Raw genomic sequence first — 63,204 nt, 5'->3', positions numbered from 1 at the left:
GCCGAATGGGGCTTAATAGTTCCTTGCAGCACTTGCTGGGAGGAGGGCTGAAAAGCAATATACCCAGTCCTTGGGTGGCCATCCTGGTAATAGCTACTTCCGTCCGCGGCCCAGATGGTTAAACCCTGCTTCTTTGCTTTACTAAAGCTGAGTTGGATCCAGAAAGGTGACAATGACTGGGTCGGGTGCTGGAAGTGGGCACTCATGTTTCTGGTGATCTCGGTGACAAAGTTTTTAATCTCATAGGTCACTGGAATGGGTAAAGGAGACGGTATTATTGCCTCTTGCATACCCTTCCAATACTTTAGTGTCTTGAATGGGGATTCTACTTACAATGGGGTCTCTCTCCAAACAAAGGAGAGAGACAGAGGTGCCGTTGTCCACTAACAGCCTTTGACTGACTTGTCTGAACTTCCCCTTGATGATTGCCAATGTTGTGGGCCTGCCCCAGGCATCCAGGTGGATAGGCGCCTTCCTCTGGGCTGCGGGGATGCTCAGCCCCAGCACATCAGGTCAAGTGACAACGGTGCAGATGTTGGTGCGGGATGCTCCTTCTCTTTCTTTTGAGCCAGGTGCTGCAACAGCTCCTTGGTTGATAACATGTCAGTGTCCTCTTTCTTTTTGAATTGGTAAAACTGCTTCCAGATCAGGTTGTGAAAAGACTTGGCCTCCTCCTTAGCCAAGTTGCTGCTTGCCAATCTGGATGTCTTGTGTGGAAGGACTGGACTTTTGGTGGGCTGTGGGCCTTTGGAAGGTTGCAGGCTTTGGGGGCTATCGCGAGGGCTGTTCTGGTTGCTAGATGGATGCTGCCTGGTATATTCCCACTTGCTGGACTCGGTCACCACCGAAACCATTTTCTCAGAAGCCAATGGAAAGGCCTCTCCTTGGAGCTTGTGGGCTACCTGAAGGCGGTCCTCTAGGTCTTTTAGAGAGGTGGTTTGTGGGTCGACCGTTCCCAGGGAAATCCTTAAAATAGGACTTAAACCCTGCAAGACTGCCTCAACAAACTCCGGGGTGTCACAGAAGAGTGCCCCCCACCAACCAAAACAGAAGTTTCTTTCTGTTTAAGTAGTGTTCTGGGCATTCCCCCGGACACTGCTGCTCTGAATAGCGTCTCCCAATCAGGTTGTGATGGGGAGAGAAAAACCTCATCACGCCTTCATACAGCTGCAGGCAAGAATCAATATCCCCCCACCTACAGCTGGCAAGTCATCCCCTGCCATACACTCCTTGATTAGGGACATGGCATCCTCCTTTTAAAACCCCAGGCAGTGAGCACAACTATGCTAACCAATCTAGTGCCATATCCTGAGTAAGGGGTTCCAGAGTTTTCTCCACTGCTTGAGCTTGCTCAGGTGTATATGCCTTCAGCTCTTGCCTAGTTTCAGGAAGTCTAGCCGACCCCGGCCCATAGATCACAACAGCAGTCATGACTGGTGACATGGGTAATTTCGACAACTCCTTGCTAGCCTCTTGTGGATGAGCTGACGGCGTGCGAGAACCACCAATATCCCGTAAGGAAGCATGGCAGAATTTTTCGTTAGAGAAGATCAGGCTACTACTAGCACTCGCGCTGGTCTTAAGTTTGTACACAGGAGTCTTATTCAAAGCTCGCAACATACCCCTAGTCTTTCTTAGCTTATCCCAGAGCTTGTTCCTTTCCTGAAGATAACTGTTGTTCTCAGCTGGCTGTCCTTGGCTTGAATGCAGCTCCTTCAAGAGCTCCCGGATCACGGCTGGCAACTCCCCTTGTTGGATGTGGGCTGAAGCAACTCCTCTTGCTTACGCAACATCTTGCTGAGATCCTGGACTTTGAGCTCCAGTCTCCCAACTTGTGACATCAAGGTGTTATTCTGCATCACCAAGCCCGCCACCTTAAATCCCAGCCTTTCATTTTCCAAATCCCTTGCTGATAGTTGAGACTCAAGCTGCCTGGATCAAAGATCTCGTGTGGAGCTATATCTATCCAGCTCCACACATGCCAGTTAGATTACGTAGATCAAGGCATGCTGCTTCAACTTTTTAGAGGGCTTAGGTTTCTCCCCCATAAGGGCTTCCCAGCTGAAGGAAAGCTCTACTAATGACTCTTCACCCTCGAATAAATCACTAGCCTGGGGATTTTTATCTTTCCCAAAAAGGTGAACACCAGACACTAAAGAATCTTTATTGTGCACCTGTGTCCAACCGCTTCTTCTGTAGGCCCACACACTCATTATGGCAACAGGAATAGTCCTTGTTCCACGAGCCTCAGCCTTTCAAGCTGTTTGTCTACTGCCTGGTCTTGGCAGAATAAACCCACACCAGGCGCTTTGCCACAGTGTGACAGAACTGTAATGCAGTCTCCTCAGTAGCAGAGGGATATAGCGATGATGCGAGCTGAGGGATTCTTGGGCCTACAAAGGAAAGCTGACTCCTACTTGCTTTGCCACTTCCCTATTGCTACTGGTGTGTGGAGTTGGGCCCAACCAAATATGGTGGTTGCTGGGATGGCCTCAACCCAGGCCTCGCCAATCGGTCTCCATGGGACACACTGGCACCCTGCCGACAGACCACCGCGGTCTTGACCACAAATTCCCAGACTGGTGACTGTTCTGGGTGTCACTCGTACTTGGTCATGGCAAGCCCATTCAGCCGCCTTTGCCGAGAGTCCCTTTTTAACAAAAATCACTTTGATTCTGCAGGGAATCAACCACCCTATGGCAGCTGGCTATCCAACTGTGGGATGTGGTGGCACTACTGCCGTCAGACCTTGTGGCCTACCAAACGATCCCTGTCCCTGCGTGTGCTGTGGCACAGAGATCCAACCACGCAACTGTTGGGTTACGGTCACAGCAAAATAAAAAGGGCCAAAACAAACTAAAAACGGGGTCCTGCCGTGGTTGCCAAACTGTTGAAACCAATCTAGAGGAACGTCTATCATTGGGGTTTGTTATTAGCCCCTTAAAAAACAAACAAACAAACCCTAGGATGTGTGGGTGAAAACAACCAAGGTATTTATTAAACCATCAACAGTTCTAAACAAGGTAAACCAAACTTTATTGACACAAACTGTGACTGTATAGATCATTGTTGCAACCAAGGTCCTGTACCAAATCCTGTATAAAGGAGGTCAAATAAGATGTCTAAGACAAGGTTATGATCTCCTGGTTATAATTATGCTATCTGTGTGCATATATCAATTTTGTAGTTGAAATTATGAATATTGGCTATGTACTTGTATCTTAATGTATTTGATTCTAAGTAGCATTAGTGAAGCATTTGGTCAGCTTCTTGAGAAAGGAATTTGCAGATTAAGTGCCCAATCAAGAAACACTTGACTGACAATGGACCTTGGCAGACTCCAATCAACATGAAAAGTCTTTCTGGGAACATTTAAAGGTAGCATGTGAGCAATGGCTGCTCTCCCTGTAAAAGAACTGAGTCATGCATAGACATGTGACTTGCCCATGTGACTCCAGACTTCATCTTGCTGCTGTGATTTTCCATAGTAAGAACAAAGGGGTGTCCTTCCATCTGGCAGAGGATATAAAAGGCCCTGGAAATCCCTCTTCTTTTTTTTTTTTTTTTCAGTCCTGCTTCTTACTTCTGGAGGAACTTTGCTACAAACTGAAGCTCTGAACAAAGGAGTAAATGACCCATCCAAGCTGTGGATGTACTCCAGAGACTTTATTTGAACCTGCAGTTTATTTCATCACTGCTACAAGCCTGAACCAAGAACTTTGCCATTACTGTATGTAATTGATTCCATTTAACCAATTTCAACTCATCTATATTTCTTTCTTTTTATGAATAAACCTTTAGATTTTAGGTTCTAAAGGATTGGAAACAGAGTGATTTATGGGTAAGATCTGACTTGTATATCTGACTTGTATATTGACCTGGGTCTGGGGTTTGGCCCTTTGGGATTGGGAGAACCCTTTTTTTCTTTTACTGGTGTATTGGTTTCCATAACCATTCATTCCTATAAGAAGTGGCTGCTGGTGGTGATACTGGAAAACTGGAGTGTCTAAGGGAATTGCTTGTATGACTTCTGGTTAGCCAGTGGGGTGAGACCGAAGTCCTTTCTCTTTGGCTGGTTTGGTGTGCCTTAGAAGTGGAGGAAACCCAGTCTTGGGCTGTGACTGCCCTGCTCTAAGCAATTTGTCGTGAATTGATACTCTCAGTTGTGTCCTGCCAGAGGCAACATCATCACAACAGGTAAAGCAAGGACCCCCACAATAGGTGATATAAGGTAAGTAAACAACTGGCAGTATGCTGATGGTGACTGAGGATATGTTCCCTCCCCTAGGACGGGACCCAGGTAAAAGGATGGAGGATCAATGGACCACTACCATACCTTGCAGCTCTGGGGACCCTCACAATGACGGGACAGCTCCGGACTCCGTCCAAGTAGGTGGAACCCACAGGTAAAGAGTGGACCTCAGGATCAGGTGATGGCAGCTCTGCCCCAGCGATGATTCTGCTTGTACTCCGCCTGTGACATCATGGGTGTGTGTTTGTCCTCTGTGAAAGGATGGCAGCTGGTGACACACATTCTCCATGTAAGTGTGATGAACCAGATGAAACCGCAACCAGATGAAAGAGTTCGGTGCTCAGCGTACCCCTCTGAGGCAATTGGAGAGCACAGCAGACATCTTAGCTCTCAACATTTGCAGCAACAGCACCTCCAGACTCTGCCACTCAGAAGGGCAGCCCCTTCCCTCTGCTGTGCAGGCCCTTATATGCTCTGCTGTTACTGGGCAGATCATAGATCACATGGTTTGCTTGGTTTCCGGCCTTTTGGTAGAAAGGGTGGGAAACTATAACTGAGGAGGGGGGAAGAAGGGCAGCCAAGGTGGATTTCCAGTTGTTGTTTGGGCATTTCACGAAGGCACCACAGGTTTTCCCCTACAGAGTGGGTCTGTTGGATGGGGCCCGTCGGGTACATGATACAGGGTGGATCAGGACTGTGGCACAGGGTCCATTAGGTATATAATGGGGGGTGGAGTGGGTCTGTCTGATGGGGCTCGGTGGGTACATAACATGGGGTGGAGCAGGTATGTTGCACGGGGCTGGGCAGGGACGCAATGCTGCCTGGAGCAGGTCTATCACACGGGGCTGGGCGGGTATGTAATGCAGGGTGGAGCAGGACTGTCGAATGGGGACTTGGCCAGTGGGGACTTAATGTGGGGTGGAGCAGGACTGTGGCACGGGGCTTGGCCAGTATGTAACATGGGCTGGAGCAGGACTGTGGCATGGGGCCTGTTGGGTACGTGGAGCGGGTCTGTCAGATGTGACTGGGCGGGTACATAATGGGGTGGAGCAGGATTGTGGCATGGGGCCCGTTGGATACGTAATGTGGGGTGTTGCACGGGGCTGGGTGGGGACACAATGCTGGCTGGAGTGGATCTATTGCAGGGGGTTCGGTGAGGACTCAGTGATGCCTGGTGCGGGTCTATTGTAGGGAGCTGGGCAGTACGTAACGCGGGCTGGAGCAGGACTATGGCATGGGGCTGAGGGAGTATGTAACGTGGGATGGAGCTGGACTGTTGTATAGGGCTAGGCGGGTCCATAACATGGGGTGGAGCAGGACTGTGGCATAGGGCCTGTCGGGTTCATGACGTGGGGTGGACTGGGACTGTGGCATGGGGTCCACTGGGTATGTGATGCTGAGTCAACCGGGACTGTGGCACAGAGCCTGTCAGGTACGTAATGGTGGGTGGAGTGGATCTGTTGGATGGGGCTGGGCGGGTACATAAAGTGGGGTGGAATGGGTCTGTCGCAAGGGGGTCAGCAGGTATGTGAAGCGGGGTGGACCGGGACTGTAGCACAGGGCCCGTTAGGTACATAACGGGGGGTGGAGCGGGTCTGTCGGACAGGGCTGAGTGAAAATGTAACGGGATGGAGCGGGTCTGTGGCATGGGGTTCGTTGGGTACATAACGCGGGGCTGGACGAGTACGTAAGGCGGGGTGGAGCAGGACTGTGGGACGGGGCTCAGTGGGTACATATTTCGGGATGGACCAGGACTGTGGCATGGGGTCTGTTGGGTACGTGATGCGGAGTGGACTGGGACTGTGACATGGGGCCTGTTGGGTATGTAACAGGGTGTGGTCCGCGTCTATCGTGCAGTGCTTGGTGGGAACGTAACGTGGGGTGGCCTGTGACTGTGGCCTGGGGCCTGTCGGGTACGTAACAGGTGGAGCAGGACTGTGGCATGGGGCTAGGCAGGTATGCAATTCCACCTAGAGAGGGTCTTTCGCATGGGGCTCGGTGGGAACGCAATACCACCTGGAGTGGGACTGTTGCATGGGGCTGGGAGGGTACGTAATGTAGGGAGGAGCGGGACTGTGAAATGGGGCTGGGCGGGTTCGTAATGCGGGTTGGCGCAGGTCTGTCACACAGGGTTCGGCAGATATATAACGCGGAGTGGAGCAAGACTGTCGGACAGGGCTGGGCGGGTACGTAATGCGGGGTGAAGTGGGACTGTCGCACAGGGCTCGGTACGTACATAATGCAGGGTGTGTACTCTGGCAGGAATGTGTGAGCGCAGTAGAGGAGTATGAAATACGATAACCCAGGACTTTGAACACTCTGGTATAGTGTTTGACTAATAGAGGCAAAAGTAGCATGCAACATCCGCAATCAGCAGTTAGGGAGCTCCTGCTGTTTGATACTGAGGCCTGGTCCACAGTGCAGGGGAGAGGGAGGTGAGCTAAGTCAGTCTAAGTTATGCAACTTCAGATATGAAAATAGCATAGCTGAAGTTGACATACTTAGAGCTACTTACTGCAGTGTCTTCACTCTGGTAGGTCAACTGCTGCCACTGCCCGTCGACTCCGCCTATGCTTCTCACGCTGGTGGAGTACTAGAGTTGACAGAGTGTTTGGTGGTCGATTTATTGTGTCTTCACTAGACACGATAAATCGACCCCCGCTGGATCGATCACTCCAGAAGTAAGTGTAGACATGCCCTGAGTTGTTCACTCAGTGAAGGCAAGAGATCCCAACTGAAGAGGGACCAGAGGAAATCTGCTGCACAGCCACCTCTCCCCCTGCCACACGACTGCTCCACTGTCTGCCTGCTCAGGCAGTTCCAGTTGCTGCAGGACTAGGAATGAGAGGAATGTCTTGCACCAAAGACACTGCTCGAGGCATAAAACAATCCTACAGGGTTAGACACAGTCAAGCCAGGGTCCTGATAGGACAGAAATAATAGATTCTCAACCAGAGAAATTCTATCCAGATCACCTTGGAAGCAAACTATGTATCAATCACATGCAAAATCATCCCATCTTCATATTAATGCATTTAGGCTTGTAAACCTCTGGCCCCTGCTAGACTGTCATCAGAATGGCAGGGCCTTTGAAAGGCCTAGAGCATCCAACATGAGCTTGGAACAGAAAAGATTAAGGAAGATTGTTTATCCACTGCAGTAACACATTTTACTCACATGTACAGCAGCAATCAGGCTGAATAAGAACTGGACTCAACTTCCAGGATAAGTCAGTCTGTCCTTCTGTTAATCTTTTCCCCAGCTGACTAGAGCCTGGGACAATTCCCATGCCCCTGCAAGCTGCCACCACTTGATTTATCACCGGCACCAAATCTGTCTTGAGAGAAGACTAGGGAACACTATTGTCTTCTTCTCACCCCAGTCTAGCAGCCCATCCACAATGGTGACAGGCATCCTGCTGCAGTTCGGGGCCTTTCAAGTTCTACATCCACCACAAGCTTTGGCGAGAAGAAATACTCACAGAGTCCATTTCTTAAATCTTTTAGTCAACTGTAGGCCACTCACAGTTTAAAAAATAACCCAGGCACTTTACATTTAAAGTTATATTCTCGCTGTAGAGTGGGTCTGTGCAACAATCCTAGTGTCAGGTAGGGTACTGGACGGACATCTCACTCACCTTGAGATGCAAGCCCCACCCACCCCTAGAATAATGGATCTTGCCAGTGATGTTTTTCCTGGAAGAGTTAGAAGTCTGCTGCCATCTGTCTGTAGTCATTCATTTCAATGGTGGTGTAATTCAGGGAGTGTCTAAAAAGCAGGTGAAAATGCGAGAAGGTTAGTTGCTTTGCTCCTTCATAGAGGGTAGATAAAGAGAGAGCCCCTAAGCATGCAGCCTAATACAGTCAGGGTCTCATGTTCAGCAATTCTGTTGCTCTGGCTTTAGAATTACTATAAAAGCTAACCCAAATCTTCATTTAAAAAAAAAAAAACCTCCTAGTCTTTATAGTTATGCTGACAACCTTCCAACTATGAACTAAATGCAACTAGTAGACACCATTGTTCTCCTAAGTCTGCAGACAAAGCTCAGAGGTATCCACTATCCCCATTCAGCTTATGAGTGTTAACTCTCAGGCCTTCTAATGGCAATGCATATAACATTATTAGTTTCAAGATATTCAAGTTGAGTACGTGTCTGACTAATTTTTTTTGGAATCTATTTTTTAAAGCTATATCTAAAATTCCTTTTAAAGAATGTTAAAGGGTTTTTCTACTTCCTTATTCAGATTTAAGTATTTTTTCAGCCCATAGTAGACCGGGAGAAAGTAAAATTGATTTAGACGGTGTCCTGTCAAATATACAAAATAAAAATATTTGAACAAATGGGGAAGAGTTAGTGAGAAAACAACTTCTCTGCTCTAGTTACAAATAATGTTTAAAATACAATATTTTTTCAAAGTTTTCAATGTGGATAACATCAGCAAAGCCATCCAAGAGCCTATCAGTGATACCACACTAACAACAGGGAGATGTTTTTGCTGATACAGACTAACACAGCTACCACTCTGAAACAGGGAGATTGAGACTCTTGGCAGCAGTCAGAGACGGGAACTAGTCGTTAGCGTCAGTCCCCCAAAGTGGGAAGTCACATCTCTCTTGCCCTTCAAGGGAGAAGAAGCAGCTCCTCCCTAGTGCTAAGAGTCCCTACCCCACCCCAAGGTGCCAGGAGCCCCCACACTTCATTACCCTGTCACCAGGCCCTCCAGCTTCCCCCGGCCAAAACATAACGGCAGAAGTTATCAGTACAAGCATTCCGAGCAGCAGAAAATGGACTGAGTTTAATATGGCACGCATGGTATTCTTTACACTGATCACATACTGAATTCCTGGAAACCCTCCATTCCAAGATGACCTGAAACTGATGGAGGAGCTGTAGTCTGCTGCACAGGGGATCCCCGCCACTCAATTTAAGTCCAGCCTCTTGTGGAGTGCACAGGTCTTTGGGTAGAGCATTAAGCCCCACACTAAGGGCAGGATCATTGGCGTATGATGGGGTAGGGAAGGAGTCACTCGTGGCTCCCCCGGTACATAAGGCAATGGGCAGACATGATGGTTTCTTACCTTTTGAAGTAAGTGATGGCTACAGCAACTAGTGTGAGTGTGAGTAGGATAGATCCCAGGACAAAGAGGGCTATTTTCCAGGCTTGGAAGGAGACTGTGGGAAAAGAGAAGGGAAGACAGGTGGAGACTTGGCTGAATTATGTAAGGTATTGCTCACCTAGAAGATACTGCACTTCAGGAGAGCAAGGTTCCTTATAGTGAACACATCAGTGACTATACAGCCCTGTCTTTCTACCTCACTGGGCTCAAGTCCCTGGAAAAAACTCACTACACAGCATTATTGTTTTAACTGTAACCCACTTTGAATTGCTGTTGGTCGTGGGGGGTGTATTGTTTTACTGGGGTGCTGCGAGCAAAAGATGTGGTGGTACAGTCCCATATGGAGCCCCCCCCCCATTTTGAATCCTGTAAGATCAGGCGTATCCCAAGGGCTACAATGAAGCGTCGCTGTGCCATCACCAAACAGGACAACGTTCCACCTGGAGGGAGGGTCATTGATTGTGCTCTTCAGAGTGCATGCCCACTGGTTGCAAGGCTATTGGGCTGCTTTGGCTGCCTGAGGCTAGGGTTTGCTGAATGTGAATATACTGCAGGTTAGACAGTGGGGTTGTGACTAATTATGTATCCTAGCAAGGTCTTTGTATTCTATTCAGAGCCTTATACCGTGCCCATCGTCAGGGTAGCAGACTGCCTTCTAGCAAGGCATGCAATCCGTCATATTGCTTTCTGCACATTGCAAGACTACTACAGAAGTAGCATGTCACCTTTAACTTCAGAGAAGCTCAGTCTTCTTACTTCTCTCAGGCCAGGCCCCATTGGCTTCTACCAGACCAGTTTGTGGAGATGAGGGTCTAGATGTCACCTGCTTTAAATCACCCCCTCCCCCCCATCCTCGTTCTATGCCAGCTCTGTAGAATATCCACCATGGATATTTTACAGAGCTAGCGTTCTAGACCCAGCACACTTGAACTTGTGGGCGAATCATTGTACCAGTTTTCCCTTTACTCACAATCACTCTGTAATATTGACACTGCATTGTCCGGAGCGACACATTCTTTGTTTGTTTTAAGTACTCTCCCATCCACGGAAAAGGGATGAGGGCTGGCAGTGAAGTCCTTGTGCCAGTTTAGGATTAGATGCTGTTGCTCTGGTGACTTAGCCCACACCTGACCTGAAAGCTGCAACATGGCGTCTATGCAGGTGAAGTTGAGCTCTGCTGGGAGGCAAGGAAAAGAAGAGATTCTGGTTCAGTTTGGATTGGCTGCCTTTCTCCTCCCCACCCCCATAAATCTGCAAAATTTCTATCTTGGTTCAAAAATTCATGAGATTTCACCACCATCAAATCCAAACCAGTGTGCAGCAAACGCAAACCCTGGCCCCCAGCTCCATCAGTGCACTACCTCCCATCAGCCCGTCTCAGATTTCATTCTGGAGAGGTGCTAGGCCAGGCCATAATCAGGTGCCCATTCCTAGCTCAATTTTAAGCCCTCTCTGCTTGGTTCAATGTAGAAAGGCCAATAGGGATACAGCTTGATAAATTGACATGAGTAGAAAGTTGCTTCCAAGTTACCAGCTTTACAAAATAAAATATGAACAATTCACTTCCTGAAAAGCAATAGTTCTTACATGTCTCCAGAGCTGGCGTGGCCTACCTGTTCAGATGTGACAAGTAACTCTGAGTGTCTCTGTTAAGGGGAGGCCCAATCCCTGAAGCCTTCACAGGGACTGATTTCCTGATGGAAAGTGCTGAGCACCTGCCATCTGGAAATTAGGCCCCTTTAAGGTGTTTCAAGAAGGGCACCCAACGTGATTTTTCTTAACATTTAGGCCTTTGAATTTATTTCATGAACTCCTCAATGGGATAGAATCTATAGGACCATTTCTGCTCATGTATGATGCTTATTTAGGGAGTCATTCAACACAGATTTTTGAATGCCCCTCTCCTGGTTACATTGCATTAACATTCACCACAGTTTTGATGAGCTTTACCATGCACAGAACTCTGGGCTGACACTCCAAGAGGGGGTTGTACCAAAAAATTGGCTTCAGGTAGATGCTTTGGCCAAATCCCAGCCAAAGTTCAGAGAAGGCATTTGGCAGAAGACTGATATCAAAATACCTGTTCCAGGCTAAACAGCTAGGAGCAGGAGTGTTTCCCAAGGCACAAGTAGCAGTGGTTACTGCCATTAGAGTCGGTGGGAGTTGGCTTAAACTGGCAGGTCACTTTGCAGACCTCCTGCGAGGTGCTGGTACTCTCCCTGTGCTTCCTGCAGCATGGCAGGAAGGAAGGAGACTAGTTTTCCCCATCCTCCCTGCAGCATTGGCCATTTCTCGGTTATGAGAAACTCACATCAGACCCTCCTCCCCCCTCATGTTCCTCTCCCTAATAGTAGATCCTACCTCCTGTCGGTCAGACCCTCCTAATTTGTCACACTCAGGAATTACCTCAGACTGCCAGTGCAAGAGGTCCCTAAGCAAAGCATGTGGTTTGGGAAGGGACCATTTCCTTTATCACCAATGGCTGCCCGTTCATTGGTCTCAACACACTAGGAAGGTAAAAGTGCCCAATCCTCCTTATTTCAGTCACAGTATGTAGGCTGGGCTGCACTGAGGTTGGGAATAGGAGAAGGACAATATAAAGTGGATTTTGATAAAGCTGGTTGGATTTGGTACTGACCGTGTAGATAGAACTGGGAGACGCCGCAGGCACACTTTTCCTCTATGGATTTCGTTAATACCTTCTCTATGCTGTCAAGTGCCCTCTCAGGGTTTGGGGTCCACATAGAGCAATCTAGGGGAGGAAGGGAAGATGTTATTAAAATGAAGCTGGCCCTGGCAATTATTCTACAGCCATATAACCCTGAAAGCATCCCATCTTCATAGAATCATAGAGAATCAGGGTTGGAAGGGACCTCAGGAGGTCATCTTGTCCAACCCCCTGCTCAAAGCAGGACCAATCCCCAATTTTTGCCCCAGATCCCTAAATGGCCCCTTCAAGGATTGAGCTCACAACCCTGGGTTTAGCAGGCCAATGCTCAAACCATTGAGCTATCTCCTCCCCCACTGATCTCATCCTGGGGCCAGGTTGGGGCTGGTTACTACTTGGATGGGAGGTCCTGGAACTAGCCACAGTTAGAGGGTGAAGAGGACAAAATGGCAGAGCAGTTATGAGGGGATTCCACCCTCCTCGTATTGGCCTGAGTTTGTCCATGGCGTTTATGGATCCACTGAATTCAGGCATTTATGGATCCACTGGGATGAGAGTTGGATTTTCTACAGGCCAGACATGGCGGAGATGTTGATGTGGATTTACAGTCACGTGTCACCACCAATGGCTAGGCTCATGCCAAGATTCATAAGAAGCTTCACTCCCTTTCCCCTAGGAGGTTTCTAATTTATAGGAACATCTGATATTTCTGCCTGTATGTGGGCCTCTTTTCTGGTTTTCCATAGATTTGTATGCCAGCTTTACCGAATTCTCCCTAACCCCATGGTAACCTAGGTGCTAGTGGCAATTAAACAAGACCAGGCAAGGGGATTAGAACTCCAGTCCCAAGCTTCCTAGCCTGGGAACACTGCACAAGATAGGGGAAGGGGAAAGCCATGCTCCTCAGCGGCCTGATGGACTGAGGCAGCTGTCGGACCACAGCCAGGGGGAAGCAGTTCCACCCATTCCCCAAGCAGGCTCTGGCTAAGACTCTGCTGAAATAATGGATTATTTGGCAGGGTGTGAGTCACCACAATGAGCCAGAGACCTGGAAATCCATTGAAATAGCCCAGCTCCTGACAAGTCTCTTGCAGCAGGGCTGTAGGATGCTCTCCTATGCGCTGTCGCCAACCTGAGGGGTTAGGGTTACATCAAACACTTTATTCCTGTTGCAGCAGTTAGACCTGCTGAGCTGGGACAGGGTGGCTTGCTTTTGGTGCCCCTGACTATACCCCAGTTATCACCAGAGAGACGTGACTGGGGATTTCCTGTCTTTACTGAAAAGCAAATGGCCTTTCCACAGAGTGCTGATTAGAGATGTGCCTGGAATTAAATACCTTTCCCTGCCTATCAACACCACCCCACCAGTGACAGGACTGACACTCCCAGTGGCCAAGTGGCATGGGGCCCCATCACCAGCATGCACCCCTACCTCAACTCTTAGTGCAACACAGTCCATGCTGACATGATGCACTAGTCATAGAAAATTAGAACATTAGGGTTGGAAGAGACCTCAGGAGGTCATCTAATCCAATCCCTTCCTGATCAAAGCAGGAGCAACCCCAGCTAAATCATCCCAGCCAGGACTTTGTCAAGCCAGGCCTTAAAAACCTCTAAGGATGGAGATTCCACCACCTCCTTAGGTAACCCATTCCAGTGCTTCACCTCCCTCCTAGCGAAACAGTGTTTCCTAATAGCCAACCTAGACCTCCTGCACTGCAACTTGAGACCATTGCTTCTTGTTCTGTCATCTGCCACCACTGATAATAACCTAGCTTCATCCTCTTTGGAACCCCCTTCAGGTAGTTGAAGGCTGCTATCAAATCCCCCCTCACTCTTCTCTTCTGCAGACTAAATAATCCTAGTTCCCTCAGTTTCTTCTCGTAACTCATGTGCCCCAGCCTCCTAATCATTTTTGTTGACCTCCGCTGGACTCTCTCCAATTTGTCCACATCCCTTCTGTAGTGGAGGGACCCAAACTGAATGCAATACTCCAGGTGTGGCCACACCAGTGCTGAATAGAGGGGAATAATCACTTCCCTCGATCTGCTGGCAATGCTCTTACTAATACAGCCCAATATGCCGTTGGCCTTCTTGACAACAAGGGCCCACTGCTGTCTCATATCCAGCTTCTCATCCACTGTAATCCCCAGGTCCTTTTCTACAGAACTGCTGCTTAGCCAGTCAGTCCCCAGCCTGTAGCGGTGCATGGGATTCTTCCTTCCTAAGTGCAGGACTCTGCCCTTGTCCTTGTTGAACCTCATCAGATTTCTTTTGGCCCAATCCTCCAATTTGTCTAGGTCACTCTGGACCCTATCCCTACTCTCCAGTGTTTCTATCTCTCCCCCCAGCTTAGTGTCATCTGTGAACTTGCTGAGGGTGCAATTAATCTCATCATCCAGATCATTAATAAAGATATTGAACAAAACTGGCCCCAGGGGCACTCCGCTTGATACCGGCTGTCAACTAGACATCGAGCCGTTGATCACTACCTGTTGAGCCTGACAATCTAGGCAGCTTTCTATCCACCTTGCTGGGGACTGAAGTGAGGCTGACCGGTCTGTAGTTCCCTGGGTTCTCTTTCTTTCCTTTTTAAAATATGGGCACTATATTTGCCTTTTTCCAGTCATCCGGAACCTCCCCTGATCACCACGAATTTTCAGAGATAAAGACCAATGGCTCTGCAATCACATCAGCCAACTCAGTCACACCCTTGGATGCATTAGAGCTGGACCCATGGACTTGTGCATGTCCAGCTTTTCTAAATAGTCCTTAAGCTGTTCTTTCACCACTGAGGGCTGCTCACCTCCTCCCCATACTGTGTTGCCCAGTGCAGCAGTCTGGGAGTTGACCTTGTCTGTTAAGACCAAGGCAAAAAAAAGCAGAGTACTTCACCTTTTTCCACATCATCTGTCACTATGTTGCCTCCCCCATTCAGTGAGAGTCCCACACTTTCCCTGACCTTCTTCTTGTTGCTAACATACCTGTAGAAACCCTTCTTGTTACCCTTCACATCCCTTGCTAGTCCATTCATGCTAATGCATTCATTCTCCACACCGTCTGGTCCATATCAGGATGGACACTCAGCAAAAGTATTTCCCCTCAAATCAGTCCAGGCCTCTCCCCAACCCCACACCACATGAGATGATAGCTCCTCTTACTGGGTGTGAGCAGGCACATGTCAAGATCCACAGCAAATGACTTTAGGGGGCAGCTGTTCTCCAAGCCAGGCGTAGGGTCTGAGATGGCATACGCCAGCGCAGCACTCGCATCACAGTAGGAGCAGCGGCTCAGAGACACTGGCCTGTCCCGAAGAGAAATGAGTCAAGTCTTACTAATAAAGCATTTCAAGAACTTCCTCAAGACACTCAAGCCACAGCCTCCCCTTCAGAATTCCAGCTTCTGCCAATGAGGGAGGCTCATCCAAGATGGTGGATGGCTTGCTAGGATAGGCATGTTTGTGGAAGGTGTTTTAATCAGCTTTTGCAGGTGTCTCAGAGACAGGATTAACTAATTGCTTTGACCCTGATGGGGAACAGAATATTTGAAAGTCTCTGGCCATAGGGAAGGCTATTTGGCTTTGGACAGCTTGGTTCTGGTTGGAAGTGAGGTAACAACCCCAATATTGCCAACCTCCAGTGTTCAAAAATCATGAGATGTGTTCAAAAAACACCTTCATTTTGGAGTGATCATTTGCCTTCTGGAGTATTTTCTGAGTCTTTTGGGATCAACTGTTTCTCTACACCCCCCAGGAATAGAAACTTTTACACACCCTCACATTCATGCTCACCCCCACTCAGAGACTCATAACAAAACTGCAAGGCTTGGCAACACTGCGTGTCTATTCTCCCCAGGATGAAAAAGACAATGTTTTTCTACCACAAGGAGAAGCAGGGCAAGCCAGATTTTATTGTCAAGAAGTCAACCAGATAACTAAGTTACAAACAAGTGCCTCAGAAAGGCCTGGCGGGCTGATGGCCAGTGGTCAAACACACCCTTCAAGAGGCAGTGCCACTTTTCTAAAGCATCTCCTTTTTCCTTGACAAATATATAAGCCGCAAAGCATTTCAATAAACAAGAAGTGGGAGTTTACCCACTTTTTGGCTGAAATTTTAAGAACTACTTCAGTGGGTTTGGGAAGAGCCAAAGCCGATAATTATTTTCTGAGTTTTACAATGGTTTGCGTTCTTCCATATGATGCAACAAATATCCCTTATGGAAAAAAAAAAAACTACAACATTTTAAAATCAAGAATAGGATACTTGTGTATAAAATTCTAAGCCCAGTCTATAGAATTCTATAGCAGAGATGAGATTCTTTAGAAATTACTCTTAAATATAGAAAATTTTACTTAATTACTAAATAATCCTATTGGTTTCTTTTCTATTAAGTTTTAGAGAACTTGTTCATTGGGGTTGATTGAGAATCATTTTACTTTACTTTCATTTCTTTAACAGTTTGCTTTCAATTATTATTTGCTATGTCATAAGTGCAGTCTGAGCATGGTCGAGACTTATGGCTTCATTCTGCATTGAATCAGTATATATAAGACTTCATTCTCATCATGTTTTTTTATTCTAAGGGAGAAAAGACATCAGGTCACACCTGGTAGAGCATTATTATTCCCTATACTACATTCTCCATTGTATCATCCTGTTCAGTGCTACAGTTCTCATTACTTTCCTATTTGGAGGGTATTAAGGTAGAATGCTCAAGGCTCTTGCAGCCCCATCTTCTGCCAGCCGGAGCCTCCAGGCACAGAAAACCTGGAGACTTTTAAAATGGAAGGCTCACAACATGTTTGAAGCCAGAAGATACGTCACCTCTCCTCCGCACAAGGCACAAAGTGCGATGGGCCGAGGCGGTTCAGCTGTCCTTTGCCTGTGTTAGATTCCCATGTGTACACCAGAGCATCCACCAGGTTCTCTAGAGTCACCATCATGTCAACAGGAATTCTTGCTTGACAGCTGTTGTACACTGCCACAGCGCTGGAGCCACGTCTAACAGATGGGGCATTCCTGATAAATGGCAATTGCTGATCTGAAAACAGTGGGGGATAAATTGGTGAGCAAAAGGACACTTTAGGCAGGGCAAAGTGACAAGCCAAGAGCAACGAGAAGCAGATTTCATTGATGCCTCCCTGTTATGTCTCATGGCATATACACAGAGAAGTCAGATAAAACCATTAATACTCTTGCTGGAAGGTTGCAATGTAAGAACATAAGAATGCCCATACTGGGTCAGACCAAAGGTCCATCCAGCCCAGTATCCTGTCTACCGACAGCAGCCAGTGCCAGGTGCCCCAGAGGGAGTGAACCTAACAGGTAATGATCAAGTGATCTCTCTCCTGCCATGCATCTCCACCCTCTGACAAACAGAGGCTAGGGACACCATTTCTTACACGTCCTGGCTAATAGCCATTAATGGACTTAACCTCCATGAATTTATCCAGTTCTCTTTTAAACCCTGTTATAGTCCTAGTCTTCACAACCTCCTCAGACAAGGAGTTCCACAGGTTGACTGTGCGCTGAGTGAAGAAGAACTTCCTTTTATTTGTTTTAAACCTGCTACCCATTAACTTCATTTGGTGGCTCCTAGTTCTTATATTATGGGAACACTTAAATAACTTTTCCTCATTCACTTTCTCCACACCACTCAAGATTTTATATACCTCTATCATATCACCCCTTAGTCTCCTCTTTTCCAAACTGAAAAGTCCTAGTCTCTTTAATCTCTCCTTATATGGGACCTGTTCCAAACCCCTAATTATTTTAGTTGCCCTTTTCTAATGCCAGTATATCTTTTTTGAGATGAGGGGACCACATCTGTACACAGTATTCAAGATGTGGGCATACCATGGATTTATATAAAGGCAATGAGATATTCTCCGTCTTATTTTCTATCCCTTTTTTAATGATTCCTAACATCCTGTTTGCTTTTTTGACCGCTGCTGCACACTGCGTGGACGTCTTCAGAAAACTATCCACGATGACTCCAAGATCTTTCTCCTGATTAGTTGTAGCTAAATTAGCCCCCATCATATTGTATGTATAATTGGGGTTATTTTTTCCAATGTGAATTACTTTACATTTATCCACATTAAATTTCATTTGCCATTTTATAGCCCAATCACTTAGTTTGGTGAGATCTTTTTGAAGTTCTTCACAATCTGCTTTGATCTTAACTATCTTGAGCAGTTTAGTATCATCTGAAAACTTTGCCACCTCACTGTTTACCCCTTTCTCCAGATCATTTAGGTTGAATAGGATTGGTCCTAGGACTGACCCTTGGGGAACACTACTAGTTACTCTTCTCCATTCTGAAAATTTACCATTTATTCCTACCCTTTGTTCCCTGTCTTTTAACCAGTTCTCAATCCATGAAAGAATGTTCCCTCTTATCCCATGACAACTTAATTTACATAAGAGCCTTTGGTGAGGGACCTTGTCAAAGGCTTTCTGGAAATCTAAGTACACTATGTCCACTGGATCCCCCTTGTCCACACGTTTGTTGACCCCCTCAAAGAATTCTAACAGATTAGTAAGACATGATCTCCCTTTACAGAAACCATGTTGACTTTTGCGCAACAATTTATGTTCTATGTGTGACAATTTTATTCTTTACTATTGTTTCAACTAATTTGCCCGGTACTGACGTTAGACTTTCCGGTCTGTAATTGCCAGGATCACCTCTAGAGCCCTTCTTAAATATTGGTGTTACATTAGCTATCTTCCAGTCATTGGGTACTGAAGCTGATTTAAAGAACAGCTTACAAACCATAGTTAATGGTTCCGCAATTTCACATTTGAGTTCTTTCAGAACTCTTGGGTGAATGCCATCTGGTCCCGGTGATATGTTACTGTTAAGTTTCTCAATTAATTCCAAAACCTCCTCCAGTGGCACTTCAATCTGTGACAATTTCTCAGATTTGTCACCTACAAAAGACGGCTCAGGTTTGGGAATCTTCCTAACATCCTCAGCCATGAAGACTGAAGCAAAGAATTCATTTAGTTTCTCTGCAATGACTTTATCATCATTAAATGCTCCTTTTGTATCTTGATCGTCCAGAGGCCCCACTGGTTGTTTAGCAGGCTTCCTGCTTCTGATGTACTTAAAAATATTTTATTATTATAAAATAATATTTTATTTTGAGTTTTTGGCTAGCTGTTCTTCAAACTCCTTTTTCGCTTTTCTTATTACATTTAATTTGGCAGTGTTTATGCTCCTTTCTATTTACCTCACTCAGATTTGATTTCCACTTTTTAAATGATACCTTTTTGTCTCTCACTGCTTCTTTTGCATTGTTGTTAAGCCATGATGGCTCTTTTTTAGGTCTTTTACTGTGTTTTTTTAATTTGGGGTATACATTTAAGTTGAGCCTCTATTATGGTGTCTTTGAAAAGTGTCCATGCAGCTTGCAGGGATTTCACTCTAGTCACTGTACCTGTTAATTTCTTTTTAACTAACCTCCTCATTTTTGCATAGTTCCCCTTTCTGAAATTAAATGCCACAGTATTGGGCTGCTGAGGTGTTCTTCCCACCACAGGAATGTTAAATGTTATTATATTATGGACCAGATCCTGTGCTCCACTCAGGACTAGATCGAGAGTTGCCTCTCCACTTGTGAGTTCCTGTACCAGCTGCTCCAAGAAGCAGTCATTTAAAGTATTGAGAAATTTTGTCTCTGCATTTCATCCTGAGGTGACATGTACCCAGTCAATAAGAGGATAATTGAAATCCCCCACTATTATTGAGTTTTTTATTTTGATAGCCTCTCTAATCTCCCTTAGCGTTTCATCGTCACCATCACTGTCCTACTGTTATATTCTTATTAGAGCATGGAATTACCATCCATAGAGATTCTATGGAACATGTGGATTAATTTCAGATTTTTATTTCATTTGATTCTACATTTTCTTTCACATATAGTGCCGCTCCCCCTCCCCCCCCGGCACGACCTATTCTGTCCTTCTGATATATTTTTTACCACAGAATGATTGTGTCCCATTGATTGTCCTCACTCCACCAGGTTTCTGTGATGCCTATTATATCAATATCCTCCTTTAACATGAGGCGCTCTAGTTCACCTATCTTATTATTTAGACTTCTAGCATTTGTGTACAAGCACTTTAAAAACTTGTCACTGTTTATTTGTCTGCCCTTTTCTGATGTGTCAGATTCTTCATGTGAATGTTTCTCATCTGATCTGGCCCATACTTTGTTATCTTTCATCCCCTCCTCCTAACTAAAACCTAGAGAATCTCTATCAATAGCCTTTCCTCTAAGAGACATCTCTGTCCGATCCACGTGCGCTTCCGCAGCAATCGGCTTTCCCCATCTCTTAGTTTAAAACCTGCTCTGCAACCTTTTTAATGTTAAGTGCCAGTTGTCTGGATCCATTTTTGTTTAGGTGGAGCCCCATCATTCTTGTATAGGCTCCCCCATCCCAAAAGTTTCCCCAGTTCCTAATAAATCTCTCTACACCATCCTCTCATCCACGCATTGAGATTCTGAAGCTCTGCCTGCCTACCTGGCCCTGTGCGTGGAACTGGTAGCATTTCTGAGAATGCCACATAGAGGTCCTGGATTTCAGTCTCTTTCCTAGCAGCCTAAATTTGGCCTCCAGGACATCTCTCCTACCCTTGGTATCTACATGTACCATGACCACCAGCTCCTCCCCAGCACTACACATAAGTCTATCTAGATGCCTCGAGAGATCCACAACCTTCGCACCAGGCAGGCAAGTCACCATACGGTTCTCCCGGTCATCACAAACTCAGCTATCTTAGAGACTAACAAATGTATTTGAGCATAAGCTTTCGTGAGCTGCAGCTGAGATATAAACACTATTGACATGGGCAATACTGGAACCAGCACCCTGCAGATCCAAGACTTCATAGCCCATTACCCATCCCCTCAACGCTGAAGCCACTCAGTCTCCAGCCATCTGCCTCCCAAAAAGCTGCCTTCTAGACTTCACCCGCAAAAGAAAACCCAACTCTAGACTCAGTGTGGGAGTGAAGGAAGCACCTGTATGCAGTACTCTTATTGTCAGCCTTACCAGGCCTGGGCAGTCCTGACGGTGCAATCACAAATAGGCCCGTGGTCCCGAATGTGCCCTGTAGTGGGATGCTGGCATATGCTTTGCCATCCTGCCCAGAGAAGAACACCAGGGTATATCCTCCCAGGGTGGCTCCAGGTTTCCCCTTCAGCTCAATGAACTGGTAGGGGGCGGTGCTGTTGGTCATGCTCAGCTCGTTGATTAGGAGGGAGGGGGCAGTGGGAGATGGTGCTGAGGAGTTGGCGCAGGCATTCTCCCCGAATGGTGTTATCGTAGTCACCTTGCAGAGACAGAGACATCAGGCTGTGAGGGCAGGAGGGATCCTTTCTATCCCCTTTTCTTTAGGTGGCAGCACCTCTCTTCACAGCATTGGATTTCTCCCATCCCACACAACTGCAATCTGACTCCCCACCTGAAATGGGACCCTGCAGCACAGGTATGTCCTATGCTCAAGAAATGGATGGCTTTACTTTCAAGCTTGAAGGCAGCAGCTCCTCCCCACAATCTTCTTTTGGGTATCCCCATTTGAGATCTCTCACAACCACCACTAGACACCCCATTGTCTCTCCCCCAGTTGCACTGCTGGGTCTGCACATGTCCTTTGGACAAGTGTCCTTCCACAGTATCATTTCCTTTCCCAACCATCAGAGGTCACTATTTCACTCATATCTCCTCTCCATGCCACATAGTCCCCTCCCTTTGTACTGAGTCTGCTTGGAATAGGAGGCTCGAATGTCTCTCCACAAATCCCTCAATAACTACAGGTGGCAGTGTCCCAGGACCTTGTGCTGTTGGCTAGCACAATTCCTTCCAGCTGCTGTGAACATTCTACCTGCTTCAAGAACATGTTTGACTTTTGGTCCTGCCCAGTCCTCTGCTTGAAAGTCCCTTGTAAACATCAGCAAGGGAAAAGAAAATCCTTACAAAGCTTTATCCAAGGAATCTGATAAAAACTCGGTGTGTGCTGCTTAAAGAGGTCTGTCAGAAACTAGAAATTTTAAAATTAAGAGGGATTAAAAAGAAAGGCACCAAATTCAACCAATTCCAATTGAGCGTGTCCCTTTAAATGTTTCCTTCAAGTGAAAGGAAGTTGGGTGCCGTGAATGGTAAATTTTGTACTGCACTTTGGACAATATGCACCAGAGAGGCTGGAACATGAAAGGTGATTTGGTGTCCGATTTTCCAGGAGGAGAAGATGCCTTGTGCGTTTGGGACCCAGTTCAGAGGAGTTGTTCAGGATTTCTCAGGGTCAGAACTTTAGAACCCAAGTTTTCTTCTCATTTATGGTCAGCTGAGGAATCACTTTTACTCATTAAGATCCTCAGTACCATGGAGGCTGAGTCTGTGCTTGTTTATTGGCAACCTCTCAGTTTTTGGCAGTAATTTAGCTGCTTAGTCTGAAACCCTTTGTTTAGATAAGGTGTAGTGTGGAGCCATCACATGGTTAGCAGAGGGAATAGGAGTGTGAATGAGAGATAGTCTAACCCAGAGGGCACAAACAATAGACACAAGCGTCTATGAAGATCCAGCCGTATGTCAGCTTGATAGGCTGATCGGAACACAGCTAAGACCCACCCAGTGGAGACCAAACAGCTCCTGTCCCCTACCTGGAAGCTGCTGTGGACTCTGGGGCTCTGGCTGTTACACCGGCTCAGAGACTCATCCTGGCTGCTGTGGGAGTCATCTTCATACAGGATATTCTGCCCTGGGGTCAGTACTTTGAGCAGCTTATCTGCCCTGTCAGACGCCCGGGACTTATAGACGACTGCATCCACCAGCCCTGCCTCAGTCACAGCCATGCCCACGCTGTAGGCGAACGTGGTACTGTGATAGAGGGCCACGGCATCCCCCCCATTCTGGATGGTGTTCGGAGGCAGAACAATCACAGGACTTGGGGTCACCAATGCACTCCCCACCAGGAAGTAGCCCCGCTCGTTAGTACAGTAGCCCGTCAGATTCACCACCCTGTAGGCCTGGTTGTTTTTGCCGTTATAAAGGACCAGCCAATAACCACGGAGGTCAAAATGTGTTTGCCCAGCGTAGAGCAGCTCAATGTACTCCATATCCTCCTTGCCTCCCGGATTGTCTGGATTCACCTCGTTGATGAGCAGCTCAGCTGCGTGGGAAGGTGGCTCACTGGTCCCTTCTGATGAGGCACCTTTAAGAGTGAAAAAATACCATCACCCTAGACTTGGCTTGCATTTTGCTTCCTGCAGCTAGATAGGGTAGAGCACTGTATGCACAATCCCATGAGACACCACCAGGTACCTGCACATGCTGCACCTGGGCTGGGCAAGGGTAGGTAGTGCCTCTAATTTGCTTTGAAGACACAAGGACAAATTAAGAGGGGAGTCTATGGACAGATTGAATCTAGGCTGATATGACGACAGTGCTATGTAAGAGCTAGGCGTCATCATCACCAGCACATCTCTTCTCTCTGACTCTTACATGTTTCTGTTGAGGTAGCCCTCTGGAGCCCGCCCAGGGCTCAGCGCCCCACTGCATTAGGCACTGTACAAACAAGGAACAGAAGACAGTCCCTACATTACTGCAGCCTAGATTCCCCTACTCATCCACCCGTGAGATATACTGCCCCTTGTAGAAGATGTTAACCCACCAATTCCAAGTTAGGGTAACTCAAGCACCAAGGCACTTCAGGAGTATCGCTAAATCCTTCCTCTGGCTCCTTGTGGTACACCAACAGGAATTCCCTCACTTGTTAGTAGGTGGGTGTGAATACGTCCAAGGCACACATGGCCCCTGGATTTGGCCGATAAAGAATGAAGTGCCACATATTCTCCTCTATGAAATGCTCCAGCACACCCCAAAGAGACATCAGCATTCCCTGCCCACCCTCAGCCTCATCAACCAACAGCACTAGGGCTTGTCAGTTAAGCCAAGGCAACAAGATATAATGGAGGTAGTAACTGGATGGAGAGGGGCAGAATTAGGGCAATGTCACACACTTCCCTCAACTAGCATGGAAAGGAATCCCTCTGAAGGAGCTAGAGATGCGTGTCCGACTTCAGATGTCCGCTTTTCCCAGATCAGAATGACGACTGGTACCTGGAGGAGATGCTGTGACATTAGCATGTTTGAAACAGGCCTTTTCCACTGTGGCATTCCAGCTGCTGAAACTTGCTGCCCTGGGGCTCTCCAGGAAGCTGGTGAAGGCTTGTACCAGGCTGCTCAGCTGCTCAGCTGACTTGGCAGTCAGGAGCATGGTGAATACAAGCTCTGTGCCCTGGCATGTTGTTACAGGATCTGAAGAGGAAAGCAGAGAGGTGCATCAGCTTCACCACAGCCACCCCTTCTCTAGAAGCGACCCACAGCTTGTCAGTACATCTTCTACCACCCCACCTCCCATTCCCATCCAGGGCTGGCTCCCAGTGGTAGAATTTAGCCACAGAATTTGAAGTGATGCAAGCATCTGATGGACTTCACAGCCCTTTCACCAGCCCAGAGGAGTATTCTATGACTGAACCCACATGGAACACCCAGACATAGTCTGCACCCTTTTGTCACCACCCCCTTCTTTGTATTTCAGTCTCTGACAGCTGCCCAACAGTAGCCAGGTTTGGACCCTCAGCAGAGTCTAACCATGACACGCTGAATGCAACTTCTCCTTGTCTATGCTGATGGTGGAGTTGTGGTCAGCATCATATCAGCTGGCTCAGCTCTCCATGGTCCTGTTCTACTGCAACAACAGGCTGGTCTGAATGCTCACTACAAAGAGGTAAGCTCAGTGGGACCTCTGCTGCCACACAGTTTAACTTGGGCAGAGCCATAACATGGTCCCCAGTGTACATCAAAGAGGAAGCCTTAGAAAGAAAACCTAGTCCCTGGTGATTACAGTCCTGTATTACAGGACCGAGTTCGTCTCCCTACTGTAGCGTCTGTATACTGGGTGGTTAAGGGGGCCAATGCATTGGGACGTTCCCTCTCTAGTGAGCCGGATGCAAATCTAACTTGGGTCCTGGGTTTAGCCGGGTTACATTAGAAAGGCCCACCATGCAAATCTGAATGACAGTAAAGGTTCAAGGAGGGAATAGCAGAGGCAGCTGCAGGTCAGGACTAAAATGCATTAGCAGAGCTATGTATGGGACTACTGCTCAGCACCTGTCTGTCTGTACCATACGTAGCCCTAGCCAGCACCAGTTGTTGCCACAAGCAGCAAGTTTACCCATGCTCAAAAATAAAATAGTTAGGCTTCATCACAGGAGGTGGAAATCCATTAATAAAGCCAGGTGTAACACACTGGCAGAGAGTGAGCCCTAACCAATGTGGATCTGAGACACCTCTCTCTCACCTTTAAAGTATGCAACAGATATTCCACAATTGCACAGCTTGTCAAGGGCCTGGGCAAGAGCCGTCTGTATCTCATATGACCCCAGGAGCCACAGCTGGCAATCTGAGAAAAAGAGATTGGGAGTGACTTGAAGAGGTCAACAAGAGCCACAAGTTCAAGGTTATCACCGTCCGGTGCATCACTGCTGTTGGTGCATCTGTAGCAGCTGCAGCCCTGCTCTTGGTTAGAGCCCGAGAGGACCAGATAGGGCTCTGATTTGCATAGATTTCAGGGATGTAAGGAATCAGGAAGTTCAGCCTGGAATTTATTTGCTAGGAGAAAAGAGAGTGAGAAATCCCCTTGAAGGATGGGGGCATAAAGAACTAGATGCCATCACCAGCCATTCTCCAGGGTTAAACACACACTGCGTGAACTGCTGAACCTAAAGTCAGTATGGCTTCCCTGGTTCCAAACACAGCTGTTTTCCCGCAAATCACTGGACTTGAGTGACAGGCCTGGTGTCATCTTTCTTTTCACATCTGCACTTGTTATATTCTCATGTGTTTCAGGAAGGTCAGCTGATCTAGGGAACTCATTAGGAAACCTTGATTCTAGTCCCAGCCTTGCACTTGACTCCCTGCATAACCTTAAGCAAGTCACTTCCCCACCCCATATGTTTCTTGTTAGTGGCTTCTTCTTTGTGAATATAGTGGCAAGTGTCCTTGCCTGTCATGAGGGGGATCAGGTGGGGGCTGCATTTCAAAAGTTATGGAGAAAGGATGGGGTGAAGTTCTCTGGCTGGTGCTGTTCAGGAGGTAAGTCTAGACAAGGATCACAATGGTCCTTTCTGGCTTTAAAAATCTATGACTCTCTGGGCCTCAATTTCTCCAACTGTTAAGCATGGATGATGATGCCTCCTCCCAGCCCCCAAACTTTACCTTTGTAAAGAGCTTTGCAAGGTACCCACAAAAAAGCACTATAAGTGCTTAAATGTTATTAACTCTGCAGAGTCACTTCAATTATAAGAGCTGGAGACTGAAGCCTCAGGCCTCCTTAATGGTGTTATCAGCTTCAGTTCTCCAGGTGGAATCTTCATTCCTGGGAAAAACACAGCAGGTTCTTTTGACTTCCAAGCAGGGCAGTTGGGCTCTGGAAGTCATTGGGCATGAAAACCACCTTTGTGCAGAGTGGGTTTATGCACCAGTGACGCCCAGAGAGTTTCAGTGGGATTTCAGTGGCTCACAGGCTTAGTGCCAGCTCTCTACACAGGGATGAGTACCACCTTTGAGAATAAACACAGGACCCCACAATTTTCCTTTTAAGGCCCCCATTTTCTTTGGGGGGGCGGGGAGCACTTCTCCCCTCCTGCTCCTGTCTGTACCCTAACAATGTTAACAATGGAGAAACAGAGCTAAACAGAGAGCTCGGTGATCATGACGCTGCACTGTAAAAGATTGGAGGCCACTTTTCATTTAGGCTGAATGCCTTGTGCTAATCCTCCTGCTGCTGAGTTTTACAGACGCTCTGGTAACATCTGAGCCCCTCCCAGGATGGACAGTAGAATCTGAAGTTCTAGGTAGGCTCCTTGAAGCTTATAAGGGAGAATGTCCTTTTGTTTGTCCCTTCAGGGCAATTTGTTAGATTCTCCCTGGGAGGGGGGGTCTCAGATCCAGGGAACAGAGATGGTATCTAGGACCCACCTGCTATATGGAGGCAGAGGGAGATGGACTGGCTGAAGCGGCTGCTGGGGCAGTCATTGAACTGTCCGGGTGTGGGGCTGCTGAGGGCGTAGATGGAGGGGTCCCGGGTCACAGAGCAGCAGCTGCACCGACTCATGGATATATTACCTGGCTGGTGGCTGAAAGAGGCAGACACACAAATTAGAAGAAAATATGATCTGCAACCAAGACTGTTGGTGCTCCTTATTAAATAGCAGGGTGCCTGCACCAGGAGCGGATGCTGATGCCATCTACATCTGCTTTCCCCACCCAAAATAAAGAGTCAGATGGAGAGACTTCCCTTCCTCTATCACCCCTAGCCTTCTGGAGAGAAACTCAAAGAGCTCTTTGGAACCTCTCGAGACAGCAGAGTGTTGTGTCTTCAACACACCCCTTCTCTTTCAGCATGCCACTGTCTACCCATTTTCTCCATTCCATTCTCCCATCTCCAAAGGTGATGCAGCTCTACGCAGAGTCCACCAGGGAAAGGGTTTCAGTGGATGTACAGCCTGGCCAGAGTAGGGCGATTACCCATCCCTTATTTTTAAAAAGTATTGAAATGTATTAAAACTGACAATAAGGACTTTTGAAGCATTCCATTGAAGCCAAGGATAACTGCATTGTATACCTGAGGGCAGTTGAAATGTACACTGGGGAGAAAAATCCATGATATGTAAAGGGAAATGGTGTTTCCCTAAAATGTCCCTTAAAGCATTGTCCCTTGTTTTTCACCCTTTTCCCCTTATTTCCAGCCAAAAAAGGTGGCCACCTGAGGCCAGAATGAGCTGGCCTAATAAGGTAGATGCTTGCACTAGATCTCCAAGTTTCAAGCTCAGGATGCAGTTGCTGGACAGGGTGGGAGACAATGGAACAAAAGCAGCTAAAAATTAAGACGTGGACCAGAGCCCCCAGATCAGATCCCAGGGACTAAGGATGGAGCCCAGAGTGTAAACAGCTGCACAGAGTATAGCTGCTTCGCTCCTGGAGAGTAGGGCATCTTTCTGGCTAGAGGGAGACTGTTCCGTGTGGAGGGTAGAGGACTGTGGGAGGGAGGAAAGTGTCTGGAATGCCCAATTTCCCAATCAAGGGATTAAATCACAACTAGCTCTGAAGCAGTTGACTCAACAAGAGTTCCAGCTATTTTCCTCTGAATCCTCTTCCTTGCTGATAAAGAGACAGCTCTTCTCCAGCTTGGAGCTAAGGCACTGGGCTTCATTTTAAACAATTAGATGCTCCCTTTCAATCCCAGTTCCTCTGTCAATACCACAGACGAGGCTTTTCCATTGTCTTCTACCTACCTGTCCATTCAACCCCGTCCACTCCATTCCCTCACCCTGCTTATACCCCACCTCACTCATTCTATCATTCGCTGCCCTGACCTTTCCAGAGACCAGGATGTGCCCATCAGTCACTTTTTACCCACTGATGCTTACTGACCAAGATGCACACATTTAGTCGGTGGTATTCCTCTAGAGAGTCTCTTTCTGAATGAGAGCAGTGAATTGTGGGAAATGGGGTAGACGATGGATCCAATCATACTAGTCATAAGATTGGCAGAAGGAGCCAATGATTGGGGGGGGGGGTTTGAGATGGGCCAGTGTGTTCCCGTCTAGACTTTAGATCAAGGAGGAGAGATTGGCAAGTCAAGCAGCTAGATAAAGGCTAGTATGTGATGAGGGCACCATCAGGCTGAACAAAAAAAGGGGCATACATACAGGAGAGGCCTCCCACCTTGTTACACGTGGGTCATGGCTTGACCAGAGAAAGCTCATGCCATACAGTAAACCAATTGCTACCAGGAACTCCCCGACATTCCTCTCATGGATGACTGTCTCAGGGTGCGCACAGGTTCCCTGCCTCGTGTCCTGTGCTCAGGCTGGTCAAAGAAGGGGTCCCAACACCTCTTTCAGTTGTTTCACCCATGTCTTTTTATTTACAGTTCTTAGTGCAGCCCCAATTCCCCCAACACCAAGCCCCACGCTGAACCTTCTCTAGGTCTTCTGGCCCCTGAGGCTTCCTGCAGTTGGTAGAAACAAAGCTGCAGTCCCCCTGTCTTCTCCCCTCGCTAGCTCCCCTTACTGAGCCTTTCCCTGGGCTTATATCTCCTCCCAGGCAACAGCCCAGCTGGCTCTACTTGGCTCAGCTGATTCCCCTGAGCCTGCCCTTGTTAGGCTCTGCTGCTGAGCTCTTTTGCCAAGTGTCTGGGCCCCTGCACCCGGCTGCTCTGCTGGGAAGCAAGGGAGGAGCCACCCCTTCAGCAGGGCATCCAAGGGGTTTATTCCCCTGCCGTGCCAGTGACCAAGACCTTCTCAAGGGTCTGCTCATTGCTTTGGAAGAGCAAAAAACAGTCCATTAAGCAAAAGTCCTTTGAGACCCCAGCAACCCCTCCCTACTGGCTGCCTTCTCACCTGTTAGTCTCATAGGCATGTCTCCCAGGGGTCAGGATCTCTAGGAGCTCTGGGTCTGCACTCTCATTGCTTGTGTACACTAAAGCATCCAATAGGTTGGCAGCACATGCTGCTTTCCCCAGTGTGAAACTGCTGCTGTTTCCAATGTACAGGGCGATGGCTTGGAGACCAGTGCTGAGAAGAGGGCTGCTGGAGTTTGGTGGGAATGGCAGGTCAACTGCACCGGAGGGAGGAACAAGAAAGATTGGAATAGATGCAGTGAATTAAAAATATACAAACTGGCAACAATTCAGCAGGGAACTAACAAAGCTCAGGGTAAGCAAAGCAACAGATCACATCATGTAGTACAGGGAGAGTTCATTTCAATTTCTAGCTCCCTCTCTGACCCCACCTTTCCCTGTCATTTATACTTGCAACTTTTACAAAGAGCTTTCTTTTGGGCTGCAATATCCCATCCATCACTGTGCCCAGAGGTGGATTTTGTGCAGGAGTTTTAGCAGAGCTGGTCCTGCTGTACGAGTTCTACTTGCATAAGGAGACAAAACTCTGCCCCTGGGTTCTGATCAGATAACTGACATGCACAAAATTGTAAACAAGAAGTTCTGACGTGCTTTTATTCAAACTTGGCTTAATGATCAATGAGATCTGCAAAACAAGCGAAGCCTGAAAGTTGAATATACTGTAACTCACTATATACAAAGTTGTTTTAAAAAAAATCCATTTTGTATTCTATTATCGTATTTAAGTATAAACATGTGATATAAAGTGATGATATGTTAGAGGCATAAATACAAGGTGACGGAACTAAGGTTGAAAATTCAACCTTAATTTTGATGCATTTCCTTATTTTCCCCCTCATCCTTATTGTGGCGCTGACACAATTTTATTTCATTTGTTAGCTGATTGAAATTGCAGGAAGTAGAATTTTAAAAATATTTCTATAGCACTTTCAACCCAAGAATCTCAAAGTGTGAAACATTAAGGAATAAACCTCAGTACTCCTAAGAGGCAGGGAAGTCCTGTCCCTGATTTACAGATGGTGAACAGGCATAGGGGACTGAAGTCATTGACTAGAGTCACAGCAGGACAGTGACAGGCGCTTTGGCTGCTAACTTGGGCATCCTAATAAATTGCCCTGCTGGAATTTGGCCTGGACACTATTCTGTTTGTTGCTCTGCACCTTGGAAGAACTGGGGCCTAGATCTCTACAGTTGCCACTGGCAAAAGAGACTAGAGATTTTGGGTGTCTCAATTTTGAGGGGCCTCCCATGATTTTCAGAAAGTGCTAAGTACCCACTCTCTGAAAATCAGGTCCTTTGAAGGTGCCTCATTTTGTGGGCCCCCAAGAATGTAGGCACCCCCAAATCACTACTCTTTTGAAAATCTTAGCCCCCCCCCCAAAAATACAAACTAAAAAACCCCCATAAGGAGTATGGGCCAAAAGCATTCAACATCTCACCTGAAACATGGCATCTCCACAGGCAGCACAGCATCTCCTACTGCTATCCTGGGGAACTAGTTTCATACTAACTTGAGAGTCTCTTGCTGAATTAGCAGCATTAAACATATTCCATGGGAATCTCCCACCCCATCAGGCTATCTCTGCTTAGCTTGAGACAGGAGACGATCACAGCCAGAGGTAGTATAGCTTGCCAGTGAGTCTGAATCCCCTTTGCTTTTTCATAGATCTCAAACCCCATTAAAATACAGAAGGTTCTGGTGTAAATGTAAAACACTATGTTTCTGAAGGAAAACAGGAACACCATGAATGGACTGCTGACAGTTTGAATTTCAGCAAGAGAAGTAGAGATTGTTTGGTGTGACTAGTGTTTTAAAGAGAAATGGTCGACTTAAAAAAACCCAAAACCTTTGGTCAGAAAATGTTTTACCTGCTGTTGCTACGAGTAGGACAAAGTTACTGTGGAAAAAGATTTCCCTTAATCTTTTTCAGTCAACTTTGTGCATTTAGCAGCACTTTTAGTTTCCTCTTTAGTCAGTTTCCACATTTGTATGAGTCTCTCTCACAGTTGTACAGGAGAGAAACAAAATCTAAGTTCATATATGGCTTTCATTACTGCGGTATCTAGCGTCTCACATCCTTTAAGGTGCTTATCCTCACACCACATCCTCCCTGTGAGGTAGGTCAGCACTAGTACCCTCTCTGTACACAGTGTCTCAGCTGTAAGTGGCTTGTTCAGGGTCACACAGGAAGTCTGTGGCAGAGTAAGGAATTGAGTTCCAGGCCAGCAGCCTAACCACTAAACCATCCTTATTCCCAACACACACACACACAGAGACACCAAACATGACTACAAAACCACAGGACTTGGAAGGATGATTCAGGCGAAGGACCTGAAACTACTTTTAGCTCATTTGTTTTAGACTGATTAGATTTCAAGTTGGTGTCTCTCTAAGTGATCAACTTGGTTTTTACAAAGTAGCCAGAGTTCTGGGTATCTAATGTAACTGAACTGCTTGAAATGTATATTGCAGTTTAAAAAAGTATAAATAAGGGTCCCATATTTGTAAGAGATGACTAACCAATCCTGACACACAGAGTTACACAAGATGTTCTGCAGACTCAATGTCTCCACCAGCCAAATTCCTCTGAAATTCTGTTCAGATGGCCAAGTTTAATAAGATATTTGTTCCCCCTCCATTTCCCCATAGGAAATGTCAGAAGCCAGGAGAAGTTCAGATCCCAGCTCAGCCAGTCAGCATGAGCCTAGTCTGGTAACTTCACAGCTGGCTCATAAAGAGAAAAAACGACACTGATATTATGGGGATTAGGGTTTTTTTTATGGAGGTGGGGAAAGTACTACTTAGCCCTTACACAATGGTTGCCATTAGAGGATCTCTTGAGAAGAGGGTGTCAGCCCTGTATTATAGATGGGGAAACTGAAGTACAGAGTGGTGAAGTGACTTTCCCAAGGTCACCAGCTACAGAGCAGGGAGCAGAGCCTAGTTCACCCACCAGCACTGCTTCTCCAGAGAAAGCAAACACCACCTCCTTCCACAGTCACCAAAATGGGATCAAATCCCTATCATGAGCTCCCTCCAAGTCTTTCACGTTTGGGGCCCCCCTCCAAGGGGGAGGGAGTGAGGAAGGAGGAAGGTGACAGAAAGACAGTAAGACTCTGCTGTCCTCGTACCCATAACCCCCACTCTCAGATGTTCACAGTAGTCTGAAGAGTGAGATCCTACCTGGGGTTCTGGCTTGCGCAGGACCAATGAGAAATAGCCCCTCAGGAGAGGTTTTGCCATAAACATCCATGAAGAAATAAACCTCTTTGGTCCGTCCTTCAATCAGCACCAGAACCAAGTCCCTCAGGGCAGTGGAAGGAGGTCCCTGAAGCTCAATGAATTCTGACTCCTCAGGAGAGGTCACAGCGTGGACCTCGCTGATCAGCACGGCAGAAGCATTCAGCTGGGAAAAGTGGATGCAGTGGTTATCCTTGCCTGGGGTGGGTATGGCCACTTGAAAGATCCACTGAGAACCCTCCCCATGGCACCTTTCTATTGACTCGTCTGTGGTCCTGAAGGAGGGATCCTCCAGGAAAGCATCCCTGTCGGGGGTCAGCACATTGAGCAACACGTCCGCTCTGTCATTCTTTCTAGACTTATGGACCAAGGCATCCACCAGCCCGTCGCTGGTGACCCTCATACGCTCCTGGTAGTTCCCCTTCCCATAATACAGGGCAATGGCATCAGGCCCGTTCTGGATAGTGTTCTTAGGCAAGATCACAGAGGGCTGGGGTTTCACTGTGGAAGACCCAACAAGAAAGAACCCTTGATTATCGGTGACTTTGCCCTGAAGATTCAGGACTTTGTAGGCCTGGTTGCCATTACCATTGTAAAAGACCAGGTAGTAGTCATCCAAGGGGGCCTCTCGGCCACTGGTGTGATAGAGCTCCACAAACTCAGCGGTATCTTCCCCCGGGTTGTCCGCATTGATTTCATTTATCAGGAGTGAGTGCTCTGTCTTCTGGTTCTTGGGGTTCTTGATGAGGTTTTGAACAGATGCCTCACGAAGCAATATGCACATAAGCACCACAGTAGCCACCAGCTGTCCAGCTCCTGTGGCAGAGGCCATTAGCTCTCCCAAGTCCTAAAATGCTGGGCTTTCTATTCCGGTTCAACTGGGCGCACACAGTACCAGGGATGGATGGAATTCTGTTCAGCAACATCGTCTCCTTGCCATGATTGGATGGTGATAAAAGACTTCAAATCAAGGCATGCACAGGACACCCTCAGCTCTTCTGGCACCCCAAGTGTGCAGAATAAAGGGGAAATGCCACACAAATCTGCTGGAAAGGGGATCAATAGGATGAGGGACTTCCCAACTCTGCCCCTTGAAAAGAGAGAAAAATACATAGTAAGGAAGGAGCTTGAAAAAATCCCAATGGACCTTGATGGCATTAAAGAGCTCTTTGTATCCAAAGGCATCTGCTACAAAGCTTCTCCACTGAACACCACAACAACCCACCCTTCCCTGTAGCTCTCTTAGAGAATGCAAGAATTAGACACTGGCAAGGGACAGTGCAGGGAAGCCCCTCGACCAGCTTTGTGTCCAGACAGCTCCACTCCAACCCCCTAGTTACCCATCAGCCTGATGAGTTATTTTTTTTTCTTTTGAAAGTTTTTTCTTTTTTTTTCCAGGGGAGAGCGCGAACGCAGTCCCCCAGTACCACGAATTATGCAGTCAAGTTTCCGCATTTGGGGAAATCACAGGGGTCAGCACACCCGCAGTGCAATGGATGAGCCTCGCCCTGGGAAAACCACCTTCGTGATCATGGAATCTCCCCTGCTAGGTAAGTAAGCCCCAGTATTAGTGTTTTCCTCAAAGCGCTTGTGATGGGGTATACCACACCCTCTGATGCTCCCTGCTGGAGACTTCATGGCCCTGTCACACCCTGCCCCAAAAAAGAGCAGTGGAGAGGGTCCTCCAAGCTCCCTAGAGTGGCTGTGTCCCAGCAGCAAAGTATATGAAGAGCTGCAGGGCCAGGGGGAGTTTGTGTGTTTTTTTGTTGTTAGTGGTTTTTTTTTTTTTCTTTCCCTGGAGCTGTAGGAGCATGGCTGGTGTGTGACTGGCTGATGGAGCTACAAACCCTGGACAGGGCAGTGCTGCCAGAAGCTGGGGAGAGCGAGAAGGAGCCCTGAGCTGATTAACTCCATTAGGACAAGACCCTAAGATAGGGTGAAGACATGCAGAGCCACAGGGAAGTGGCCCAGAGAATTAAAGAAGCTGTGTGACATAGTTAAAGGGACACAGCAGATGGCTCTGATCTACAGGGTCCCTGGGCTGGGACCTGAAGTAGTGGGTGGGCCCAGGTCCTCCCCATCCCCCATTAGCCACTAGGGGAAAGTGGCTTGGACATTGAGACATCCCAAAGAGGGAATTGAACTACAGTGGCCCAGCTGGGGAGCTGTAACCAGGAAGCCCCAAGAGGGTAAAGACCATGTCTCCAGGGAGGGAGCCCTGGAGCATGGCTGTATCCCAGAGAAGGGACAATCTGAGTGTGCACTTGGCCAAGGGGGTGCTCACAAGAGGTGAGGACACCCTGTTACAATGCCTCAGAGCCAAAGGAGGAAGGAGAGTCCTTCACCTGCAAGGCCCATGCATCCCTTGATGACTGGCAAAGACAGCTGCAGGTTCCCTGAGGTGAATGTCCATTGCGGTGCCTAGCTAAGTCTTCACACTGCTCTCATTAGATATCAGTGAGCTATAATGTGATATATGCCTTCTTTCATAGAATATCAGGGTTGGAAGGGACCTCAGGAGGTCATCTAGTCCACCTCCCTGCTCAAAGCAGGACCAATCCCCAACTAAATCATCCCAGCCAGGGCTTTCTCAAGCCTGACCTTAAAAACTTCAAAGGAAGGAGATTCCACCGCCTCCCTAGGTAACGCATTCCAGTGTTTCACCACCCTCCTAGTGAAAAAGTTTTTCCTAATATCCATCCTAAACCTCCCCCACTGCAACGTGAGACCATTACTCCTCGTTCTGTCATCTGCTACCACTGAGAACAGTCTAGATCCATCCTCTTTGGAACCCCCTTTCAGGTATTTGAAAGCAGCTATCAAACCCCCCCCTCATTCTTCTTTTCCGCAGACTAAACAATCCCAGTTCCCTCAGCCTCTCCTCATAAGTCATGTGTTCCAGTCCCCTAATCATTTTTGTTGCTCTCCGCTGGACATTTTCCAATTTTTCCACATCCTCCTTGTAGTGTGGGGCCCAAAACTGGACACAGTACTCCAGATGAGGCCTCACCAATGTCAAATAGAGGGGAATGATCACATCCCTTGATCTGCTGGCAATGCCCCTACTTATACAGCCCAAAATGCCATTGGCCTTCTTGGCAACAAGGGCACACTGTTGACTCGTATCCAGCTTCTCTTCCACTGTAACTCCTATGTCCTTTTCTGCAGAACTGCTGCCTAGCCATTCGGTCTTAGTCTGTAGCGGTGCATGGGATTCTTCCATCCCAAGTGCAGGACTCTGCACTTGTCCTTGTTGAACCTCATCAGATTTCTTTTGGCCCAATCCTCTAATTTGTCTAGGTCCCTCTCTATCCTATCTACCTCTCCTCCCAGTTTAGTGTCATCTGCAAACTTGCTGAAGGTGCAATCCACGCCATCCTCCAGATCCTTAATGAAGGTATTGAACAAAACCGGCCCAAAGACCGACCCTTGGGGCACTCCACTTGATACTGGCTGTCAGCTAGACACGGAACCATTGAACACTACCCGTTGAGCCTGACAATCTAGCCAGCTTTCTATCCACCTTTCTTTCCCTGTTCTCTAAAGGTTACCAGCAGTAGCAACTTGCAGCCCATCTAAGCCTGTTGCTCCAGGGCCCTGCGCCAGGAGCCTTGCCTAGTGGCGACAACACCATCCCACACCCACCTGGCTCAGCAGGCCACACAGGGAAGGCTGAATTCCTGAACTGTCCTGCCTCCCTCCACTTCATCTCCAGGCTTCAGAGTTCAGGAAAAGGGAAGGGGAGGGCACAGCAAGCCCAGAGCGTTTCCTTACAGCTCAGAAGGGGTGTGTAAGTTTCAGTACAGCCAGAAGCTGGCTGTGTATGTTTGAGGGCACCTGATAGTAAGGCAGCTGCATAGGGCTCTTCACATGTTACCTGACACCAGGCTCCACAAAATTCAGGGTGACCCTAGTTGCCTCCTTGCCCCTCCTATCCCTGTATTTCTAGAGCTGGTAAACCAAGTCCTCTGTTATTACAACCCCTGTGGGAGGGAGAGAGGCAAAATGAATTTCTTTGCTAACTGCCATTTCCTTTCCTTCCTCAGACTATGTGCAACTCCTAAGCTGCTTGCACTGTGTACACCATTTCATCTCTGCAAAAGGCTGCTGAATGTGGCACTGCTGTAGGTGTATCTTTCTAGCCTCAAAGGGAACAGCCAGTCCCAGCTGGTCATGGGGCAGATGACTCTTTCTCCACGGGAAAGAGAACAGCACGACTGTTTCTGAAACCAGCTCTAGAAATGGGAGGTGGGGAGGAACTGAAAACGAAGACACTTAACCAGGTCAGACATTTTCCCTGCTTCACGAGGGTTTCTATTAAAAGTCACACCATCGTCTGCCTATGCCAGAGGATCTGAACTCAGTCTAGATGCATAGGCAGGTTGCACCTGTGATAACTTCTAACCCAGGTGACATCATACACAGGCCTGGGAGCCAGACATTCTATTGGCAGCTCCTACAGTCTGAGGAACCTTGAGCAAGTGACTTTCCCTCACTCCCCATTTGTACGTGAGGGATAAGAACAATGGACTGCTTCACAGTATCCTGGGAGGCTTCATTGGTTAAAGGTCAGTGGGATTTGCAAGAGGAAGCCAGAGCAAGACAAGGACTCCAGCTCTTTCTGCAGCTCACATATACTGTGCAAACCACAGCCTGACACTGTATTGATCCATGGTGGGAGGTCACAGCAAACATTGCAACATCAGGGCATTGCAAGGCAAGCGCCGAGTCTCACTGTGATGTTGACAACCCAGATACCCACATAGAATACATCTACACAGCCCAAGTATGTCTACGCAGCCCAAGACAGTCAGCCTCTCAGCCTGGCTCGACACATGTGGGCTAGCAGGACTTGTGCTAGTGCTCTAAAAATAGATGTATAGACAGTGCTTTGAAGTTGCAGCTTGAGCCCTGAAGTCCACCTTCCCCCTTTTTCCCCCCCTCCCATCTTCAGAGCCCAAGCTCCAGCCTGCAAAATCTAGGTCTTTAGTACTTAGTATGAAAGTGAGTCGGTCAAGACCAATCTTATTTAATCTTTTTGTTACTGACCTTGGCACAAAAAGTGGGAGTGTGCTAATAAAGTTTGCAGATGATACAAAGCTGGGAGGTATTGCCAATTCGGAGAAGGATCGGGATATTATACAGGAGGATCTGGATGACCTTGTAAACTGGAGTAATAGTAATAGGATGAAATTTAATAGTGAGAAGTGTAAGGTTATGCATTTAGGGATTAATAACAAGAATTTTAGTTATAAGTTGGGGACGCATCAATTAGAAGTAACGGAAGAGGAGAAGGACCTTGGAGTATTGGTTGATCATAGGATGACTATGAGCTGCCAATGTGATATGGCTGTGAAAAAAGCTAATGCGGTTTTGGGATGCATCAGGAGAGGCATTTCCAGTAGGGATAAGGAGGTTTTAGTACCGTTATACAAGGCACTGGTGAGACCTCACCTAGAATACTGTGTGCAGTTCTGGTCTCCCATGTTTAAAAAGGATGAATTCAAACTGGAGCAGGTACAGAGAAGGGCTACTAGGATGATCCGAGGAATGGAAAACTTGTTTTATGAAAGGAGACTCAAGGAGCTTGGCTTGTTTAGCCTAACTAAAAGAAGGTTGAGGGGAGATATGATTGCTCTCTATAAATATATCAGAGGGATAAATATAGGAGAGGGAGAGGAATTATTTCAGCTCAGCACCAATGTGGACACAAGAACAAATGGGTATAAACTGGCCACCAGGAAGTTTAGACTTGAAATCAGACGAAGGTTTTTAACCATCAGAGGAGTGAAGTTTTGGAATAACCTTCCAAGGGAAGCAGTGGGGGCAAAAGATCTATCTGGTTTTAAGATTCTACTCGATAAGTTTATGGAGGAGATGGTATGATGGGATAATGGGATTTTGGTAAGTAATTGATCTTTAAATATTCAGGGTAAATAGGCCAAATCCCCTGAGATGGGATATTAGATGGATGGGATCTGATTTACTATAGAAAACTCTTTCCTGGGTATCTGGCTGGTGAATCTTGCCCATGTGCTCAGGGTTTGGCTGATTGCCATGTTTGGGGTCGGGAGGGAGTTTTCCTCCAGGGCAGATTGGAGAGGCCCTGGAGGTTTTTTTGCCTTCCTCTGTAGCATGGGGCATGGTTGACTGGAGGGAGGCTTCTCTGCTCCTTGAAGTTTTGAACCATGATTTGAGGACTTCAATAGCTCAGACATGGGTGAGGTTTTTCATAGGAGTGGTGGGTGACATTCTGTGGCCTGCGCTGTGCAGGAGGTCGGACTAGATGATCAGAGTGGTCCCTTCTGACCTTAGTATCTATGAATCTATGAATCTATAAGATGGGAGGGGAGACTCAGAGCCACAGGCTGAGTAGACATACCCCAGCTAGTTAATTGCGGCCGAGAACGACTGATCAGTACAGAGCCAGCCCAGCTCAGCCAGCAGTGTGCTGTATGCCTGCAGGGCATGAAGCTGCTAGTGGCTGGCTTCCATCCACAAAAGGAAGGATCAGCGTGGGGAGGTCACCAGTGACCCACTCTGCCCTGGGGAAGACTTCCCTCTTGAGCTGCCCCACGCAGACATGCTGCAGCCTCATACATGCTCTCCTTCCACTCACCCAACACATGCACCACCCTGGCATCCAAGGCTCATGACCACTCCCCAAGCCTGCTCCCCTCCATTAGGGAAACAGGACCAGGCACATCCCCTTCCCTCAGAAGCACTGCACACCTCCTTTGGGACACTTCTCCACAGGACATACAGAGTGGGCCTCTTTTGTCACCAATGAAGGGAAGTAGCCTTTTCCAGCATCAGCCCTGACCCTCCTGTCCACACAGAGATGGGAAGGCTGCCAATTTCAATTGAAAGAGGTGGGCTGAGAAGGGAGAGGATCATCCAAGGAGATCCCACCCCACCTTCTCCTCAGACTCTGGGTATGTGCAGGGAAATCGGTCAAGCTACAAGGGTTCAATGCAAACACGAGACAAGATACCAGTCTCCTAAAGCAAGGGCCCAGCTACTCAGCAAACCCGAGTGCCAAAGGACCCTATTTAACAGCAGTGCTCTAGCTTTTTAATAAGAAGGGCTGGTTTTGCTTGTATAGACTGGAGCAAACAGTGTTCTAATCACATTGCAGCCCTGAGAAATGAGAGAGAGGAAGAGAAAAGTGAGCCAGTACTTTATGCCAAAGGATCACAGGAGCTGGAGAATTTGGGAAACTGGAACTTAGGTTAGGTTAATTTAGGAAATTTAAATTGGGGTTGAATAAAGACTGGGAGTGGATGTGTCATTACACAAAGTAAAATTATTTCCCCATGTTTATTTTTCCCCCACTGTTCCTCACAAGTTCTTAAAAAAGAAAAGGAGTACTTGTGGCACCTTAGAGACGAAAAGCTTATGCTCAAATAAATTTGTTAGTCACTAAGGTGCCACAAGTACTCCTTCTCTTTTTGTGAATACAGACTAACACGGCTGCTACTCTGAAACCACTCACAAGTTCTTGTCAACGGCTGGAAATGGCCCACCTTCATTATCACTCCAAAAGGTTTCTTTCCCCTTTCTCCCCCCCCCCCCCCGCTGGTAATAGCTCACCTTACCTGATCACTCTCGTTATGGTGTGTATGGTAACACTCATTGTTTCATGTTCTCTGTGTATATAAAATCTCCCTACTGTATTTTCCACTGCATGTGTCTGATGAAGTGAGCTGTAGCTCACAAAAAGCTTATGTGCAAATAAATTTGTTAGTCTCTAATGACAGGTTTCAGAGTAGCAGCTGTGTTAGTCTGTATTCGCAAAAAGAAAAGGAGGACTTGTAAAAAGAAAAGGAGTACTTGTGGCACCTTAGAGACTAACAAATTTATTAGAGCATAAGCTTTCGTGAGCTACAGCTCACTTCATCGGATGCATTTGGTGGAAAAAACAGAGGAGAGATTTATATACACACACACAGAGAACATGAAACAATGGGTTTATCATACACACTGTAAGGAGAGTGATCACTTAAGATAAGCCATCACCAGCAGCAGGGGGGGGGGAAAGGAGGAAAACCTTTCATGGTGACAAGCAGGTAGGCTAATTCCAGCAGTTAACAAGAATATCAGAGGAACAGTGGGGGGTTGGGTGGGAGGGAGAAATACCATGGGGAAATAGTTTTACTTTGTGTAATGACTCCTCCATTCCCAGTCTCTATTCAAGCCTAAGTTAATTGTATCCAGTTTGCAAATTAATTCCAATTCAGCAGTCTCTCGTTGGAGTCTGTTTTTGAAGCTTTTTTGTTGAAGGATAGCCACTCTTAGGTCTGTGATCGAGTGACCAGAGAGATTGAAGTGTTCTCCAACTGGTTTTTGAATGTTATAAGCTTTCATGAGCTACAGCTCACTTCATCGGATGCATGTGTAGCTCATGAAAACTTATGCTCAACTAAATTTGTTAGTCTCTAAGGTGCCACAAGTCCTCCTTTTCTTTTTGTAGATACAGACTAACACGGCTGCTGCTCTAAAACCTGGAACTAACTTGTTTCAACTGCTGTCTCACCTACACTTGCCCTTAGAGGAGTGAGCCTGCTCAGTCATTAACGGGGCTAGACGGGGGAACAGGGTATTCTTCACATCCACAGTGCTTTTTCCCTTTTACACATCTTGGCTTCATTGATGCAAGTCCCCGAAGGTCAGGGACATCTACCGAATCTCAGGTAGGAGTTAAACCAGAAAGCTGGAGCAACGCAGCGCCCTCAGGGCTCCCTGCGGTGATTTCCTTGCACAGGAGAGAACACGCGGGCGCTAGCAGGGTCTTTGCCTCCCTTCCAAGGCCGGCTCTGGGCAGGTCCGGGTTTTCTCCCCGTGCATCTTCCAGGCAGCAACGGGGGCCCGGGGAACCGCACTCCTCAGGCTTCTGGAGCCGCTTGAACGCCGCTCTTCCCGCGTCCCTTCAAAGGCAGCTCGCCCACCCGCTGGAGGAACGGGCCGTCCCGCCGCCCCTGCTGCGGAGCTCGGCGCCAGGGCAGCCCCAGGCCGGGGATGACGAGCTGGGGCATCCAGGCTCCCCCGCTCGTGGCGTTCCTCCCAGGCCAGCGGCCGCACAGCCGCCTCCGCCCCACGCCCGCTGCGGGAGCCGCGCCAGGCTCTTCAAGAGACAGCCCCGCTCCGGCGCCCAGGACTGAGGGGAGCCGTGACCCGCCGCCTCGAGTGACCCCTCGGCACGTACCTGCGCTGCGCTTTGCAAACTGCCCGCTGCGGACGTGCTTCAGTGGCCGTTCAGCTCGGCCCGGGTCCCCCCCACAGCGTGTCAGGGACAGGAAATGCAGAATTCGCGGAAGGCGTCGCTTTGAACAATGAAGATGGAGCAAAAAGGAAGTGGTTGCCCCCCCCTTGGTTAATTTACTTCATTCTCCCTCTCGGATCCTTCTTACATCGGCTCCCCTCTGCGTCACTTTCCAGTGTAAGCCCCGACTCCTGCAGCAAACGCCTACCGTCTCCTTAGGGTCTCCCCAGACTCCTGGCGGGTCCCTGTGTCCTCCTGCTCTGAGTCCCCGCAGAGTTGAAGCCCAGAGCGGCAGGGACGCTTGGCCACGGGATTGGAGCGGGCGAGGGCGAATTCTCTTTTCCTCCAGCGAGTGATCCCAGGCTGGAGGGAAGGGAGAGAGCGAGCGAGCAGAGCACCTCACAGCGACACTGACCTGGCTCGGTGAGGGGGCTGCCTCAAGCAAACAAGATCGACTTTAAGAAGACTGGTCTACACTACAGCGTTAGGTCAACGTGCCGCCTTAGGTCGAATTTATAATGTGCATGTCCATAACAAATAAAGTGGGGGGATAGCTTCCTCTGATGGACACCCAGTCAGCCAGTTAGCTGTAAAATCCCTCCTGGTAGCTGTTCTTTACTGGCTTTTCCTGTAAAGTGTTAAAAAGTCCCCCAGGTAAAGAAAAAGAGCCAATGGGAAGGTAGAACTTTTTAAAATGGAGAAAGAAACTTTCCTTTGTTTGTTCTCTCTGGGCTGGAGAGTCAGAGCAGTCATGCCATAAGCAGCTAAGCAAGGCATGATTATAAATCCTGTCATGCCTAGAACTACTTATCTGAACTCCAATGTGTGGACTCCTCTGTGCTAATCCCAGATGCTTTTGTTTGCTTGTAACGTTTAAGCTGAACCCCCAAGAAAGCTATTTTGGGTGCTTGATTTTTGGAATTGGTCTTTTAAAATCTAGATGTATTTTCTTTCTTTTTGTTTTTAATAAAATTTACCTTTTTTAAGAACAGGATTGTATATTTGGTGTACTAAGAGGTTTGTGCATGTTGTTTGATTAACTGGTAGCCACAGCTAATTTCCTTTGTTTCCTTTTTCAGCTCTTCCCTGGAGGGGGGTATAGGGGCTTGAGGGCACCTCGCAGGGAGGTATTCTCAAGTGCTTCTTCCTGGGTTCAAAGAGGTTTTTGTTGCATTTGGGTGGTGGCAGCGTTTACCAAGTCAAGGTCAGAGAAAAGCTGTAACCTTGAGAGTTGGGGTTCAGCCATGATGGTGTCTACACTACTGAGGCCTTTCCACCGACCCAAAGGGCTTGTAAAATCAACACTTGTACTCCACCTCAGCAGAGGAGTAGCGCTAGACTCGACCTTCCTGGGTTGAATTAGGGGTAGTGTAGACACAACGCTGTGTAATTTGAAGGGATTGGTGTCTCAGAGTGCTCCAATGTGACCGCTCTGGACAGCACTTTCAACTCCACTGCACTTCATCCAGGTACACAGGAAAAGTCCCGGGAACTTTTGAATTTCCTGTTTGATCAGTGTGGAGAGCTCACCAGCACAGCTGATATGCCTGCCCAGGGCTGCAAACACAGTCCAGCAGGGAGCATATTGGAGACACTAGATTTGATTGCTGTGTGGGGAGAAGAGTCTGTGCAGACAGAGCTCCGAACCAGCAGAAGAAACGCTTACACCTATGTCAAAATCACATGGGGGACAAAGGCTATACGAGGGACACACAGCAGTGCTGCATGAAAATAAAGGAGCTCAGGCAAGCGTACCAGAGGACAAGGGAGGTGAACAGTAGCTCTGGTTCTGAGCCACAGACATGCTGCTTCTATGAGCATGTGATTCTAGGCCGGGACCCCACCAGTACCCCAACACTTTCTGTGGATACCTCCCAGGGGTCTCAGGCGACCACAGGCAACAACGAGGAGGACACTGAGGAGGAGGAGGAGGAGGAGGAGGAGAATGCACAGCAGGCAAGCGGAAGATCCATTCTTCCTGACAGCCAGGAACTTTTCCTAACTCTGGAGCCAATCCCCTTGCGGGACCTTGAAGGCAGTCTCTGGTGAGTGCACACTTGTAATCACACTACAGGGGTTAAATACAATTGTGTTTAATATTTAATCCGAGGTAAACAATTGGGATACAGTGGCAGCCAGTCCAGCTAGGCAAAGGGTGCTCCCCGGAAAAGCCTGTTTATGTGCCAAGAGTTTCCCCACCAAAAAATGTTCCCGGGTGTGCCCTGACACCACTTCCCCTTTCTTGTGTGCTTACCATGCCTGCCTGCAAACTGAAATCTGCTACCCAGTGCTCTGCCATGTGTTGTACCTTACTGGTAGGTGGTTCTTTTAAAAGACAAAATGTGGCCATATACCTCAGGGAATGTATTTACTGCTGTGAAGTGTTTCATTCATTGCAAGAGTTAACCTTCTGTTTTCAACAATGTATGTTCTATAAGACTACCCTTGTGGTTTTTGTTTCCTTGCAGCTGCAACTTTGCCTGTGGGTGCTTCCTCCACACCAGCACAAAGGCTGTCCCAGATCAGAAGGCAAAAAAAGCGGACAAGGGAAGACATGTTCTGTGATTTGATGTGTTCCTCCGAGTCTGACAGGGCCCAACTGAATGCATGGAGGCTTACACTGTCGGAGAGCATGCACACCGACCAAGAGGGCAGGAAAGCATGCAGGGAACAAGAGCGCAGCACGCCAGAGGAGATGTTGTGGCTTATAGGAGAGCAAACAGCCATGCTGAGGCATCTTGTTGAGGTGCAGGAAAAGGCAGCTAGACCTTAGAGTCCTGCTGTACCCAGTGATGAATGAGCTGCCCTCCTCACCAAGTTCCATATCCTCTTCTCCCAGATGTCCTAGAATGCGGGGGGGAGGGGGGGGAGGAGGGAAGAGCTCCATTATCCCTTGAACTCAACTCCAGGGGCTGGTTCATGAGCAGAAGGCTCTCATTCCCACAGCTTTGAGTGCTAGATAGTTCAATTGTAATAAACTACATGTCCTTGTCCCTCCCTGCCATGTTATCAGGTCCTTGCCCCTCCCCGGCTGTGTTATCAGGCCCTTAGACCTGGCTTATCTTTGCTATTCATTGATGTCTCTGTTCAGTGTTTGTTAGCATAATGAAAATGCATGGATTGAGGACAGGAGGCTCTTTATTCACTGTGCACACTGTGGTTGGTGGGAGTTTAGTTTACAGGGCAGTACATACAAAAAAGGGGCAACTTGGTAAGGAACAACACACAGAATTGTTACAGCAGTGTTGGGTCATTCATGAAACTGGTTTTCAAAGCCTCTCAGAGATGCAGTGCACCTCAATGTGCGCTTCTTATTGCCTTGGTGTCTGGCAGCTCATAATTGGCAGCCAGGCGATCTGCCTCAACCCCCACCCCACCAGAACTTTTCCCCCTTACTTTCACAGATATTATGGAGCACACAGCAAGCAGCAACAACAATGAGAATATTGCTTTCACTGAGGTCTAACCTAGTGAGTAAACTGCACCAGTACCATGGGAGCCAGGGGTAGGCTGGGTCCCCAAGGATAACTTGGCATTTCAATATCACCAACAGTAATTTTCTGGTCTGGGAAGAAAATTCCTTCTTGCAGCTTTATGAAGAAACTGGAGTTCCTACAGATGCACGCATCATGTACCTTTCCGGACCATCCCATTTTGATGTCAGTGAAATGGCCCTTGTGATCCACTAGCACTTGCAACACGATTGAGAAGTACCCGTTGTGGTTATGTACTCTTTGGCAAGGTGGTCTGGTGACAAGATAGGCATGTGCATTCCCTCACCACAGTTAGGGAACCTCATCGAGGCAAAGCCATCCACTATGTCCTGCATGTTTCCAAGTCACTACCCTTCTTAGCAGAAGTGAATTGATTTCCCTGGCTACTTGGATCACAGCAGCCCCCACGGTAGATTTACCCACTCTAAATTGATTCCTGACTGACTGGTAGCAATCTGGCATTGCAAGCTTCCACAGGGCTATCACCACTCTCTTCTCAACTGTCAGAGCAGATCTCATTTTGGTATTTCTGTGCTTCAGGGCCGGGGAAAGCAATTTGCAAAGTTCCATGAAAGTGGCCTTACGCATTTGAAAGTTCTGCAGCCACTGCTCCTCATCCCATACCTGCATAACTATGTGGTCCCACCAGTCTGTGCTTGTTTCCTGGGCCCAGAAGCAGCGTTCCACTGTGTCAACAAGCCCAGCTGCTGCTGCTAGCATGTGCAAATTGCTACATTTCATGGCTTCCAGCATGGCTATTTGCATCGCATCACAGTCTTCTTCACGGTGGCTCCTGGCTAGGCTCTGCAAATACCACAGGATGATGTGCGAGGTGTTTGTGATGTGAACAACAGTGTACAGCTGAGTGGGGTCCAGTCTTGCCGTGCTATGGCATCTGCACGGGTAACCCAGGCTTAGGTACGAAAATGATTGTTTGCCTTTGCTTTCAGGGAGGGAGGGAGGAGGCAAGTGCATCATGGGAGGCTGACAACATGTACCGAAAACAACCCACAAAAATATTTTTGTCCCATCAGGCATTGGGAGACTAACCCAGAATTCCAGTCGGGAGCAGGCCCACAGTGTATTACTCCGGGAGTCGATGCTAGCCATGGTAGTGAGAATGTGCTCTGCCGACGGAATGTGCATAGTGGGGACATGCAGCATCAACTTTGTAAAATTGGAGCTAAATGTCAACTTAAATAAATTTGACCTAATTTCATAGTGTAGACATACCCAAAGAAAGGCCGGTTTGTTGGCATTCAGTGGGGACTAGGGAACTGCCTGGCTCTGCAGCACTCAGGCTAAAGGGCACTTATTCCCTGCGGACACTTCTCCATCCATCACCTTGGAGTCAGAGCCAGAGCTTTATATTGGCCCTGCTGAGCAGCAGCCCTCTGAGTGGACCGGCACAGGGCAGGCCCATTTCGCTCTGCCCCTGGATGGGGAGAGGAAGGGAAGGGAGCGCTCTCGAGATTTGCAGGCCAGCTAGTTACGGACAGAAAAGGGGTTATGTAAAAATAGAGCTGTCTTACTCCACAGATCGGCTTTCAGTCTGTATCAACCTCTCACTAGCTAGCTCCAAAGCCAGTTTGTTCCTGTTTTATTCCTGGGGGAAGGAGATGAAGTCTGCTCTGGCTCCTGTGCAACAGACTCCTTGCCTAAAGTCCACTGGCAGAATCGATCCCCTAAGGTGTGTACCCACTGGGAATGACTCTTCGCCCCAGCTATACCCTTCAGCTGGGGCGAGGTGCTGGCACCCAACCCCAGCTTGACTTTCAGCCCCCAGCACTGGTGATTAGAAAGGCCATCTTTCATTGTCTGCAGAGTGAGCTCATTTGGGCTGGAAACTTGAGAAATAGCCACAAGCCCCATGAAACCATTGTGACCATCATTTTTCAGACTAGAACTACGCTTTAATTCTGCAATGGCCTCTATAACCCTTCCACCCTCACACACACACAAATACACACACACCTTTCCCAGACACCAACCTCTCAGTTGCCATGGGCTGCTGAGATCACACAAGGAGATTTTTAAAAAGTTTACTTAGGAATCAGACACCCAAGTGCTACTAAAAATCTCTCTTTGCTGTGCAGCAATTGCTAACATTGCTATACTTCTGACATGAATAACTATATTGATATTGTATTGAACTGGCTAGTATGTCTGTGTGCCACTGCCATCCCTCAAGCCTGCAAACTACAATGATAGCTCTGCAAGAGGAGGAAGAGGGGAGCTTTATATCAATTTGCCATTCCGCACCCTCCCCCCACAAAGTGAACAGTCTCTTCAGACTTCCATAGGCTAATTCAGAGTGTACAGAGGCTGCCATCCAAAAATCCGTACAAAAATGTTCTAAAACCTACAGATTATGGATTTTTTACTGTCCTGTATTACTCAGGAGGCCCAGCCTCACTCCTTCTTGGTCTCCCTCTGTAGAAAAGGTAGGGTATTTATACCTCTCCCATTTCCCAGCATGCCTTACCCCTACTACAACTACTAACATGACTGTGCTGGTGAACTACATTTCCCAGCCTATCCTGATCTCTTGGTTCTGGGGGAGGGAGACTGGCTGGAGCTAGTTTGATCCCTCCTACTGGGAGGCCCAGTCTTCCCCTGGAATGCCAGCCTCATGTCCAAACCTTGGGGCCAGTGATGGGCTTGGTGATAACACAGGAGGGTTCCCCTCATCAGCCCTAAGGGCTGTTACATGGCTTTACCAGCTCCGGGCCAGGGATCTACACACCTTTTCATCTTGACTTCCCTGAGATGAAATTACATGGGCTAGCAGCCAGGATGCCCCATGGGGAGATTATTGTGGGAGCTGTGGATTTGCCTATAGTAGTTGCTCTGTGAATCTATGGAGGATCTCCCTACTTGTAAAGGGATGGGGTGTTGGGTTTTCTTACACTGTCTCACTAATGGACTGCAGGTTGAGATCCTCAAGGGTATTTAGGTGCTTAACTCCAATTAAAATCCATGGGAGTTAGGGCATAAATACCTTTGAAGATCTGGGCCCTAATATCCTGTTCTATGGGACCATCTCCACCTCTGGTGAGAGGGCAATACAGTTTCCATAGGTGGATTCCATCCGGGGCTTCCCACATCCTCGACCATCTTGACCTGGTGCATTACAGGGATAGCTGCAGGAGATACCCTAGATAAGATTTGCTGAATAACCTGGGATAAGAAGGAGATTCTTTTTCTATACTGAACTCCCAAACAAATATTTAACAGAGAGACAGTTCAGCTGCCAGTGGGTCTGTTCCCAATCAGGAGAGTGACTCAGCGATTCAGGGCTCTGGTGTCTTGTCTTGTGGTACCCTGGAAACCAGCATTTACCATAATAAAAACCACATGTGCTGCCAAAAGCATCAAGCTCATTCCAGGCATGTTAGTCTCCTGCTGGCTTTACCTGCTGGATGTGTCAGTGTCCCAGGAGCTGCCAGGGCACTCACAGACTTCTTGCTATGTGTCCTAGGAAGGGAGAAATTAGACTTTACCAATGGGCAACAGAGAGATTTCTAGTTTTTTTTTACCTTCTTTCCACCCCCACCCCCTTTATTCTACTTTTGGGTATATAGGTATATATATATATATAGGCTTTTTTGCCAGGCAGGATTCTCTACACATAAACAAAGATGATGGACGTGAGTGCTTCGAAACGGCAGTGCCCTGTCCGTGCCAGCTGGGATACCAGCAGTGCCTGCTTCCCCATGGCGGTGCCCTGTCCGTGCCAGCTGGGACACCAGGAGTGCCCGCTTCCCCATGGCGGTGCCCTGTCCGTGCCAGCTGGGATACCAGCAGTGCCTGCTTCCCCACGGCGGTGCCCTGTCCGTGCCAGCTGGGACACCAGCAGTGCCTGCTTCCCCACGGCGGTGCCCTGTCCGTGCCAGCTGGGACACCAGCAGTGCCTGCTTCCCCATGGCGGTGCCCTGTCAGTGCCAGCCGGGACTCCAGCAGTGCCTGCTTCCCCATGGTGGTGCCGTCAGTGCCAGCTGGGACTCCAGCAGTGCCTGCTTCCCCATGGCGGTGCCCTGTCAGTGCCAGCTGGGACTCCAGCAGTGCCTGCTTCCCCATGGTGGTGCCGTCAGTGCCAGCTGGGACTCCAGCAGTGTTTGCTTCCCCATGGTGGGGCCTTGTCAGTGCCAGCTGGGACACCAGCAGTGCCTGCTTCACCACGGCAGTGCCACAACATTATCAGTGTTAGCTAGGATTTCAGCAACGCAAGCTTCCCCATGGTAGTACCATTGCCTTGGTCAATGCTTGCTGGGGCTCCAACAGTGAGAGCTTCCTCACAACAGTGCCCTGTCAACAGTCTTATGTTTTAAAAATGACAGAGCTATTGCTGTTTCTAGCTACTCTGAGTACATTGCAAAGCCATGGGATGAGTTTGTTGAATAAGGGGTTAGCTGGTAATGGAGCATGGTCTGTTAAGTAGCAGATGCAGGGGCTCAGCATCTGCTCTCTATAGATGCTAAAAAAAATACAATGAGGAGGAGCAAAGTGAGCATACGGATTTGCCAGGCTCCATTACTGCCTGCCTACTGCCCGTCTGCTGATGGACTCACCTGTTGAATGTGAAATGGATTCTTTCAGCTCTCATGGATGGAGTCCTGCTTTGGACCACCTCCGTGAAATGAATTGCCCTGCCCCCAGGCATAAATACATCAGTACAAAGTACATGCCAAGCAGGTGCAAAATACTACTGGTAGCCTCTTGCCCTCACTTTGCCCTGGTGTGTAGATGAGCACCCAAGGCACAGACTAATGATAACTTAAGCCTAGGGCCTTGAATGCTTGTGGTCCCTCTGCCCCATTTGTTCCAGCTGGGTAGGTCACTTCCTGTCCTAAACGGTTGGTGTGAGCTGGTAAACAAGTTCTGTGAATTCCTCCAGAGGTGGCTGCATTTCAATTACAGGTAAAGTGACACCTGTGCATTTCTGCCTGGATTTTCAAATAAGACAGCAAACATTTGTAATACCTACCTCTTTTCATCCATAGATCTCAAAGCACTTTACAAAGGAAGTCAGTATCATTAACCCCATTTTACAGATAGGAAAACTGAGACACAGAAAGGGGAGGCAACTTGCTCCAGATCATCCAGCAGGCCAGTGGCAAGGCCAGGAACAGAATTCAGATCTCCTGAGCCCCCGTTCAGTGCACAAGCTACCAGATCACACTCCCTTCCTTATGAATATGTAGGACCCAATTCAGCCAAGTGCTGAGCACTCAGGACACTCCCTGAATTTCATGGGCATTGAGGAGGCTCAACATGGTAGAATTGGGTCCATCCTGGTTGATAGGGACTACTGTATGTAACTGGTAAACATGGATATTGGGCGTTTTCAAGCCTGCCTAATTTTCAGGTACTTCTAAAAATCAAAGGGCCAATGCCCTATAAAATAAACATGCAATATATTTAATACTTGCACATTATATCAGACTTTCATCTTAGATCTCAAAGCATTTGACAAAGATTTCATTACTGCCGTTTAACAGACAGGGAAACAGAGGCATGGAGAAGTGAAACAAATTGCCCAAGGTCACAGAGAAAGTGAGTAGCAAAGCCAGGAATAGAATTCAGGTCTCCTGACTTCCTAATCAGCACTGACCTCTAGAAAATGCTTCCTTCTGTATAGTAAACCAGAGATAAGGAAGGAAATCTATCTCCTGATGGAGTTTGTTTAATTTAATTGTAAAGATTTGGAAGCTTGGGTCTTTTGGCCTCTTTTCAAGCTATCACGAGTTCTTCAAATAGTTCACGAGTTCTTCATGAAATCCGGGAAATAGTTCTTTGGAGGAAACTCCCTTTGTGGTGAGAGATCTTATGCCATCCTTGCAAAAGGCTGAGTTTCCGGGCCCTAGTTGTAATAATCAGAATCAAATGACATTCTGTCAGCCCTTGCAAAAAAATCCAGAATCATTCCAAATTCACCAGCCCATACACACTGCTAAGGCTCAGCACTACAGCTGGGCCAGTCAGGGATTTTTCAGGGTTTTGCAATTGTGAAACAAACAAACAAACAAACAAACAAACAAACAAACAAACAAACAAAATTTTTAAAAAAATCAGTTTGGGGTCACCCAATAATTAAATTTTTAGTAAAATTAGTGAGGGCAAAAATCATTTCAGGTCAATCAAAGCCTTTCATTTGATTTGAGCATTTTTAAAATATTTATTTTTTCAAATAAAATTAAAGGAAATTTCAAAATGAAACATTTCAATTTCAAAAATGTTTAAATAAAACATTTGAGGATTTTTTTTGTCAAAAAAGAATTTTTTTTAACCTAAACAATGTGCCAAAGTTGACATAAGTTTGCAAAATATTTCAGTCCACCTGATTCAGCATTTTTCACTGACAACATTTTCATTTACAAAAATTCACCAGCACTGCTGTTTCTCTCCCCTCCCCCCCACCCAACTACAACCCAAGCAGTGTCCATGGAATTATTTATAGCAGTGGTTTTCAACCTGTTTTCATTTGTGGACCCCTACAACATTTCAAATGGAGGTGTGGATCCCTTTGGAAATCTTAGACATAGTCTGTGGACCCCAAGGGTCCCCAGATCACAGATTGAAAACCACTCCCTTTGCCACACTACCATCTGGTGGATGAGTGTGACTCATAGGCTTTGGAAAGCCCACACATCCCATTTCTATACCTTAGCTTCTGTGTTTACTCCAGAAGCCTGAGTTGCTGGGAGGCAGAGCACCAGGGAACTATGATGAGGTGGGATGGTGGCGAGCAGGCCTGCCATTAGGAACCACCCATCTATGAGGAAGTCCTAAACAAAAATACATCTGTATCCTCTGATGGAAAAGGCTCTTGGTCAGTCCTATGAGAAGGGGCTCAGGAGAAACTAGACCTGAGTTACTAAGGGTATGTCTACACTACGAAATTAGATCAATATTATAGAAGTCGATTTTTAGAAATCGATTTTATACAATCAATTGCATATGTCCACACTAAGCGCATTAAGTCAGTGGAGTGCATCCTCACTACCATGGCTAGCATCAACTTACGGAGCAATGCAATGTGGGTAGCTGTCCCACAGTTCCCACAATCTCCGCCACCCATTGGAATTCCGGGTTAATGCCTGATGGGGCAAAATGCCTGATGGGGCAAAAACAGTGTTGCGGGTGGTTTTGGGTACATGTCGTCAGTTGCCCTTCCCTCCATGAAAGCAACAGCAGACAATCGTTTCGTGCCTTTTTTCCATGTGGATGCCATACTGCTTTCAGCAGACAGTGCAGTAAGACTGCTAACCGTCATTATCCACTGCTTCTGCTGCAACTCTGCTCTCCTGCTCTCATGACTCCACCTCACAGGTCCTCTCGTCATTCTCTATAAATATCTATTCTCGTGGCATCCGTCGTCAGCCACCACTTCCGCTGCAACTCTGCTCTCCTGCAGACGCCATACCACGGCAAGCATGGAGCCCACTCAGATCACAGTGGCAGTTACGAACATTGTAAATACATTGCTCATTATCCTGAAGTATGTGCAGAACCAGAACCTGCAAAAGCAGGTGAGAGGCGACGGCAGTACAGTGACGAGAGTGATGAGGGCATGGACACAGACTTCTCTCAAAGTACGGACCCCAGCAATTTGGACATCCTGGTGGCAATGGGGCAGGCTCATGCCGTGGAATGCCAATTCTGGGCCTGGGAAACAAGCACAGACTGGTGGGAACACATAGTGTTGCAGTGTTTCAGATTCCCAGTGGCTGCGAAACTTTCGCACGCATAAGGGCACTTTCATGGAACTTTGTGACTTGCTTTCCCCTGCCCTGAAGCACAAGAATACCAAGATGAGAGCAGCCCTCACAGTTCACAAGCGAGTGGCGATAGACCTCTGGAAGCTTGCAAAGCTACCAGTCAGTCGGGAATCAGTTTGGAGTGGGCAAATCTACTGTGGGGGCTGCTGTGATCCAAGTAGCCAATGCAATCACTGAGCTGCTGCTATCAAGGGTAGTGACCCCGGGAAATGGTCAGGTCATAGTGGATGGCTTTGCTGCAATGGGATTCCCTAACTGTGGTGGGGCGATAGACGGAACACATATCCCTGTCTTGGGACCGGACCACCTTGGCAGCCAGTACGTAAACTGCAAGGGGTACTTTTCAATGGTGCTGCAAGTACTGGTGGATCACAAGGAATATTTCACTGACATCAGTGTGGGATGGCCGGGAAAGGATGACGCTCGCATCTTCAGGAACTCTGGTCTGTTTGAACAACTGCAGAAAGGGACTTACTTCCCAGACCAGAAAATAACTGTTGAGGATGTTGAAATGCCTATAGTTATCCTTGGGGACCCAGCCTACCCCTTAATGCCATGGCTCATGAAGCCATACACAGGTATCCTGGACAGTAGTCAGAATCTGTTCAACTATAGGCTGAGCAAGTGCAGAATGGTGGTAGAATGTGCATTTGGACATTTAAAAGTGTGCTGGCGCAGTTTACTGGCTAGGTTAGATCTCAGCAAAACCAATATTCCCATTGTTATTACTGCTTGCTGTGTGCTCCACAATATCTGTGAGAGTAAGGGGGAGATGTTTATGGCGGGGTGGGAGGTTGAGGCAAATCGCCTGGCTACTGATTACATGCAGCCAGACACCAGGGCAATTAGAAGAGCACAGCAGGGCACGCTGCACACCAAAGAAGTTTTGAAAACCAGTTTCATGACTGGCCAGGCTATGGTGTGACAGTTCCGTTTGTTTCTCCTTGATGAAAACCCGCCCCCTTGGTTCACTCTACTTCCCTGTAAGCCAATCGCCCTCTCCCCTTCAATCACTGCTTCCAGAGGCAATAAAGTCATTGTTGTTTCAAATTCATGCATTCTTTATTAATTCATCACATAAATAGGGGGATAACTGCCAAGGTAGCCTGGGAGGAGTGGGGGAGGAGGGAAGCATCGGATGGGGTGGTGGATGAGGGGAGAAGGGAAGGACAAGGCCACACTGCACTTCAAAACTTATTGAATGCCAGACTTCTGTTGCTTGGGCAGTCCTCTGGGGTGGAGTGGTTGGGACCCTGGAGGCCCCCCTTCCCCCCGCGTTCTTGGATGTCTGGGTGAAGAGGCTATGGAACTTGGGGAGGAGGGCGGGTGGTTACATGGGCTGCAGCGGCGGTCTGTGCTCCTGCTGCCTTTCCTGCAGCTCCACCAGATGCCGGAGCATATCAGTTTGATCCCCCAGTAGCCTCAGCATTGCATCCTGCTTCCTCTCATCAAGCTGCCACCACCTCTCCTCTTGCTCCCGCAACCTCTCATCTTGTTCGTCCCTCCTGTCCTCGCATTCATTTTTTGCTTTCCTGGACTCTGCCATTGTTTGCCTCCACACATTCTCTGAGCTCTTTCAGTACGGGAGGACTGCCTGAGCTCAGAGAACATTTAATTGTGAGTGCATTTTTTTCACCCTCTTATCTGTGCTAGCCTCTGGGACGGAGGTGGTAGGGGGAGCATTGAAACATTTGCAGCTGAGGGAGGAAAAAAAGGGAGAGTAGTTTTTAAAAAGACACATTTTAGAGAACAATGGGTAGTCTCTTTCACGGTGAACCAAGCTGTTAACATTACATAGCACATGTGCTTTCGGTACAGGGTCACATTTTGCCTCTTATATTGAGGGCCTGCTGGTTTCGTGTGAGAGATCACACACACATGGCCGGACACCAGAATTCGGCTTGCAGACAGCCATGGTAAGCCGCAGTCTTTCGGCTTCTTCAACTGTCATAACGTGGGAATGTTTCAAACAGCAGCGCCCTCCTTTCCCATACCAAGCATCCGTTGGGTTGGCCATTTAAAAGGAGGGGCTGTGGTTTTTGGGTTAACGTGCAGCACAAACACAACTAAACCCCTCCCCCACCACAATTCTCTGGGATGATTGCTTCACCTCTCCTCCTACCGCATGACCAGTATCAGGGAAGATCCCTGCAAGCCAAATACGAACAGCTCAGCGTGAATGGCCCCCCCCGGATCGCGTGGCTAAAAGCGGGAATGATTTCTTTTCAGCCACAGGCAAACATCCCAGCAGTAACGGCCACCTCTGAATGTCCCCTTAATAATGTCCCTGGAGGATTTCTGCTCCATCCTCAGACTCGTTAACAGACTTTTCCAGTAGCTGTACTGGCCATGAATGCATCCCAAGTCTTCAGGACAAATTAATCATTAAACATGCTTGCTTTTAAACCATGTATTATATTTACAAAGGTATACTCACCAGAGGTGCCTTCTCTGGCTTCATGGTCCGGGAGCCCACCTGGGAGCGTTGGGAAGGTATTGGCTCCAGGATGATAAACAGTTCCTGGCTGTTGGGGAGAAGGATTTCTCCGCTTGTCTGTTGTGCCCTATCCTCCTCCTCCTCCTCCTCCTCATCTTCCTCGTCCCCAAAATCCTCATTCCTGTTGTGTGAGACTCCCCCCTTGCAGGTGTCCATGGACAGGGACAGGGTAGTGGTAGGGGCACCCCCTAGAATTGCATGCAGCTCATCATAGAAGCAGCAAGTCTGGGGCTCTGACCTGAAGCGGCCATTTGCCTCTTTGGTTTTTTGGTAGGCTTGCCTGATCTCCTTAATTTTCACGTGGCACTGCTGCGGGTCCCTGTTATAGCCTCTGTTCATCATACCCTTGGAGATTTTTTCAAATATTTTGGCATTACGTCTTTTGGAACGGAGTTCTGATAGCACAGATTCATCTCCCCATACAGTGATCCGATCCAGTACCTCCTGTTCGGTCCATGCTGGAGCTCTTTTGCGATTCTGGGACTCCATCATGGTCACCTGTGCTGATGAGCTCTGCATGGTCACCTCTGCTGATGAGCTCACCACACTGGCCAAACAGGAAATGAAATTCAAAAGTTCCCAGTGCTTTTCCCGGGTAGTGCATCTGAGTTGAAAGTACTTTCCAGAGCAGTCACAATGGAGCACCCTGGGATAGCTCCTGGAGGCCAATACCATTGAATTGCGTCCACACTATCCCAAATTCAACCCGGCAATGTCGATTTCAGCGCTAATCCCCTCTTCGGGGAGGAGTACAGAAATCAATTTTAAGATTCCAAGTCGACAAAAATGGCTTCAACTTGTGGATGGGTGCAGGGTTAAATTGATCTAACACTGCTAAATTTGACCTAAACGCGTGGTGTAGACCAGGGCTAAGAAATCAGGAATCTGGTCCAGCAGCAAGTACTGGCTTAAGTTAGCAGCTGGCTGAACCCGGATAGAAACTGAAACTGCTGCAGCTAATGGAGGGAGATGGGACTGAGTGGTAGGGAATGCCACCTAGTAGGGAGAGGAAGGTGCTGGAATCAGGGCCCTTGAGGAAGTCACTTCCCCTCTGCACCTCAATTTTCCCACCTGTAAAATGGAGATAATGATGCCAGTCCTTATGTCACGTGATGGCTAAGAAGAAGGATGGTCCAGTGCAGTAGGCTAGGACTTGGGAAACCTGGGATCAGGTCACTGCTCTGCCACAGACTGTCTGGGTGACATTGGGCATGTCATTCAGGCCCAGATCCTCCAAAGATATTTAGGCCCGTAGCACGCACTGAAAAGAATGGGAGTTAGTCACCTACATACCAGCTTTGAGGATCTGTGCCTTAGCCTCTCTGTACCTCATTTCCTCTTCTGTACTATGGGGGGAGCACTGCCCTGCCTCCCAGGTGGTTCTGAGGGTAAACACATTGCAAATTGTGAGGTGCTCTGATGCTACGGTGATGGAAGTCGTTGAAGCATCTGAGACAGATACATGAATAAATTTAGCCTTTATAAAGCCTCATATGAAAGGGGCTAGATAAGTGCAGAAAAGTAGGGCAAGATTCAGGCTTATCACTGCCCCTTGTCTGTCTCTTCCAGCTGAAGTCAATGGAAGTTTTGCTGGGAAAGGGGCTATAGCATTTATACTTTGAATAACAAAGTCTGCAAGTGAGGCACAGCTTACATGTTACACACAGGAGTGAGTACTGCACATACGATGGATAACCAAGGCAATGACCAATGGTAGTCAGCTAAAACCGGAAGCATAGCTCTTGAATTGCCAAGGCTCAAATGTGGAATGGAATGGATGGCACAGACCCAAAGATAGGGGCACAAAAACAATGATTCCTGCAGGAAATTTGCTGTGCAAGTCCTTGCTTTAGGGTAATGACTATTTCTATAACCTCAGGTTCATGACACTTTACTTCTGATGTAAAACATTTTCAAAGGTGTAAATAAGGGGACACCAATTTGTCTGGACAGTGGGTAAAGCTGGGATTAAAATAAGTGACATCTCTCAAAACAGAGGACATTTGAAAGGTGTGATCCAAAGGCACCTTTCACAAGAGCAAAGGTGTTGCCCTTGTATCCCGGCTGTATTCTATTTGGGTAATTAAATTCTGCCTACTTATTTTCATCCTGTACTTTCAATAGGATTCAGCATTCTTTTTTACTTCCTGTTCTAAACTGTTGCATATTGTTGCTGTTTTGTTAAATAGCTGCCATGTTCCACCCCAGAGATGGCTGCATTTCAGTAAAGGCTGAAGTGAGTTTTGTATACATTGTGCAGTTTGTAAATGCTCTGGGATCGTTCAGTACAAAGGTGCTAGATAACAGGGGTGGCCAAACTTACTGACTCTCTGAGCCCCATATGACAATCTTCAGAAGTTCAAGAGCCGGGGAGCACTTACCAGAGTGGGGCTTCAGCCCTGTGGCATAGTGGTGGGGCTAAAGGCTTCTGCCTTGCAGGAAGGGAGGTCTCAGAGCTTCAGCCCCATGGGAAGCACCTGCTGAGACTCAGGGCTTCAGTCCAGCAGGGAGCGGGGGCTTGGGGCCTCAGCTTTGCTCCTGCTGAAGCCCTGAGCCCTGGCAGGAGCCTCCCATAGGGTTGAAGTCCCGAGACCATCCTCTCCACAGGGCAGAAGCCCCATCACTCCACCACAGGGCAGAAGCCACAGCTCCTCCCCCGAGTCTGGTAGATGGAGAATGGGGGAGGTGTGGGGGGCTCTGTGAGCCACACTTTAACCGTAAAAGAGCCGCATACAGCTCGTAAGCCACGGTTTGGCCACCCCTGCTATGTAATGTAAAATACTAATACAGCCAGAGAATTGACAATTGCCATTGTACTGAGCAAATGTAACATCAGAATAGGAAACAGACTAGCACGTGTTTTTTTCCTCTCCATTTAATTGTGTTCTAATTGTGTTAATATTGAGGTGGCCTCTGCTAAGAAGTATTATTTGCAACAGGAAAAAACAATGTATTAGTATAGAGGGAACTGGTAAATGTCCACCGGGTTCATAAACTGGAATATTGCTCAGTGAAAAGTAAGAGCTGCTGCAATAGCAGCTGAAGAGGGCATTGGACCAAATCTCCCCCTCCACCCCACCCCTTCAGTCAGTGATGTCTGTGGGACTTTGCTGGCTAAGGAAGGACTCAGAATTTGGCCCAGTGACTCTAATGGGGTTGGAGGTGCTTAGCACTACCAAGGCACAGGCTCCAATTCTCCTCTCACTCCAGGTCACTTCACGGCAGTCTGTTGTCTTCCAGAGATGTGGACAGGCTTGTTTGTCTTGATGATTGGCTGAATGAGGGGTAGGACTTGTGGTCTCTGGGGTTTTGCATTGTTTTGTTTTTGAGTGCAGTTATGTAACAAAACCCCCCTACATTTGTGGGTTGCACTTTCACGGAGGAGGGATTGCACTGCGGTACTTGTGTGGGGTGAATTGAGGAATGCTGTTTCTTTTGTTTAGCATTTTTGCAGTGCAGATATTTGTAATAGAAAGTAATAATGTGGAGTGAGCGCTGTGCACTTTGTGTTCTGTGTTGAGGTTGATGTTACGATATAATATTCACCTGCCTGTAAAGGCCTATACTTTAAGAATTTAGGTATATGTTTATCATTTAGCTAGTAATAGAGGTATACAAGAAAGAATCTGTGTAAGGGCCTTCTCTCACTGTGACAGTCTGAGGCCCTGTTCTTAGGCCAGTGCCTTTGGCTAAGCAGCAGAGGCAGCCATGAGCTGGGAAGCGACCGGTCACATCCTCACATTCCAAACTAGTCAATATGGGGCTGTTAGCAAGGTGATCCGATCTATCACCTCCAGAGAAAGGGAAAAGCCTAGAAGATATAAAAGTAAATTTAGTTTGATAGTTTTCTCTCTGGTAAGAACTCACTTATCCATAGACACAGCTGGGAAACCCTTATGTCTTTATAGATATAGTTGTGAAATCCTCACTTTACTGTGTGGTTTTGTCATTATAGTTCCCACTTTGCTATTGTTTATTTGCATGGTCTCTGTCTGGTTCTGTGATTGTTTCTGTCTGCTGTATAATTAATTTTGCTGGGTGTAAACTAATTAAGGTGGTGGGATATAATTGGTTAGCTAATCATGTTACAATAAGTTAGGATTGGTTAGGTAAATTTCAGTAGAATGATTGGTTAAAGTATAGCTACCCCTTCCTGCTTCTCCATGTGGGCACCAATGATACTGCCAAGAATGACCTTGAGCGGATCACTGCAGACTATGTGGCTCTGGGAAGAAGGATAAAGGAATTTGAGGCGCAAGTGGTGTTTTCGTCCATCCTCCCCGTAGACTGAAGAGGCCTGGGTAGAGACCGTCGAATCGTGGAAGTCAACGAATGGCTACGCAGGTGATGTCCGAGAGAAGGCTTTGGATTCTTTGACCACGGGATGGTATTCCAAGAAGGAGGAGTGCTAGGCAGAGATGGGCTCCACCTAAAGAAGAGAGGGAAGAGCATCTTCGCAAGCAGGCTGGCTAACCTAGTGAGGAGGGCTTTAAACTAAGTTCACCGGGGGAAGGAGACCAAAGCCCTGAGGTAAGTGGGGACGTGGGATACTGGGAGGAAGCATGAGAAGGAGAACGTGAAAGGGGAGGGCTCCTGCCTCATACTAAGAAAGCAGGACAAACAGCAAGTTATCTCAAGTGCCTATACACAAATGCAAGAAGCCTGGGAAACAAGCAGGGAGAACTGGAAGTCCTGGCACAGTCAAGGAATTATGATGTGATTGGAATAACAAAGACTTGGTGGGGTAACTCACATGACTGGAGTACTGTCATGGATGGATATAAACTGTTCAGGAAGGATAGGCAGGGCAGAAAAGGTGGGGGAGTTGCATTGTATGTAAGAGTTTTTGACTGCTCAGAGTTCCAGTATGAAACTGCAGAAAAACCTGAGTGTCTTTGAATTAAGTTTAGAAGCTTGAGCAATAAGGGTGATATCATGGTGGGAGTCTGCTGTGGACCACTGGATCAGGGGGGATGAGGTGGATGAGGCTTTCTTCCAGCAACTAACGGAAGTCACTAGATCGCAGGCTCTGGTTCTTATAGGAGACTTCAACCCTGATATCTGCTGGGAGAGCAATACAGCGGTGCACAGACAATCCAGGAAGTTTTTGGAAAGTGTAGGGGACAATTTCCTGGTGCAAGAGCTGGAGGAACCAACTAGGGCAGAGCTCTTCTTGACCTGCTGCTCACAAACCAGGAAGAATTAGTAGGGGAAGCAAAAGTGGATGGGAACCTGGGAGGCAGTGACTATGAAATGATAGAGTTCAGGATCCTGACTCGGGGAAGAAAGGAGAGCATCAGAATACGGACCCTGGACTTCAGAAAAGCAGACTTTGACAACCTCAGGGAACTGATGGGCAGGATCCCCTAGGAGAATAACATGAGGGGGAAAGGAGTCCAGGAGAGCTGGCTGTATTTTAAAGAATCCTTATTGAGGTTACAGGGACAAACCATCCCGATGTGTAGAAAGAATAGTAAATATGGCAGGTGACCAGCTTGGCTTAACAATGAAATCCTTGCTGATCTTAAACACAAAAAAGAAGCTTACAAGAAGTGGAAGATTGGACAAATGACAAGGGAAGAGTATAAAAATATTGCTCGGGCATGCAGGAGTGAAATCAGGAAGGCCAAATCACACCTGGAGTTGCAGCTAGCAAGAGATGTCAAGAGTAACAAGAAGGGTTTCTTCAGGTATATTAGCAACAAGAAGAAAGTCAAGGAAAGTGTGGGCCCCTTACTGAATGAGGGAGGCAACCTAGTGACAGAGGATATGGAAAAAGCTAATGTACTTAATGCTTTTTTTGCCTCTGTCTTCATGAACAAGGTCAGCTCCCAGACTGCTACACTGGGCAGCACAGAATGGGGAGGAGGTGACCAGCCCTCTGTGAAGAAAGAAGTGGATTGGGACTATTTAGAAAAGCTGGACGAGCACAAGTCCATGGGGCTGGATGCGCTGCATCCAAGAGTGCTAAAGGAGTTGGCAGATGTGATTGCAGAGCCATTGGCCATTATCTTTGAAAACTCCTGGCGATCGGGGGAGGTCCTGGACGACTGGAAAAAGGCTAATGTAGTGCCCATCTTTAAAAAAGGGAAGAAGGAGGATCCTGGGAACTACAGGCCAGTCAGCTTTACCTCAGTCCCTGGAAAAATCATGGAACAGGTCCTCAAGGAATCAATTCTGAAGCACTTAGAGGAGAGGAAAGTGATCAGAAACAGTCAGCATGGATTCACTAAGGGCAAGTCATGCCTGACTAATCTAATTGCCTTCTATGACGAGATAACTGGCTCTGTGGATGAGGGGAAAGCAGTGGACGTGTTGTTCCTTGACTTTAGCAAAGCTTTTGACACGGTCTTCCACAGTATTCTTGCCAGTAAGTTAAAGAAGTATGGGCTGGATGAATGGACCATAAGGTGGATAGAAAGCTGGCTAGCTTGTCGGGCTCAATGGGTAGTGATTAATGGCTCCATGTCTAGTTGGCAGCCGGTATCAAGTGGAGTGCCCCAAGGGTCAGTCCTGGGGCCGGTTTTGTTCAATATCTTCATTAAGGATCTGGAGGATGGCGTGGATTGTACCCTCAGCAAGTTTGCAGATGACACTAAACTGGGAGGAGAGGTAGATAGGATAGAGAAGGACCTAGACAAATTAGAGGATTGGGCCAAAAGAAATCTGATGAGGTTCAACAAGGACAATTGCAGAGTCCTGCACTTAGGAGGGAAGAATCCCATGCACCACTACAGACTAGGGACTGAATGGCTAGGCAGCACTTCTGCAGAAAAGGACCTAGGGGTTCAGTGAATGAGAAGCTGGATATGAGTCAACAGTGTGCCGTTGTTGCCAAGAAGGCCAATGGCATTTTGGTCTGTGTAAGTAGGTGCATTGCCCGCAGATCGAGGGATGTGATCGTTCCCCTCTATTCGACATTGGTGAGGCCTCATCTGGAGTACTGTGTCCAGTTTTGGGCCCCACACTACAAGAAGGATGTGGAAAAATTGGAAAATGTCCAGCAGAGAGCAACAAAAATGGTTAGGGGACAGGAACACATGACTTATGAGGAGAGGCTGAGGGAACTGGGATTGTTTTTAGTTTGCGGAAGAGAAGAATGGGGGGGGATTTGATAGCTGCTTTCAACTACCTGAAAGGGGGTTCCAAAGAGGATGGATCTAGACTGTTCTCAGTGGTAGCAGATGACAGAACGAGGAATAATGGTCTCAAGTTGCAGTGGGGGAGGTTTAGGTTGGATATTAGGAAAATATCCAACTTTTTCACTAGGAGGGTGGTGAAACACTGGAATGCGTTACTTAGGGAGATGGTGGAATCTCCTTCCTTTGAAGTTTTTAAGGTCAGACTTGACAAAGCCCTGGCTAGGATGATTTAGTTGGGGATTGGTCCTGCTTTG

At 47.6% G+C, this 63,204-nt stretch overlaps 1 protein-coding gene, 1 long non-coding RNA gene and 1 other non-coding gene across 5 annotated transcripts; 1 reads left to right on the top strand and 2 right to left on the bottom strand.

Annotated features, from left to right (window-relative positions):
• Nucleotides 1-2,970: 2,970 nt before the first annotated feature.
• Nucleotides 2,971-33,606, bottom strand: LOC119862836. Of its 3 annotated transcripts, none has more exons than XM_043494320.1 (13): nucleotides 32,718-33,606; nucleotides 29,514-29,730; nucleotides 27,088-27,245; nucleotides 25,409-25,510; nucleotides 24,166-24,363; nucleotides 22,707-23,257; nucleotides 21,100-21,379; nucleotides 16,862-17,078; nucleotides 15,200-15,342; nucleotides 12,009-12,122; nucleotides 10,341-10,547; nucleotides 9,332-9,425; nucleotides 2,971-8,020 (listed from the first exon to the last, which is right to left on the bottom strand). In XM_043494320.1, exons 1-13 carry the CDS (start codon nucleotides 33,604-33,606, stop codon nucleotides 7,957-7,959), a joined length of 3,234 nt encoding a protein of 1,077 aa, XP_043350255.1. In that variant the 3' UTR covers nucleotides 2,971-7,956. The 3 variants fall into 3 exon arrangements, with proteins under 3 accessions (XP_043350255.1, XP_038276147.1, XP_043350256.1); XM_038420219.2 differs by having other exon boundaries at nucleotides 10,341-10,544; XM_043494321.1 differs by lacking the exon at nucleotides 10,341-10,547.
• A 256-nt stretch (nucleotides 33,607-33,862) lies between these two features.
• Nucleotides 33,863-53,415, top strand: LOC122456181. The gene is made up of 3 exons (XR_006274889.1): nucleotides 33,863-34,480; nucleotides 52,264-52,271; nucleotides 53,405-53,415. It is a non-coding gene; the product is annotated as an uncharacterized LOC122456181 (long non-coding RNA).
• LOC119863116 lies at nucleotides 34,170-34,332 on the bottom strand. The gene has a single exon (XR_005295502.1). It is a non-coding gene; the product is annotated as a U1 spliceosomal RNA (small nuclear RNA).
• Nucleotides 53,416-63,204: the final 9,789 nt, after the last annotated feature.

The sequence above is a fragment of the Dermochelys coriacea genome, chromosome 10 (assembly GCF_009764565.3).
Source record: "Dermochelys coriacea isolate rDerCor1 chromosome 10, rDerCor1.pri.v4, whole genome shotgun sequence".
Taxonomy (NCBI): Eukaryota; Metazoa; Chordata; order Testudines; family Dermochelyidae; genus Dermochelys; species Dermochelys coriacea.
This window is presented reverse-complemented; position numbering and strand designations above follow the sequence as displayed.

What these genes read in the sequence shown, in the direction of transcription:
- LOC119862836 (XM_043494320.1), bottom strand. Translation starts at nt 33,606, where the DNA reads ATGGCCTCTGCCACAGGAGCTGGACAGCTGGTGGCTACTGTGGTGCTT. An exon ending in TGTCACAGCATCTCCTCCAG is followed by an intron (nt 23,258 to 24,165) that starts GTACCAGTCGTC and finishes TCACTCTTAAAG; the next exon opens with GTGCCTCATCAGAAGGGACC. An exon ending in GTGCCTTGTGCGGAGGAGAG is followed by an intron (nt 15,343 to 16,861) that starts GTGACGTATCTT and finishes TCTTCGGGACAG; the next exon opens with GCCAGTGTCTCTGAGCCGCT.